We start from the raw sequence: 71,595 nt of genomic DNA, 5'->3' as shown, positions 1-71,595 counted from the left end.
TTCTGAGAGTCAAGTTCTTCCTTAATTTCTTCACACTTAGAGGGTAAGTCTTCATTGATTGAAGAAATATGTTAATTTGTGTGTTGTGCATCAAAGTCATCAAGAATGCGTAAGCATTAGGATTTGTGTCCATTTCATAGAACATTCGAGGATTCTAGGATGTTTAGCTCACACGCAACATGCAAAACCTTCTCTCACCCAAGGGCTTAGTGAAGATATCTGCAAGCTGGTCTTCAGTCTTCACGTGGTCGATGACGATGTCTCCCTTCAGCACATGATCACGAAGAAAATGGTGACGAATCTGAATATGCTTCGTCCTTGAGTGTTGCACTGGGTTGTGGGCGATCTTGATAACTCTCATTGTCACAATAGAGAGGGACTTTCTTCATGTTGACGCCATAGTATTTTTAGGGTCTGCTTCATCCATAGTAGCTGAGAGCAGGAGGCACTAGCGGCAATATACTTAGCCTCTGCTATAGAAAGTGCGACGTTGTTCTGCTTCTCAGAGGACATACAGACAAGAAATCGTCCGAGGAAATGGCATGTGCCTGGTGACATTGTGCTTGCGTGGATCGGGATGCTTGACAAGCTCCCAAACATTCTTGAGCTCGAATTGATGCAATTTATCTTGCATGGCTTGAATCCATTTATGCTCCAGAAATGCTTTGTCAACTTTGGTGGGTTCTATGATAGAGACAAATGCAAAGTACCCACAAAAGTTAGCTAACTATGAAGGTCTTGAGCGAGTGGGGGGGCCAGGTGCATTGATGTTGTCGAGGATCTTCTCAATCTGCACTTCATTCGCCACTCAACGATGAGCTGGACGAGGGCCTTGTTGTTGTTGAGCATTTTCCCCAGTGTCAATATCTTCAGGATCAGTAGTTTCTTCATGACGGGGAATGATCACTTCTTCATCAGCTATTTCTTCACTGCGTACAATTTCACCAGTGCCCATCAGCTTGATAGATTCCTCAGGAGGCATTTCATCTAGCACAGGAGGCAGGTGCTCTCTTTGCGAGCCTTTAGTTTCATCGAACCGCACATCTACAGTTTCAACAACCTTGTTGTGGTAGGTGTTGAAGACTCTGTAGGTGTGTGCAAGTCCTTTCCATAACCAAGCATAAAACCCTCATGTGCTTTCGGTGCAAATTTAGAATAGTGATGTGGATCCCTAATCCAACACTTAGCACCGAGGACTTTGAAATAACTCACACTGGGTTTCTTGTCTGTGAGGAGCTCATATGAGGTCTTCTTGAGGAATTTGTGAAGATATACCTGATTGATGATGTGACATGCAGTATCAATTGCTTTAGGCCACCATCGACGAGAAGTCTTGTATTCATCAAGCATAGTACGAGCCATCTCGATGACTATCATGTTCTTGCGTTCTACAACCCCATTCTACTGAGGGGTATATGGAGCTAACAGCTAATGAGTGATACCAAGTTCGTCAAGATAGTCATCAAGGCCAATGTTCTTAAACTTGGTGTCGTTATCGCTTCTGATGTGCTTGATCTTGAGACCATAATTCGTCATGGCTCGATTTGCGAATCATCTGAAGACACCCTGCACTTCAGACTTGAAGGTAATGATATGCACCCAGGTGTAATGAGAATAATCATCAACTATGAAGAATCCATAGAGTGATGCTGCATTGGTTAGTGTAGCATAATGAGTAGGACCAAACAGATCCATGTGAAGTAATTCAAAGGGATGATTAGTGGTCATGATTGTCTTCGCGGAGTGCTTGGATCTGATCATCTTTCTAAACTCACAAGCACCGCAAAGGTGATCTTCGACGAATTTTACGCCCTCGACACCAATGATATGCTTCTTCTTGACGAGAGTGCTCAAATTCATCATGCCAGCATGTCCAAGTCGTCGATGCCAGAGCCAGCACTCTGAAACCTTTGCCAGTAGACAGGTGATACGTCTCCAACGTATCTATAATTTTTTATTGTTCCATGCTGTTATATTATCATTCATGGATGTTTTACAATCATTTTATATCATTTTTTGGTACTAACCTATTGACATAGTGCCCAGTGCCAATTGCTATTTTCTGCTGGTTTTTTACTCGCAGGAAATCAATACTAAACGAAGTCCAAACGCAGCGGAACTTTTTGTGGAACTTTTATGCTCCTACTAGTAAAAATGTTAATTCGGTTGAAGAAATTTCTTCTTTGAGTGAAAAAGTTGATGCTCTTATGAAATTGGTTGCTAATAAAAGTGCTCCTATTGATTTTAATGATGTGCCTTTGTCTACTTTGATTGATCAAAATAGTGATTCCATATATGAGAATTTTATCTCGCGAAACAATTTCAATAACAATGCCTATAGAGGTAATTTTAATCCTAGGCCTTTTCCTAGTAATTCCTCTAATAATTATGGTAATTCCTATGGTAATCCTTCTTATAATAATAGGAACACCTCTGATCTTGAGAATAATATTAAAGAATTTATCAATACTCAAAAAGTTTTCAATGCTACAATAGAAGAAAAGATGAATAAGATTGATGATTTGTCTAGAAATATTGATAGAATTTCTCACGATGTAGAAAATCTCAAGATGAATTTTTTGTGCCTAAGGTTTAGGAATCAATTAAAGCTCTTTTTGTTTCTATGGATGAAAGTAAGAAAAGAACCGCTATGCTTAGAGCTAGAAGAGAATTTTTAGAAAAAGCGTTTTCTAGTGATTGCTTTCATAAATGTGATGAAGATCTTAAAATTATTGATGTTTCTTCTATTGATTATTTGTTTACTAAATTAAGATTGATAATAAAGGGACTGAAGAAGAGTCAACTTTAGCTAGAAGGCATCTAGATAATTAAGAGGGTGAAAATCTTGTTGAGAAAATTGATAAAAGTGGGTTTGAAGAGGTCAAAACTTTAACTAGTGATGTGCCCACTCTTTTGGGTTACAAAGACTTTAATTATGATAGTTGCTCTTTGATTGATTGTATTTCTTTGTTGCAGTCCATGATAAATTCACCCCATGCTTATGAACAAAATAATGCTTTTACTAAACATATTGTTGATGCTATGATGAAAGCTTTGGAAGAAAAGTTGGAATTAGAAGTTTCAATTCCTAGAGAATTACATGATGAGTGGGAACCAACTATCAAAGTGAAGATTAAAAATTATGAGTGTTTTGCTTTATGTGACTTGGGTGCTAGTGTTTCTACAATTCCGAAATCTTTATGTGATGTGCTTGGTCTTACCGATATTGAAGAATGTTCTTTGAATTTGCACTTGACGGATTCTACTATTAAAAAGCCTATGGGAAGAATTAATGATGTTCTTATTCTTGCAAATAGTAATTATGTGCCCATAGATTTTATTTTTCTTGATATTGATTGCAATCCGTCTTGTCCAATTATTCTTGGTAGACCGTTTTTACGTACTATTGGTGTCGTGATTGATATGAAAGAAGGCAATATTAAATTTAAATTTCCACTAAGGAAGGGTATGGAACACTTCCCTAGAACAAGAATTAGGCCACCATATGAATCAATCATGAGGGCATCTTATGGATCTAGAAACAAAGATGACAATACTTAGATCCTTCGCGTTATGCCTAGCTAGGGGCATAAAATGATAGCGCTTGTTGGGAGGCAACCCAACCTGTATCTTTTTGCTTTTTGGTTTTCTTGTTGTTTTCAATAAAATACCCAATTATGCCTCTGGTTAGAAGTGTTTTTGTGGTTTAAATTAGTGTTTGTGCCAAGCAAAGCCTTTGGGATCATGTTGGATGATAGTTGATTTGATCTTGTTGAAAAACAGAAACTTTTGCGCTCAGAAAAATAATTTTCATAAATCACAGAAACGTGCTTTTGCTCTGAATTTTTTACAAAATATTGATATACAAATTTCCCATGTTGTCCTAATTTTTCAGAATTTTTGGAGTTACAGAAGTATTCAAAGTTCCCTGATTGCTACAGACTGTTCTATTTTTGACAAATTCTGTTTTCTTTGCGTTGTGTGCTTGTTTTGATGATTCTATGGTTTTCTTTGAAGAGTTTCTGCCATAGAAAAGTTGGAATACAGTAGATATAATGCAAGAATAAAATATGAATAGGTTTTCAACAGTACTTATAGTAGTGATTTGCTTTCTTATACTAACGGATCTCACGAAGGTTTTGTTGAGTTTTGTGTGATTGAAGTTTTCAAGTTTTGGGTGATATTACGATGGATGAAGGAATAAGGAGTAAGAAGAGCCTAAGCTTGGGGATGCCCATGGCATCCCAAGCTATTATCCAAAGATAAGCAAGCAACTAAGCTTGGGTATGCCCGAGTGGCATCCCCTCTTTCTTCTAATGACCATTGGTATTTTACTCAAAGCTATATTTTTATTCATCACATATTATGAGTTTTGCTTCGAGCGTCTTGTATGAGTGCTTGTTTTGCTTTTTGTTTTAAGTCATGAATCCTTGTTGGACAAACATATTTGAGAGAGCCAAAATTATGCTATGACTTGTTATAATTGCTCTCTATGCTTCACTTAAATCTTCATGAGCTATGGAATTGCTCTAGTGCTTCACTTATATCTTTTTGAGCATGGTGTGCTTTGTTATTTTTGAAGAAATGCTCTCATGCTTCACTTAGATTTATTTGGGAGTTAGTAAAAAATTTAAGAAATTCTCTCTTGCTTCACTTAAATTATTTTGAGAAGAAAGAAACATTATGCTCATGATCTTCACTTATATTTGTTTGAGCTTATTTAAAAAAGCAACATATAAAACTAGTCCCAAAGTGATAGTTATCCAAGGAGGATATAATAAAAACTTTCATGAAGATCATTGGACAAAATAAACTTGATTCTTTGTAATAGTTTTGAGATATGATGATATGATATGTGAGTCATGTTGATGAGTAATTGTGCTTTAGTAAGAATATTGGTGTTAAGGTTTGTGATTCCCTATGCAAGCACGTAAGTCAATAGTTATGCAATGAAGTTACATCCTACTTGTGGTGCATTATTCGGTGTTAATTATGCTTAATGCTCGCTTATGAGATTTTTCGTTTCTTTGTTGGGCGCTTCTCAATCTTTTTGCCAGCCTTCATTTGCACTAAGTATGATCACTACTTGTGCATCCAAAATCCTTTAAACCAGTTTTGCCTTATGAGTCCACTATACCTACCTATATGCGGTATTTCCGTGCTGTTCTAAGCAAATTTGTATGTGCCATCTCTAATTTTCAAAATAAACTTCTCTTTTGTGTGCTCGTACAGCTCATGAAACGGTAGGGGTGGCTAATATATTTCCATGCTAGATGTGTTATTCTCACGATGAGTGCTTATTCACTTGTCATTGCACGAGAGTACTGCAAAGGTATTAGGGATGCCCAGTCCCGAAATTAAAAATGAATTTACTTTATGTTGTCAAATAATAAATTCCTTGGAAAGTGTTGGTATGGAAGGCACCCGTGGATACGGTTAGCCATGGAAAGTGAAAGTATGGTGGAAAAAGGAATAAACTTTATTTTCTGTTTGGGAACCGCCTATGATATATCTAGCATGGAAAGTATTGGGAACTACTCGATCATTTTCATTGATAGGAAAAGCATGCCTCCCAAAATGTTTTAACTCTATCTTTTTCGCTTTGAGCTCTGGCACCTCTACAAATCCTTACTTCCCTCTGCGAAGGGCTTTTCTTTTACTTTATGCATTTTTTTTTATTTGAGTCTCCATCTTCTCTTATAAAGCACCAACTAAGGGGCACTATTATAAAGCACCAACTAAGGGGCACTATGATCGTACTTGAGCATTGGGTGTAGCTAATATGCGAGTGTGTTTCATGAATGGATCAATGATTGAGCATAATGGGCTAGGGATAACTTGCTTTAGCGTTGATATTTTGAAAGACATGGTTGCTTGTTGATATGCTTGAGTATTAAAATCCTCATGTCAAAACTAGACTATTGCTTTGAACCATATAAAAGTCCAAATGTCCATGCTACAAAGAAAAGAATATGCGATGAACATGTTAGGCAGCATTCCACATCAAAAATTCTGTTTTTATCATTTACCTACTCGAGGACGAGCAAGAATTAAGCTTGGGGATGGTGATAAGTCTCCAACGTATCTATAATTTTTTATTGTTCCATGCTGTTATATTTTCATTCTTGGATGTTTTACAATCATTTTATATCATTTTTTGGTACTAACGTATTGACATAGTGCCCAGTGTCAGTTGCTGTTTTCTGCTTGTTTTTTACATCGCAGGAAATCGATACCAAACGAAGTCCAAACGCAACGAAACTTTTTGTGGAATTTTTATGGACCAGAAGACACCCAATGGGCCGGAGAAGCACCTGGGGGGTGCTCCGAGGGGGGGCACAACCCACCAGGGCGTGCCTGGGCCCCCAGGCGCGCCCAGGTGGGTTGTGCCCACCTCGGTGGCCTCCCGCACCACCTCTTTGCTCTATAAATACCCCAATATTCCCAAAACCCTAGGGGAGTCGACGAAAATCAATTCCAGCTGCCGCAAGTTCCAGAAACCACAGATCCAATCTAGACACCATCACGGAGGGGTTCATCATCCTCATTGGTGCCTCTCCGATGATGCGTGAGTAGTTCATTGTAGACCTACGGGTCCGTAGTTAGTAGCTAGATGGCTTCCTCTCTCTCTCTTTTGATTCTCAATACAACGGTATCTTGGAGATCCATATGATGTAACTCTTTTTGCGGTGTGTTTGTTGGGATCCGATGAACTTTGACTTTATGATCAGATCTATGTTTTTATCCATGAAAGTTATTTGAGTCTTCTTTGATCTCTTATATGCATGATTGCTTATAGCCTCGTATTTCTTCTCCGATATTTGGTTTTTGTTTGGCCAACTTGATCTATTTATCTTGCAATGGGAAGAGGTGCTTTGTGATGGGTTCGATCTTACGGTGCTTGATCCCAGTGACAGAAGGGGAACCGACACGTATGTATCGTTGCTACTAAGGATAACAAGATGGGGTCTATTTCTACATAAATAGATCTTGTCTACATCATGTCATCGTTCTTATTGCATTATTTCGTTTTCCCATGAACTTAATACACTAGATGCATGCTGGATAGCGGTCGATGTGTGGAGTAATAGTAGTAGATGCAGGCAGGAGTCGGTCTACTAATCTTGGACGTGGTTCCTATATAATGATCATTGCCTGGATATCGTCATGATTATTTGAAGTTCTATCAATTTCCCAACAGTAAATTTTTTACCCGCTGTTTATTTTTCTCGAGAGAAGCCACTAGTGAAATCTATGGCCCCTGAGTCTCTTCTTTATTATATTTGCCTTTGCGATCTATTTTTATTTGCTTTTATTTTCAGATCTATTAAACCAAAAAATACAAAAATACCTTGCTGCAATTTATTGTTATTTATTTTATATCACGTTCCCGCGAGATCTATTTATCGAATCTACTACAATTTTATCTATCTTTTTACCCGTGAGGAATTGACAACCCCGGCCTCTCTTACGTCGGGTTGCAAGTATTTGTTCTTTGTGTGCAGGAGCTGTTTACGTGGTGTTGCGTGGTTCTCCTACTAGTTCGATAACCTTTGTCTCATCACTGAGGGAAATACCTACCATTGTTGTGCTGCATCATCCCTTCCTCTTTGGGGAAATACCAACGTAGTTCAAGCAAACATCAACAGGCGGCCGGTTGAGGACCTAGTGAGAAATCTGCAATGTACAAATCACCTCTCCTAAAGCCTTCGAAGACTTTGGACTTGTTAGATTCCATTAGCACAATGCATCTATACTTGCCAAAGATGACAATCAAATCAAGATCACAAAGCATTGAGAAAGACATGAGGTTGTATCCTAGGGACTCGACAAGCATCACCTTTTCCATGTGTTGATCCTTTGAGATAGCAACCTTACCTAGACCCAATACCTTGATTTTTCCTTTGTCAGCGTAGGTGATATGCTTCATATGAGATGGAGCAAGGGGAGCATCGGTGAGGAGATTCCTATCACCAGTCATGTGATTTGTGCAGCCACTGTCCAAGACCTATTCAGTGGCTTTTGGTGTGTCGTCCTGTAGAAGCATTAGTCTTACTTACAAATTCATATACTTCAGAGTGAAGAATATGATTATAAATTTTGTCAGTGAAGTTCATCAACAGTGTACAACTAGCAACATAAGGGATGTGTGAAATGAAAGATTCATTTCATCATGATTAGCTTGCATCGCAACAAGCATATGTCAGGTCTTCAGCAAACTCATCAGACATTTATAGTTGTTTGAAAACCTAACCCTGTAGAAGAGATTAGTTCTTCTTAACCACCCACATTTGAATGGGTGGCTGAGAAACAATGTGACGCTTAGCATTGGCAGAGAATTTTGGCATTGACGAATATGTGTTTCTCTTCACAGGGGGGTTATAGTACTCAAAAGAATAAGCAGAAATTCTTTGAAGTTTTGTGCACATAGTGATTTGTAGAATAATGAACATATTCATCAGATTGATGTTTGGTTCCCTGTGAAACAGAAGCATTAGTGCGACCATAAGTAGGTCTACGTCCATTTGACGACTTTGGTCCATGTGAAGAATTTGCCCTGGGGTTCCTCTTCTTTGGTGGTGTCATGATGACATTCACCTGAAGATTTTGAAGAAGACTTTTTGGCACCCAAATTTTCTTCATTGGGGGACCATTCCTGCAGTTAGTACCAACAAATCTGGCAAATACTTTACCGCTCTGGTTTTTGAACAGTTTATAGTTGGAGTCAAATATCTCATCTGAAGAATATGAAGTACCATAGTTGTAACCGGATAAAGTGGATGGATCAACTGGAGGTCCTTTTGCAGCAACCCATGTGGTTTTGGGATACTACTCAGGTTTCCAATATGATCCATCAGCGTTGAGCTTTCTCTCAAAGGCAATACCCTCTTTCCTAGGGTTCTTGTCTAGAATCTGCTTCTTGAGCACATCACAATGGGTTTGATGCCCTTTGAGGCTTTTGTACATGCCTGTGACATACAATCCCTACACACTTGCATTTTCGTCAGTAACACTTGTGGTCTCCTCAGATGAGGGGATTGAAACCACAAAGACATTTGAAGATATAGTAGTAGTTGAAGCTTTTGAACATTCAGCTGAAGAATTCACATTTTCACGTTCAATGCATTTTAAGCATGGAGCAAAAAGTTCTTCCTGAGCGGTGCTGATCTGTCGGGCGAGTAATGAATCATTTTCTTTTTGAAGATCATCATGAGATGCCCTCAGTTTCTTAAGATCTTGCTTCCTTTGAAGAAATTCATAGAATAGCTTCTCATGTTCGGCTGAGAGGGCCACATGATGACTTTCAAGTTCATCATGGTCTAACTTAAGACGCATGAGGTCTTCAGACAGAGCTTGACTAAGATCCATTTCTTCATATAACAGATCATCACTTTTGTCTAGCAATCTTTGCGTCTTTTCCATAGCAGTTTCTCAGTTGCAATTTTAGCCAGTTTCTTGTAGCTAGGTTTTGCTTCACGCTTAGAGACGTCATTGATACGTCTCCAACGTATCTATAATTTTTTATTGTTCCATGCTATTATAATATCAATCTTGAATGTTTTATATGCAATTACATATCATTTTTTGGGACTAACCTATTAACTTAGTGCCAAGTGCCAGCTTCTGTGTTTTGCCTGATTTTGGTTTTCCAGAATATCAGTACCAAATGAAGTTCAAATGCCATGAAACTTTTTGGGGATTATTATTATTGGACAAAGAGACCCTGGAAGCTTCTGGAGAGGGCTAGAAGATGAAGGAGTAGCCCACAAGGCACCAGGCACGCCCAGGGGGGTAGGCACGCCCTGGTGGCTTGTGGGGCCCACGTTCAGCTATTTGACCTAATTCCGCCTCTATAAATTCTCTAAAATCGGGAAGCCAATGGGGAGCCACCAGAAATAGTTTTCCGTCGCCGCAAGCTTCTATTCTCGAGAGATCCCATCTAGGGCCTTTTCTGGCACTCTTCCAAAAGGGGAATCAACCACAGAGGGGCTCTACATCAACCTTGTTGGCCTTCCGATGATGTGTGAGTAGTTTACCACAGACCTATGAGTCCATAGTTAGTAGCTAGATGGCTTCTTCTCTCTCTTTGATCTTCAATACAATGTTCTCCTTGATGTTCTTGGAGATCTATCCGATGTAATCACTTTTTGCGGTGTGTTTGTTGGGATCTGATGAGTTATGAGTTTATGATTAGATTATCCATGAATATTATTTGAGTCTTCCCTGAACTCTTTTATGCATGATTATTATAGCTTTGTATTTCTCTCTGATCTATTGATTTGGTTTGGCCAACTAGATTGATTTTTCTTGTAATAGGAGAGGTGCTTTGTGATGGGTTCGATCTTGCGATGCTCAATCCCATTGACAGAAAGGGACATGACAAGTATTTGTATCATTGCCATTAAGGATAAAAAGATGGGGTTTATTCATATTAATTGAGTTTACTTTGTCTACATTATGTCATCTTGCTTAAGGCGTTACTCCGTTCTTTATGAACTTAATACTCTAGATGCATGCTGGATAGCGGTCGATGTATGGAGTAATAGTAGTAGATGCGGGCAGGAGTCGGTCTACTTGTCTCGGACGTGATGCCTATATACATGATCATTGCCTTAGATATCGTCATGATTATTCGCTTTTCTATCAATTGTCCAACAGTAATTTGTTTACCCACCGTATGCTATTTTCAAGAGAGAAGCCTCTAGTGAAAACTATGGCCCTCGGGTCTATCTAAATCAAATATTAAAATCCAAAAATATATTGATGCACTTTTTATCACGTTATTTTATTTGTGTTTTATTTATCTATCTATCACTACGGGATTTGATCCTTGAAATTAATCGACATGGGATTGACAACCCCTTGTTTGTGTTGGGTGCAAGTATTTGTTATTTTGTGTGTAGGTACTCCTAACAAGTTGTTGTGTGATTCTCCTACTGGATTGATGACCTTGGTTCTAATCGAGGGAAATACTTATCTACTGTACTGCGTCAGCCTCTCCTCTACGGGGAAATCCCAACGCAGCTCACAAGTAGCAGTCGTCACTTGAAGTGTTAAAGTAAGCTTCTCGTGAGGTTACGTTTGCACCTCTTTCCATGAAGCAATAGGTGGGAGTGTAGTCATCAGCACAGCCCTCATTGTTGGTGGAGTTACCATTGTCTTCAGTGTTGAAAATGTACTTGCTGACGAACTCTGTAACGAGAGCTAGGCTTGCCACACCAGAGTCTGACTCTTCCTCAGATTCCTTTTGATCATATTCTTCCTCAGAATCCATTTCCTTACCAATGAATGCACGAGCTCTGCCAGAACTGCTTTTCTTGCGTGATGAAGATTTTGATGAAGACTTTGAGGATTTCTTCTTCTTCTCATCAGATTCATCATCTTTGCTAGACTTCTTCTTCTTTGAGCCCTTTGCTAGAGCGAGCAGTCGGCGATGTAGTGGCCTGGCTTCTTGCATTTGTGGCAGGTTCTCTTGTTGTAGTCTCGAGAAGAAGCTTCTCCAGTGTTCTTTGAGTCATACTTTGAAGACTTTCCAAAGCGATTCCTCTTGGAAAACTTGTGGAACTTCCTCACAAGCATAGCCAGTTCACGGCCAATTTCTTCAGCAACGTCAATACTGCATTTAGATTCTTCTTCTTCAGCAGATGAAGAAATTGCCTTGGCTTTTGCTTTTGCCTTTAGAGCGCGGGGTCGTCCATAGCTGGGGTCATACATATCTCTCTTCTCAGCTTGCTGAAATTCATGAGTATTGAGCCTTTAAAGAATATCAGCCGGATCAAGTGACTTGTAATCAGAACACTCTTGAATCATCAGGAAAAAGGTGTCAAAGGAACTGTCAAGGGACCTTAGCAATTTCTTCACCACCTCGTGGTCAGTGATGTGCTACTTGTGAGCTACGTTGGGATCTCCTCGAAGAAGAGAGGATGATGCAGTACAGTAGAGATAAGTATTTCCCTCAGTTAAGAACAAAGTTTATCAATCTAGTAGGAGAACCACACAAGACCTCGTGAACAACACCTACACACAAAAGAACAAATACTTGCACCCAACGCAAACAAGGGGTTGTCAATCCCTTGGCGGTTAATTGAAAGGATCAAATCTAATAATGGTAGATAGATAAAAACACAAAATAAAAATAAAGGTAAATAAATTGCAACAAGGTATTTGTGGAATTTAATATATGATGAAGATAGACCCGGGGCCATAGTTTTCACTAGAGGCTTCTCTCTTGAACATAGTATACGGTGGGTAAACAAATTACTGTTGGGCAATTGATAGAAAAGCGCATAGTTATGACGATATTCAAGGCAATGATCATGTATATAGGCATCACGTCCGAGACAAGTAGACCGACTCCTGCCTGCATCTACTACTGTTACTCCACACATCGACAGCTATCCAGCATGCATCTAGAGTATTAAGTTCATAAAGAACTGAGTAACGCCTTAAACAAGATGAAATGATGTAGACAAAGTAAGCTCAATCAATATGAATAAACCCCATCGTTTTATCCTTAATGGCAATCATACAAATATTTGTCATGTCCCCTTCTGTCACAGGGATTGAGCACCGCAATATCGAACCCGTCACAAAGCACCTCTCCCATTGCAAGATAAATCAATCTAGTTGGCCAAACCAAATCAATAGATCAAAGACAAATACAAAGCTATAACAATCATGCATATAATAATTCATAAATGGCTCAAATAATATTCATGAATAATCTGATCATAAGCTCACAATTCATCATATCCCAACAAACACACCATAAAAGAAGATTACATCGAATAGAACTCCAAGAACATCGAGGAGAACATTGTATTGATGATCAAAGAGAGAGAAGAAGTCATCTAGCTACTAGCTATGGACCCATAGGTTTGTGGTAAACTACTCACGCATCATCGAAAGGGCAGTAAGGATGATGTAGAAGCCCTCCATGGTCGATTCCCCCTACTGCAGAGTACCGAAGAAGGCCTCCAGATGGGATCTCGAAGGAACAGAAACTTGCAGCGGCAGAAAAAGTGTTCCGGGTGGCTCTCTAATGTATTGGAAATATTTGGGAATTTATAGTGCTAGAATTAGGTCAAGAAGTGCCGCGAGGGTCCCACAAGCCTGCCCCACCCGAGGCGCGCCTGGCAGGCTTGTCGCTGCCTTGTGGCACTTCAGGTCTTCTCCCGAAGCTTCTAGGTTTCCTTCTGGTCCAGAAAAAATCATCAAAAAGTTTCGTAGCGTTTGGACTCCGTTTGGTACTGATTTTCTGAAAAGCCAAAAAAGCAAAAAAAACAACTACTGGCACTGGACACTAGGTTAATAGGTTAGTCCCAAAAAATGATATGTAATTGCATATAAAACATCCAAGATTGATACTATAATAGCATGGAACAATCAAAAATTATAGATACATTTGAGATGTATCATCATGTTAGCAGCACCGAGAGCCTGAAGCTCATTGGATATATCGGTGAGGCAGTCGAAGGTTTGCTGAACATTTTCATTCTCGAGCCTCTTGAGGCGATTGAAGAGATTGTGAAGAACGTCAACTCGTGAGTCATGTTGCATGGACACGCCTTCATTGACCTTGGAAAGCCTATCCCAGATAAGCTTTGATGTTTACAGTGCACTCACTCTGCCATACTGTCCTTTGTTCAGATGCCCACATATGATATTCTTCGCTTGAGAGTCGAGTTGCTTGAATCTCTTCACATCAGCAACATTGATGCTAGGAGCAACAGTGGGGATTTTGTTCTCAAACGACGAACCAGAGGTCGTTGTCAATTGCCTCAAGATGCATGTGCATCTTGTTCTTCCAGTAGGGATAATCCGTGCCATCAAAGATGGGGGACGCAATGGAGACCTTGATCATACCTGCGGTCGACATAACTAAAACTCCACGTGGTTAAACCAAAATCACACAGAATAAGGGAGTACCTTGCTCTGATACCAACTAAAGCGCATGTTTGCTCCTAGAGGGGGGTGAATGGGAGATTTTAGAAATTTGTCAAACTCTAAAGAATTTGATGAAGATCAGAGTGAAGAAATGGAAACGCGAGGGAACTGAATCATCACATAAACATAAAAGCATGCATAAAAGATACATACAGGTGAAGAACATGCAATCATACATGCATACAAGCATGAGGAAGATGAACTGGAGAAATGAAAAACAGCATGATGAAAGTCTTCAGTTCAAGTTCTTCAGAAAGTAGATCACAAACTCTTCGGTAGTGGATATATTTAAGGTGAGGGTGAGGAATTTGAAACCGGGTTGGCTCAGTGAAGACACAACGATTTGGTAGACAAATTCCAGTTGTTGTATCAATCATACGTCTGGTTGAGGCGGCTAAGATCAGAGGACACTTAGTCCTCACCGTATTCCTCTTGAGCCAAGGTCACTTATACCTCGCCCAATCACTCGTGGTAAGTCTTCAAGGTAGACTTCCAAAACCTTCACAGACTTGTTCACCGGCACACCATAATGACTCTTGGGTGCTTAGAACTTGACGCCTAACTGTCTGGAAGAATGACAGTCTTCAAAGGTAATAGGCGTAGGATCACACAAATCAATCTCTTCAGTGATGCTCAATCACTTTGGCTCTGGTTGGGTTTTTCCTCACTTGGATTCTCTCAAAGTCGTCAGAGGATGGGTTGCTCTCAAATGACTCAAGTTCTCTCTAGAGCAGTCAACCAACAAGTGGCTGGGGGGCTATTTATAGCCAGGGGAAACCCGACATGAAATGTCATAAATGCCTTTCTCATATATGACCGTTGTCAGGATAAGATCCACTCGACAGCTGGCACGCGGCGCAGCAACGGTCGGAAATTTTAGATCTCAATTTCGTCGGGGCATTTAATTTCCTCACGATAGGCAGATCACACTGGCAAAATCCTAACTCCTCAACGTGACCAAATTCATCAGCGACCAGATGAACTTCCTCACTGCCGCTAGCAAATTCGTCAGATGTTCTAGAGATTTCCAAATGCTTCACTCTAAGCGGCTTGTGTATGTATATGTTTGAGCATCACTTTGGAAATGTAAAGTATGATCACGAAAACAAAAGTCTTCAAGATTCAAAGTCTTCATATCAATTTCTTCAAAAGGGTCGTACCAATTTCATCACCAAATTCTTCACTTGAAGAAATATATTTTTAGGGGCCGTCTTCCATGGGTTAAACCAAATCTTTAGGGACTATAACTCATGTGTACACTCACAAACACATTAGTCCCTCAACCTATTTGTCTTGAATTCTCCAAAACCACTAAGGGAGCACTTGATACACTTACACTTATAGAGAAGGAAATTTTAGTGATTATTTTGGCCACTAATTATTCCATCCAGACTATGTGTTTTGCTAATTAGTGATTTCCAGTCAGGCTATGTGTAGGCAATGTAGTATAGCTAGTAGAAATTTATGTAATCAATTGTACATCTTCTGTAGTTTTATGAATTGTTGCCACTAATAATTCAGATTGGGCAATGTAGGCAAAGTTTTTTTAGGTTGTAGCAATTTATGTAATCAATTGTGTTAATTAGATGTTGTTTTATTAATTTGTAGGGCGGGGGAAGTTCTGATTTTCTAGTGGTTGATTTAGAGTGGCCACCGACACTAAAGAAAGCAATGATCAAACTACAGGACATGTATCAAACTAAGAAAGGAGGTGATAGTATTGATCATCTCGAAGAAAAGTTTGAGTTTTCTGATGAGAGCAAAAGGCTTCAGGTTGAGCTTAGGAATGTGCAAGTTGAACTTCATAAGGCTATGGAGGAGAAGCTGGTGACACTAGCCCTAAAGGCAAAAGCAGAACATGTTATGATTGAGGTAAGGGCATAATTGGAGCAGAAGAAAATTTTGGATGGGGCAGCTTCTGATTTCCAAAAAGTGATGAGGATCAAGGTACAGAGGGAAGGGATAGACTTAAGCATGAGAAGAAAAAGCTTGAGTACATGATTGTAAACTGATACGTCTCAAGCGTAGTTATAATTTTTGCTTGTTTCGTTCTATATTTATATCATTATTACATAGTGTTGCCATCATTTTTATCAATTTATTGGACTAACGTATTAATCTTGTGCCAGGTCTAATTGCTATTTTTTTAGTGTTCTTGTATATATTGCAGAAACAACAAAAATTCAGTGATGAAAAAAATACAAAATTATGTTCAAGAAATTTCATCATTATATTCTCCCAATGGGTCTAGGCCCACCTGGAGGATCCCCACAAGGCCGCCACGCGGCCCCTCCTTGCACCCCCTCTAGCGGTGAGCTCCTACCACATGGGAGCTTTGGGTCTCCTATGGTGGTGTCCTTTTGCCGCAATCTTGCTCCAATAGTTTTGGAACCGCTATATTTTTTAGATTTTTTGAAGTTACAAAACTTTGTGGGGAGAGAAAACGGTGACGAGACTCGAATTTCAACATCCAGAAAACTGCTCCCAAAAGTTAAATCCACCTCAGGGGAGGCGCTAGTGTCCAAACCACAAAAGCCACAAAAACCTGAGGGGACCCCCCCCCCTCTAACAAGGTGAATAAGGCCAATGAAGAAGAAGGATGGTCCCTTCCACCTCTCCTCCGATGGCGCCGGAACCCCGCAGGGGACATCTCCACCATCTCCATGACCATCACCAATAACTCTTTCGATCTTCTCATGATGATGTGTGAGTAGACCCATGGGATTGAGGGTATGTAGTAGTAATAATGTGTTATATCTCGCTCTCTCTCTCCCTTGATCATGTAAGTTTCCGGTGATGATTGTGATCATGGCCTTTGTTAAGGAGTTGAATTATGTGAAGTATCCTCTCATATTATCTTTGAGGTGAATTGCACTTTTCTCTTGCTACGAGTTTCTTTATGTTAGATTGAATATTTTGGGAATCACTGAAATCATGATACATGACTAGTATAATTTCCGGAGATGGCCATAGTGACATTGGGGTGACTCTATGAATTAAGCTTAGAACGATAAATGTCATGAGGTAATTATTCTATTTCATTTATGGGGCTGCCCTACGAATCAAGATTAGAAAAGCAAACTTAGAGGTGTGCCTGGTCATAGCTCTGCTATCTCGTCCCACTTTGATCTAATAAAAATATGAAAAATGGAGTGATTCTTTACCGTACTTTTTGACGATATATCATGTTGTTTAACTATGTTAATAATCCCACTTTAATGTCATCGGCGTGATGGTGACGGCGTGACGAAGTCCCAATTCACATGGCAGGCCGGATAGCAATGCGATGTCTATTGAACCGTGGATGAGAAATCGGCCAGACCATCTTGTAGATAGTCGTGGTAGCGGTAGCAACTTGGATTGCCCTGGGACGGTGGCAATAGTATGAACAGGATTGCACACCGACATCACTGAACATCTGCGTACACAAGATAGTGCAAAAGATATGTTGGCACTAATAATCCGACAGGTTTATTCAACACACATATAATATCTGACCGAACCAAAAATAGATAAATTTTGAAAAAATAATTAAGCATAAAAGCGACTTAGGTGGTTTATGCTCCCGGTGTGGATGACGTTGTCCGGGCTCGCGGCGGGACGAGGTCCCAACCCCCAAACCGGTCCCGATGTGGCAGAGCAAGGAGCTCGGAAGCATTGACATATATAGTACGGTCGATGTGGCGAGGCGCAACCCCGATCCAGCCGGCGTGACGAAGCATGTCGATGGGGTGACGTTGGAGCACCCGGAGCAGGTCGTGAAGCGGTGGCGAAGTCTCTGAACCATCCGAGGAGGCGAGGCAAGTCAGTGAGGTGACATCGGAGCCCCCACGTCAGCCGACGTGACGAAGCAGATCGTGAAGCGATGGCGAAGTCTTTGAGCCAGCCGAGAAGGCGGGGCAAGTCGGTGAGGTGACGTCGGAGCCCTCACGTCAGCCGACATGATGAAGCAGGTCGGAGTGGTGGACGTGTACCGGTCAAGACATAATTTGGACACATCCCCTACTTCGATACGTAACAAGCACATCTTGATGGATGACTTCCAAAGCACAAATCAATATCATTTCTGATCCCGATACAAATATATGGTTGTAAGCATAAAACCTCATACCCATACTTATTTTTATTATAAGTGTTTTCAGTGTCAGCTTGATTTACGATCTGGTCAAAAGCTGGAATTAATTCTCTAGCAAAAGCTTGTTTGAGACTTTAGCTCTCGTGGGTTCAATAACTCAAGGTCACCTCTGTGGAAAAAAGGCGAGAATTCTTTCTGCTTCATTTTTGGATCACCAAAGGAAGTAATCATTGATTCCGGGTGGGAATTCCCAGTTCCGATGGCTCAGGTCATTTAGTGTGGGAGGTGCGGTCGGGTTTTCTATCAACCCTACCAGAGTATGAAAAAACTTAGGCTCAATTTGCCTTCTCAATCAAACGACGTATGTATCGCTAAAGAAAGACAGGGCAACAATCGCCATTGTTCGTCGTTAGTAAATACAATAATTACTTGCAGACAATTTACGAAAAACACCCTTCGCTCTTCTAAGTTCTCGCTTTATTTTTTGCCCTTTTACGGACTGTTCATAAAATATATTGTTCATGAGTTATTTCGCTTTTTTGCATTAGAAAACGGTTTAAACGCTCTATTAGGGCAATTTATTACACACAAGCCTCAAAAGTGATGTTTTTTTTTTGCAATTTCCCTCAATAGTAATCCGCAATCCTGGCCCAAATGTGATGGTCGTTGGTAATGTACTCGACGTACATGAATTTCGCAAGGGAAAGCAGGGACGTGTCACGTGCCGGCTGCGCGCGTGTGGAGAGATGCATGCACCCCGCACCCGATCGATTAACTGGAGACTTTCGGAGTCCTCTCTCTGCAAGTCTCACCGCGCTATCTGCTTGCGTGTGCAATGAATGCGCGCATCGGGGTGGGTCGTGGGACGGAATTTTGGGACGCGCGTGACGTGTTTGCATGTACAGGTAAGCTGTGACGTGTTTGCATGCACCCCGTACGTGCTGCCCGATTTGATGCTCATAAGTAGGATCATTACTGGAATTAGAGTAGGAGCAGTACCTACTCCCTCCGTCCGAAAATACTTATCGCATAAATAGATAAAAATGGATGTATCTAAAACTAAAATATATTTAGATATATTCATTTCGCTGACAAGTATTTCCGGACGAAGGAAGTACTATACTTGATGAAATCCGCCAGATTCACGCGGGCGGCGCATCATGATAAAATTCTTTACGGCTATAGCGCAACTTAGCATATCTAGATAGATATAGTATAGCTCCAGCCCCAACTGCACTTAACACCTTTAGCTAACTTTTGGTAAATTGTATGACCACCTCTGAGTGGGAAAAGGGTCAACAAGATATAACTTGTGTGTAACATCCATTTATACTTTCCCCGCAAAAAATTCCATTTATACTTTTAAAAAAGGAAACATATTCTCGTAACTAATACTGGACTTGTTTTTTAGTTTGCGACAAGTGATCACCACATACTCCTACGTTGCATCTAGAGGCATGCACTCGGGGGTAGCTGCGACAGCTGCCGAACCCTGTGGCTCTGCTGCTCTGCATAGCTCGATCTAGCTAAGCTAGTACGGTACAGTATGTACGTATGCGCACCACGACTGCTAAATCCCATCCGTTTAATGCAGGATCACTGCTAGGATTAATAGCCGGTCGATGGAGAGTCAGGTCGAATCAAATATCACATCGATTATACCAGGTACGTGTACGACTCCATCTAACCTATCTGATCATACTCCGGTTTATATTACCGTAAGAATGGCAAAAGTGGTTTGAGGTTAAGTTTCGCATACGTAGTCCTGCTCCATTATTTAGTCAACTAGCCAGCCGGCCACCATCACGAGCAGCCATGTGGGGTCTCTGCGTTTACGCATGTGTGCATATTGTATCCTCTGCTCTTGCTGACCTGTTAGACATTTGATTTGTTTTTTCTCGGCACAAGCCGCCCTTTGCTGCAATATAAAACCTCTGCCCGTTCACTAAACAACCGATGAACCGAATGTCATGGATTCGCTTGATTTTCGACGTTTGACGGTGCGCTAGGGCCGGTGGCTCGATGTTGCTAGGGCTTTCCAGGACATGCAGGATCCGAATTAAAAACCAGACACATAATATGCTCGATCCCGGTAGAATTTCCAAACATCGTTTTCGAAATCTACACTGTTAGTTAGGCTTCTTCCGTACTAATAGGAAAATCAGGTACGCGCCTGTAAAGCCACGATGATGGCTGCCCCTCTACTCCATCGCTCCATCGTACTACTCCATCGAGCACGTCGACGCATGCACTGCATGCATGTCTCCCGCCCCCGCGCCCGCCGCGACGAGGGAAAAGATCGACCGCATGCAAGCGCGTGCCACGTGGGGGGCGGCCGTTGGCCCGTCCTGCTGGCCGGCGCAGCGGACCAGGCGCGCGCCGCGTTCCGTGGGGCGCCGAGCCGGACGGCGGAGACCTTCTGGAAGGCGGTCGGGCGGGCCACGCATCCGGCGCGCGCTCCCGGGCCGTCGCGCGGAGCGGTTCGTGCTGCTGGTCTCGGACGGTGCATGCGGCGGCGCAGGCGGGAGGAGGACAAGTGGAGCAGGAGCGAGGCCCACGCGTCATCCGTAGAGCAACGCGCCCGTCCACCCGCTCCCACATGGCTCGGGCATCAAATACTGCCTGCACGCACCCATGCAAGCCGTGCCACCGATACGAGTCTTTATGCTAGGTCAGAGATTTTTTTTTCTTTTCGGAAAAAGACCTAGGTCTATCGATCAAACCACCAGTACAAAACCTAACCCTAAAAAAAACACCAGTACAAAACCCGCTGAAAAATAATGAAACACAAACATGAAATACCTGCTAGCTGCTACATAAAATGATAGAAATCTTTTCCATTTCCAAACGCATGCAATCTCAGTGGAATCACATGTGACGGGGGTGCACCCTTTCCGTGCACGGAGCACTACGTTGGACGTGTCGCAAACACAGTACTGTATGGTGGCATCAGGGCCGACCACGTGTCAGGATAGCTATACTGGGCGCAATCTGCGCCTCGGAATACCTTGTGAAACACGTCTGAGCCCATCCCCCACCCTGTCCCCTACCCCTACCGTTTACCTCACGCACCCAGCCATTCACTGGACGTTTCACTGACCCGGGGGTCCGAGTGCTTCACAGGTCCAACTCGTCAGTGGCTGTAAGGAGAGGTATTGTACTTTTTTTTTAAACTGAAGAGGTACTGGTACATATAGGTCTGTACTATCGTGTGCGGTTGGAAGAGATAGGCTCTACAGTTTGGAACTGTCGTCCGCGTCGGTTCCGAAAGTAAAAATCCATCCCTACTAATTTAGGGCATGTCGTGTGCGTGCAAGTAAGCATCGGATGTCCATCTTTTTCCTTTTTGCCGCAAGTTTTCCGGTGGGAAAAATAATGTGTGTCTGCACGCACTACCGGACGTGCATGTATAATCGGGGTAATTTCCTGCTTATTTACGAGAAGATAGAATCATGGAAAGCTACTTGGATGGACGGCGACGAAAGATGCTCCGCAAGTTGCATGGTAAACAGATAAAGTGAGAGAAAAGGTGCCAAGGTGACTCTCTAGCGAGTAATTCGTTGACACGTCGATCCCCGTAGAATCTCGTTCTCCGTTCATTCAATGACATGCACCGCGCGATTAGACCTTTCTACTCGTGGTGATTTTGTTTTGCGTTGTATGGATCGTATATACGCACATCGATTGATGGATCGGGAAAGCTTGAGCCGGCGAGGGAAAAAAGCGGCTCCGCTGTTTTCTCCGAGTACGTACTACATGCAATATAAGAGCATCTCCAGCCGTTAGCCTTTCAGGAGGCGCTAAAAATCGGTGCCTGGGGCGCACCGACGCAAAACGCGCGCTGGGGGCGTGATGCCACCCAGTTGCGGCGCCCACGGATTTTTGTGAAAATTAAAGTGCGGCACAAACATGACGCAAATTCAACCATTTTCAGCGAGTTCATACATATCTCGGCAAGTTCAAACCAAATTCAACCAAACACGGCGAGAGTTCATACATATTTAAAATATTTTACAAAAAAGAAAAAAACACACTACTAGGCCCGCCGTCTCCCTCGCCTCGCCGCTCGTCGCCGTTCTACATGCCGAGGAGGCTGTAGAACCGCGTGTAGTCGCCGTCGTCGTCGTCGTCGTCGCCTCCGCCGCGGCCGCTGTCCCTGCTGCAACCCTTCCCCAGTTGGCGCGGCGGGTTGGACGGTCCGGCGGCGTCCTCGTCGTCGTCGCTGTCGAGGATCACGACGCCGTGCTTATCCTTGCGTCCACGCTTGCGGGCGGCGATCTCCTCCAGGGCCCGGCGCTGCCGGACCATCTCGTCGCGGAGGTAGTCGTCGCGCGCCCACCGTAGGGCGTCCTCGTCGGAGAAGCCGCGCCGGACTAGCTCCTCATACTCCGGGGGGAGGCTGGGCTCCGGTTTGGGCGCGACGAGGACGAGGCGGCCAGAGGCGGGGGTGGAGTCGGCGATGCGGATACCGGAGCTGCGGGTGCGCCGGCTGACATGCATGTCCTGGGGCTCCGGCTTGATGGGGCGGAGGCAGGGAGAGCCGGTCGACCGACCGGACGAGGAGGAGGACGCCCTGGGGTCCATGCGCCTCGGCGTCCACGAGCTCCCACGGCGGCGAGAGAAGGACGGGGGCTCGGGGTACTCCAGCCTCGGCGTGTTGCCGCCCTCGATGTACTCGAGGACGGCCTCCAGCGTGCGGCCGGGCACGCCCCACCATCGGCGCTGCCTCTCGGAGTTGAGCCTACCGGAGGGCACGACGCCGTTGGTGGCCTCGAGCTGCTCGGCGTGACGGCGGCGGAAGTACGGCTCCCAGGGCGGGCTTTCAGGGACGTAGCGCGGCCCCTTCCTCGCCGCCCGCGGCAGGGAGGCGCGGATAAGCGCGATCTTCGCACGCCGCGCCGCCCCGGTGGGTGGTGGTGGCACCGGGACCCCGCCGGCGTTGATTCTCCACGCCCCGGGCACCCGCATGTCCGACGCGGCAGCTTTGGCATTGATTCGCCGCGGGAAACGAGGCGATGAGGACAACGAAGCGGCGAGAAGCGAGACGAGTCGCTGGCAAGGAGGCCCGCGGCTCTTTCGCGCCAAAAACGATTCGCCCGGCGCCCCCAGCACGCCGGGTTCGGGTTGGGTCCGCCGGTGCCAATTTCAGCCCGAGTCGGCGAAAATTGGGCCCTTAAGGACGCGACTGGGCCGATTTTTTGACGCCAGTGGCCGAGAAGTCGCCTGGGAGGCCTTGTTGAGGGCGCGGGTGGAGATGCTCTAACTTGCACGTACGTAGCACACGCTATGTCCATAGTAGGCGAGCAGCGATAGCTACCATGTGTAACTTGTGTTTCTTTTTACATCGCAATGGGAAAAAAAGTGCGTAGTCCTTTTTTCAGAGTAAGATGCGTAGTTCCGGCTCCACATCCATTGGATGCGGACAGGTCAGTAAACACCGAGCCTGAGAAACGTGTTCACGAGAAACGTCTACGCAAATCCAATACTATGTTAATCGATCGACATGCTACAGCGACGCGACGTCTACCAGACCACTCACGTCAGGTAAAGGCACAGAGTAAAATTATATTCTTGATTTTTGTATATGGTAGCTAGGTATATATTTTGCTTGAAACGCATGCTCGTAAGTCCATGCATGCATGGACAGACAATACATACAATATGCATCTTCGTTTGTATTCCGTATATACTATCATGTGGAGCATGCATCCATACGCTAATTGGTTTGTGGGTCGGACTGGTCGCAGCATGACACGGGCACGCGCGCTGAATTCTGACTTTTGCTGCAGGCGGTAACGATGTCAACTCATGAACAGTGAATACCATAGAAACCTACCAACAAGCGCGATTTTGTACTGAAAGGAGCAGCAGGATGCATAGTACCAACAAGCGCGACATACCACGCTCGCATTACGCGTACGTGCCTTTCTTTTTTTACGGGTGGCTACACATACGTACCTAAGATGATTTACACCCCCATCGACGTGAATCTCGTTTACTATATATCGCCAAATTTATTATAAGCATGTAAAAGAAGCAAACCACAACTAGATTAACCCTATTTAGAATCGGTGAGAAGCATGTCTACGTGAGGTTCCATTGCAATGCTTGCGACTTGCAAGCGTATCTAACCCTCCCTCCGTTCATAAATAGAAGATGTTCTAACTTTTTCAATAATCAAATGTATATAGGCACATTTTAGTGTGTTTATTCACTTATTTCAGTCCGTTTGTAGTGCATATTGAAATATACAAAACATCATATATTCGGAGGGAGTACTCACGTACGCGCGCAAATTATGGCCTCACTGTTGTTTATAGTGAAGTACAACCTTTTTAAGAAGGAAAATAAATGATTGATAAATTTTTGCTTTGTTTCATCCCCTAGAGAAAGTGTACAGATTTTGATGTAGATTGAATATGAAGATTACAAGTTATCCATTTCAATCGAAAAGGATAATATAGTATTTTGTAAAATATCAATCTATTCAATGCATTTGATCTGCATGCTAATATGGCTAGTCCTTTTAAGCAACTTTAAGATTCGTGTAAATTTTCAGGGGGTGTACAAAGCAAAACTCATGATTTGTTTATTGTAAATGTGGCCATAATATAACCAGTCGGGTGCTTGTGAACACAAGGTGTGAAGAAATAACCAAAATTTGGTTGCGGCGAGATACAAGTAGAATATAACACACATAGGATCTAAATATCTATATCCCGAAATTGTTTGGGGAGATCTCGTAGAGGTTGAAAGATCGCGGAGTAGGATTATCCATGCTCTTGAGGACACAATGTATGACAAAAGAACCATTGTCTGATCGCAAGTAGATAAACATGGAAAATAAACATTTAATTTCTAGGATTATTTGGTAAATCTCATAAAGGTGGGTAGGTCGTAGAATGAGTAAAGCGCTTGCGAACACGAGGTGTGACGAAAGAAGAATTGTCTGGTCATAGTCAGATCTGAGTCAAAGTAAAAGATATGGGAAATAAATGTTTTAACTCTTGACATTGTTTTGTAATTTTTGTAAAAGCGGGTAGGTCGTAAATTTGGATTAGTAACGCGCTCGCGAACACGAAGGGTGACGAAAGAACAACTGTCTGGTCTCAATCAAAGTAAATGACATAGAAAATAAATGTTTTACCTCTTTTATCAAATTTATTTTACAAAAAATGTAAAAGTGGTTAGGTCGCAAAGTAGGGATAGTCAGGCGTTTACGGACACGAAGAGTGACGAAAGAACCGATGTCGGGTTGTAGTCGGGTCTGAGTCAAGTAATATAGATAAGTATCCAGTCTGTAATGGCCTGTTTTGGCATACTAAAAAAATATATTCCCACCCTAGAAAAGTTACATAATTCCCTTTTACTGCACATAAAAATTACAGCCTTCAGCTGGTAGGTAAATAAATACTTGCTTTTTTTTGAGAAACAAATAAATACTTGCTACAAAACCATTTTAAAGCTGTGGCTATGGGCTATGACGTGTCACTGACAGATGGGGCCCGCCAACCCATCCTCGTTCCCGTCCCGTTTCATTTCCCCGTCCCCGTCCTCTCCTCTCGCTCCCCCGTCGCGTCACCGCCCCGAGGGACTCCAAAACTGAAGCACTCTCTCTCATCCCCTCCTCTCCCCTCCCCTCTTCTCTCTCTCTCCCTCCCTCATCGGCTGCGCTCCGCTGCTTCCTCCCCACGCTAGAGCGAAACCCCAACCCATCTCCGTCTCTCTCCGGAGGACTGGTTGCGGATGGACGGCGCCGCGCCGCTCGCCGCCGGGCGGTAGGGCTCGCCCCGATCGGCGAGGGGGCGGTGGGGTGGGCCCAGGCATATGAGGGCGCCGCAAGACCGCGAACGCACGATGAGGGATCTCTACGATCGTACGCGCCACAAGGATCTCGCGCTCCTCGAGGTACATCCGACCGCCGCTTCCGTTCTCTCGCCCTGTCTACCCCTGACGATTGCGTTCGGTTGTTGTTGGTGACGGCGGCGGCGGCCTCGGGTTTTTGGGGATTGGATGGGATGGGATTGGGCGACATAGGTGGCGTCGGGGGTTCGAGATTCGAGGTTTCGTTACGCGTGAGCGTTCGTGACACTGTGCGCGCGTGCGCGCTTGTGAATTGCTTGTTTCGTTAGGTTATTTTTTGGGGGTTGGGGAGCGTCTGCGGGCGACGCGGTTTTGCGAGGGTTGAATCGGATTTGATCGAATCCATTGATTTGAATCGCCCGTATGGTTCGTCATATTATTTTTCGCACCGATTTAGGCGTCAATCTAACAGATTTCGTGAGTTGCGCTCGTTATTTATTGTTGTGTTTATTCCTTTCAGGAATCGAACAAGGAACAACGCGGTGGCGGTGCAGGACGGGCAGAGGACTCTGAACAGCGGGGAGTGGCCCCCAAGATAGAGGTGAGCATTGCAGGGTGTGGTTGTCCCTGAATATGCAGCAAAATATTCTTCTTCTCTGGGAATTTTGTGCAAATGCGCATGTTGGTTCGGTCATCTGATGCCCACAGGTTTCATATGATGAGTTTAGTCTATATTATTCCTGTGCGTTGTGATGCCTCTGGCATGTAGATTAGCTGGTGTGGCATCAGATGCCATAGGTGATTCTGATCCCATAATGCTGTATAGTGCATCCTCTGCTTTGGGGATGACTTAATCTCCCGTGGAAAAGGGCTTCACAGTACTTATCCGCTTTGAAATCTTTCATTACTACACTCCAATGGCCTTTTTTTACTCGGTTAGTATAGGCTAATCATGATTTTATTGCCGCGAATAATACGGTGTACATTGATGTTTATAAAGTGAGCTGACAATGTATGCCAAACAGTCCATTTCCTAATCTTGAAAATGCTTCTGGATTACCAGCCGTTGATTGAAGGTAATAAATCTTAGATCAGTCCAGCAGATTGCGGATGAAACAGAGATAGTATGTTAATCCTAGCAATGCTTAATCTTATGTTTTAATCAGTTGCAGGGATGATCTACTTAGTCATCCCATGTTATGTTCCTGTTGTATCTGTAGAGTGCATTTTTGTGGCTTACCAAGACTTAATGTTGGTCCACCTTTTGTCAGGACAAGCCTACAATAAGAAAAAGACCAGTGCCAAGTGATGGTCCTCATGTGAAAGCAGAATCTGGCACTTGTAATGTCTGTTCGGCTCCTTGCTCCTCTTGCCTACACAGAGATCTTGCACCTGTTGATTCCAATATGGACTGCGGATCATCTCAAACGTGCTGTGCAAGGTCAGAATCAAGAACTAATTTGTTAGTTCGTAGTGGGAAAGGGCTCCGTACAAAGGGAGGGGAAAATGATGATGAACTTAGTGCCACTTCAAGCCATGCTTCCTATTCCGAAAATGGTGGACATAAGGCTATGGCGAGATCCATTGCAGCAGATTCAGAGGTTAACATGCCGGCAAAACGTAGAAGGCTATTGAGCGATACGAGGTCACCTAGAGAAGAGTGCCATGATGATAGTAACTCGTGTGTTACTGGTACATCAGCAGCAAGCAAACTTCTGCTGGATAAGAAAAAGGATAAACTATCTACTTCTGCGTCAAGTCGTGATCTCACTGTCAAGGACTACAAGGACAAGAACATTGCTGGTCCTAACAGACTAAGAAATTCCCTTGTGGAAGAATCTACAGAGAAGAAGAGATCTGATGTTCATATTGCTCCACCTAGCTCATCTGACCGATCAGCTCCTGCAGATTCTCCTACATTTATGACCAAAAAGTTACTCCGAACTCAGTCCTCTGTTAGTGCATCTCAAGGATTATCTCCTAAAAAGTCAAGCCAGGGTTTAGGGAATTCACAAGATAATTTAGTGCAACAACCTTCTGAGAAAGTTCCAAATAATGACATGGATCATTCACCAGGAGGAAAATTAAGCAGGCCTGTGATTGGTGGTGACAAGCATGATATGGTGGCTAGTTGCAGTACGAGTAGCAAAAATAAAATCAAGGCTGGATCTTCATCAACGGAACTGGAAACTGGCACCTGTTGCACGAGGAATGGCAGTCAAGAACACACTGACATTCTATCTGATGATTTTGCTAAGAGGAATGACAATGTTCAACAAGACCAGAACCAAGGTTTACCAACGGATAAAGCTAGTGATAAAGAGTTGAATACACAGAATGATGCTATGATAGAGTGCGGGAACTCAGAAAGCTTAATAGATGTAAGTATCTCCGCAATCCTTCTTTGTGCCACTGTACTCTCTCTCAAAATGCAGCTCCTATAATCATGTTAATTTGTCATGTGAACCTTAGTTAACATGGTGTGTAGTCAAAAATTCAAATGTAAGATAACCCAAATTTTTAAGTTTGGGGTGGGCTTGGATTGAGAGATCAGTAAGTATCGACGAAGGTTTAACATATAGGCCACTGTTCAGTTGGTGTGGAACATGCTTAAGATCACACATTCTGTAGAATACTTGTGAACTGTTAGAACATGAAATGGACCTTTATCTCACTCCAGTCATTTGCTTCTTTATTTCATCTGGAAAATTGATTGAAGTCGTGAAGTTTTACTTTGAAGCTTGAAGTCAAAATAGTCTTCTGTGCAATGTGTGAAATGATGAAATAATATCATCTGGTAAAGCTCGTTAATCATTTTTAGTTATGCATGGCGACTATGTAAAGATTTAATTTAGTACAGAGGATTTATTTTTTTGGTTAGCGACCTCCATGGAAGCATAAAACGTAAAAACTTACAAACTAGTGCTTGGGTTCCTCAGAAGGGAAAAAACTTGTGCTTATAATAACACACTCAATGGGAAGTTTGTACTATGGAGATAATTGTTATATGAGAAAGTATCTGGTGGAAACTGGTGAATATAATTTGTTTTGTTATATATATCCTTGCACTCATCCAAGATTTGGTGGTAGGGACCATATTCTGGTTTTCTATCGCATATCCATTTGCATGTAGGTTCAACTCCTAATTAAGACTTAAGGCTTCATAAATATTGCCATGATATTTGATTGCACTTGGAGAATACAGTATAATTTATTGTATGCTTTGGTTGCATTTCCTTTTCTGCTGTCTGTATTTTTTTCATTATCATTGTGTTGTAACACTTCTCTGGTTTACATTGTACCCCAGGTTAATGTTTGTGATATATGTGGAGATGTCGGTAGGGAATATCTTCTGGCTACATGCACTAGATGCCTTGAGGGAGCGGAGCATACGTAAGATAAACACCGCCATGCCTTATTTTAAGTTATCAGTAATATTGCATTTGCAAGTGAAGTCTTTCTCAGATTTGAAAGTTATTTTTCTGTTCACACTGGGAGTAATATTTTTGGAAAGCATGAATTATGTGCATAAATTAACTAGCTTCCAGAGGATGATTATTCTTGCATCACTCTTTTAAGACATGTACCATGATGGGGCTATAGATGATTGAATCTAGGTGTCTACTTATATACCAAACAATCTGTTGGGGTAGTTTCTCAATAGTAATAATAATGTATCAGGGTTCTATTATCAAAAATATACTATGCTGATGGCTTTACACATGTATTGCAATTTTCTTTCTACAATATTTACATACATATCAATTCCGTCAGAGTAGATGATGAAAGGGAAGATATAAGGAGAAACATTTTACTTATTTTGGAAAACATTTTGCATACAAGGGAAAACATTTTACTTATTTGGACTATTCTACTGGTTGTATGGTAGCCTCTTATGAAGGGAAAACATTTTACTTATTTGGACTATTCTACTTATTTTGGAGTAATATGCTAGCTATTGACATTACATTTATTGTTGAATAGTTATTGCATGCGAGTGAAATTGGATAAGGTTCCAGATGGTGAATGGTTATGTGAAGAATGCCAGCTTAATGAAGATCGAATTAAAACAAGAGGCAACCGCGCTGCATCAACAGTTGACATTTCAAATGGGAAGAACCAAGATTCAGAAAGCATGAGCAACCCTAAGACCTTGCAGACCGCTTTGACTAATTTGGGCGCTCAACAAATTGCTTCTGGTACACCGGTAACTGATCACTTGTCTGGTAATGTAAAGCTGCATTCAGGCTCAACTGATACTACAGAGGCACGACAAGTGAAGTGTGCCAGCCCAAATGCCGGGAGGCTGGATGCAAAGAGTAAAAACTTTGGGAGTATGGCAAATCGTAAGAGGCTTGAAATTGTCATCTCTGACACGGAAACACGGCCACCCACTTGCGGCACACCATCAGCCGGAAGATTAGGCAAGAAGTACGAAAGTTCAGAAGATTTATCGAATCATAAGAAATTGCGAATTGCCACTGATATGGAATTGCCAATGTCGAGTGAAGGCCTGCTGAGTCCACCTAAATCGTCCAAGAGGCATGCAGAGAATGCGTCATCCTCTAATCCAAGGCCGTTCAAGACAGAAAGCCCTAGGAAACATGACATTTTCTCTCATCAAAACTCGTTTAAGAAATCCAATAAGGGAAATCTTAAGCCACCTAATAATGCTCCAGTGAAGGGTGTTCAGGCAGTCAAAAGTTCCATGACCTTATCACGGTCATATTCATTAGGAAGCCTGGCTAATGCCAAAGCGTCAGTTCCTTCACCACGAGGTTTGACCAAACACTTTATTCGCAATAATATGTCTATTCCCTTCTTTTTGTTAGTATAGTGCATTGTTAACTTCTTAACTTGGTCCACTAGGTCCTTTATCGAAACAATTGTCTTTCAACAATTCGAAGAGCGAACCAAAGGTCAAGCAGTTAGCAGAAGGTGTGGCAAGCAAGCTGAAGCCTATAAAACATTCCCCAATAGATGTTAGAGAAAAGGGGCCAATGAGAAAGCTTATGAAGTCAGAGTCATTCAAGCGCGAGGGTTCAGTTAGTAAAGACTCCAGTTCATTAAAACAGAATAAATCATCTCTCTTGTCTCGAGATGAAAAACCAAGAATGTTGAAGCTGATGAGCGATAAGAGTTTCTTAGAAAGAAGGCCTTCTTTTATTCTTCAGAAACCACCTTTATCACCAAGGCCTGATAGTTCTGTGAAGTCGGGAGATAGAAAAGTCGACCAAGATAATCCAAGGCCTGGACCAAGCATACTAAAAACTAGCAAAAAGCCAGGTAAGCACTGTTCCTTTCTAATTATTTTTTTCAAGGAAATATTAGGGTTCAGTTTATTGACAAGCTTTCATTCCATGGCTTGCTGCAATTAGGTAACATCGAAAAGAAGCAGACCTCTGCTTTGTTTAACAGTGAAAAGCGGGGCATTGCTATTCACCAAACATCAACAGGAGTGGTTTCTTCTAAAGATGCTGATACTGTAAAGACTTCTGATCCACTGCTTCCAGTGGAAAATGTTAACAAGGATAATGATTGTGTGGGTGAAGCGTCACTCATTCTTAGGAAAAATGATAATAAAATGTCAACTAATCCTGAGGTGCTTTCCACACCATTGGCCATGACCTGTGAAACAGATTTACAAAGTATGGTGCCAAGAGCAAGTGCTTCAGAAGATTTGACTCCTAATGTGGGACAATGCCAGCCTTTGGCCATGACTTCTGAATCACAAATTATGGTGTCAAGAGCAAGTTCTTCAGAAGAGTTGACTCCTAATGTGGGACAATGCCAGCCTTTGGCCATGACTTCTGAATCAGATTTACCAAGTATGGTTCCAAGAGAAAGTGCTTCAGAAGATTTGACTCCTAATGTGGGACAATGCCAGCAAGAGGTTTTGGGAAACACTGAACATAAGTCAATTAAAAGTGCAGAGGAAGTTCAGGCTGCAGAAGACATATTGCCCGAGAGTCCACATGATCCCCTAATGGCACAAAAACTCTGTGCCCCTGAAAACAAATTGAGCGAGCCAAATTTGAAGCATCAAGATTCTTTTGATCAGTTGCCTACTCTTGGGAATCTTTCCAGAACTTTAGTTATTCCAGAGCAGACTTCCATCTGGCAGTATGTTCTCTCCCCTTAGCCCAGTTACCTAGTTAGTTATCACATTTTTAACATGTATTTCTTTTCCAGAGGTATCTTTGAGGTTTCAAGAACTGGAATCTCTTCCGAACTATATGATGGGATTCAGGCCCACTTGTCCACCTGTACCTCGTCCAAAGCACTTGAAGTAGTCAAACAATTACCTCAGAGAATTCGGCTCATAGAAGTTCCACGTTCATCGTGGCCACATCGATTTAAGGAAGTACAGCCGAGTGAAGATAACATTGCTCTTTTTTTCTTTGCTCAAGATGTTGAAAGGTAATGCTCAATGTTTGATTACTTTATTTTCTGTCCTCAATAAGCTAGCTGATTTCCCTGTCTCCTTGTAGTTATGAAAGATACGGCAAACTCTTGGAAAAGTTGCTTGTTGAAGACTTGTGCCTCACAACAAATATTAATGGCGTTGAACTTCTCATTTTGTCATCTGATAATTTGCCGGAAAAGATTCAACGTAAGGCCTACGTTAGATCTTTTTATTGTCTAAAAAAAAAATCTCTGTGTGACTCATTTAACTGATTCAATAATTTCCAGGGTGGAATGGCTTTCTTTACTTTTGGGGCGTCTTCTACGCGAGGAAAGCAAATAGCTCAACAGAGCTTGTAGTGAAAAATCCTTGTCCACTAGTGTCAACCACTGAACCTTTTGATAAGCCTGTGTGTTCCCCTAAGGTTCCTCAATCTTTGGGTATAGATTTGAACCAGTGCCCTGATGATGAATTATATGATTCACCCGTATCACTTGGATCAGAGACAGAGAAGTCAGGTGCATCTGAAGATCACAAGACTTTGATGGGGTCGACAAATGGGAATGAAAATCTGGATGCATGTGAAATACATCATCAAGAAACTGCAGTCACCAGAGAGATTGTATTGGGAAGTGGTACTGCAGTTGTCTGTGAAACTTATATTCCCATGGGCTCAGGAGTTCACAACATGAAATTGGAATATCCAAGTGATACAACAGGTGCTGCTATTTTATAATAATAACATGAGCTACTGATTGCAGCTAGATGTTTTGCTGATCATCATCTTACTTATTCCAGGTGGCTCAGGAACTGAAGGCAGAGACAGCATGAAGGATGAGGAGAGCTTTAGTCTGAATGAAGCTCCATGCTATGTCGAACGACATGTGGATGCAAGCAGATCAATGCCTGACAATATATTGGCCAAGAAGAAGGCACTCACATCGTTGACAGAAGTATCGTTACAACATCGAAGTGAATCAATCCTGAAGGCGGACTTCGTTTTGCATGATTCTGAGTCAAGCTACAAAAGGCAAAAGATTGTTAATGGAGATGAGCAACTACCCAGCGAGCGCTTGTCGAAGATACATTCCCTGCCAGCTGGTTGGCGTACTCCATTCGATGACTCACGTTATGCATACAAGGGTCTCTCAGATCTAGGTTCGACGACAAAAGCCATCTCAGATCAAGTTGTTCATGTTCTTTCGTCTGATGATGAAGGCTCTCCAGAACATACTACTATGAATAAGTCACCGTTGAAGGCAGAACAGGGATCCTCCTCCCCTCTGTTGTCACTATCCCTGTCTACAGCGGCAAAGACGCGCAAACTTGCCAGTTCGGACGCAGGAGATGATCGATCGCTGTCTCTTTCTCTTGGCCTCCCTCTCCCTGGTGTTGCAAAAGGAAACCAGGCTCTGGAGATAAAGCAGTTTCTGCCGGAGAAGCCTGGCATAAATACTTCTTTTCATCTTTAGATATGCGGGTGTACAGTTTTGAGCTGTGTTTAACTTTATGGAGTTTAGACAGGGTAGAAGTATGGTATAGTTGTTAAATTATGAACATCTTGGTCTTATTGCACCGCTCTATGCATCTCCTGCAACTGTTGGTTCATGCTGGTCTAGTGATGGTATTGACTGCTTTTGTTTGATCTATGGAGTTTTAGTTGCGGAATGTGAATACTTTCATACACCTTCGTTAACTTGATACTTACCCTGGTGGACGAAATTTTGAAGTACCAGAACTTGCATGTATATCTGTCATGACAGCAAATAGGTACTGCAGGTGCCACTTGTTGTTGTCCATTGATTCGCCGGGGATTATTGCTTGTCTTTGTTGAACTTGAATTTCATTTGACATGCAGTGAGGTAGGAGTTATCGAGTTTCACACGCGGGAGGCAGCTTCTCTACGTTCTACTACACGGTACCCTTTCTTTCTATGACATCTTATAGAATGTTAGCTTAGCTGGCAGTTCATTAGTTGTATTTTTCTCATCTGCGTTTGCAAACTTTTGATACATGGGACAAGCACTCGTCAATAAAATAAGGGACTCAAGGCTCATCTGCACAACTTCATGTCCAAAACTCCAAATATGTTAGTTTTTAGAGGGGTTTAATTCATGGTTGGCCAAGATGGTAAACACTGAAACCAATCTATATTTTCAAATTCGGTTGAGACAGTGTCTTGCGTTTTGATGCTTAGGGAATATTTATCACATGCCGTGCTCAAAATGTAGTAAACTAATTTTAGGGAGTTGCGTAAGTACAAACCTGCAGGATTGCTCCTGCAGCTGGATAATTGGAACCAAAAAAGGTCTTTACAATGGATGGCTTGGTGTTTTGATGGTCCTTACCTTATTGACCGCAACTTCTGTATTTACAATCATATTCGTATCTGCCCCTCTAGTGGATACGTTTCTATTCGTGAGCCTGTTTTTGGTTTTATGGAAACAATCAAACAATATAATATATATATATATCCCTGGTGCTATTATTCCTACTTCTGTAGTTTAGCGGACAAATTGATAACTTCGGCATTCCTTGCTCACTGAGCAAAGCCGTTGGTTTCTTGGTCAGAGCGGCACTTTTCCGTATCGGGCTATTTCTACATAGCCGAAGTCGTCTGAAATGAAAATTGCAAGCACAATTTTCGGAGGGATTTTTTCGTATGGTAATCTGCGTTGGTTACAAAAAACTAGCCATTTATGGATACTGCTCGTAAGTATATGCAGATCCTTTATAGCGTATTTTTTCACTCTGCAAGGACCAAGATAAAATCAAATAGATACTTATGGTAAAAATATGGCGAAATTCTTGATTGTTGGTGCATGCCTGACCCTCGATGTATGTTCCTAATTCATCTTGGCACCCGTCGCTTTCATTCTCCCCATGGCACCTTTACCCACCCCAACGCATTCAACATCGAATTCTTTCCTCCTACGCAGAGCGGGGCCCATCCTCACGTAAATGCAGAAGCACCATTTCTTTCTTTTGCTAAATTTCCACCTATATGAATGGCGTGGCCCATCCCTGGCAAGCTTGGATTCCACTGGATATGCTTTTATAAAGATTATTGACCATGGAGGTAATTTATAGCACTGTATTATTATGAATAGAAATCAGCAAATATGTACCATGACAGTCCAAATTCCATTGATTGCGCTTTCAAGGATAATAGTACCCCATTGCAAAATATTCTAGCTTACTGTTTTTTTTGAACCGGGCATAACCCCTTTCCATTAACCAAATAACGGAAATACATCAGTCCAAATCAGACAGAAAGGATGCGGGGACAGGGAAAGCGAGTCCAAGGCATTGTCGGGAAACCTACTGTAGGTGCTCGTCATCGAGACACCCACTGCAGGGCGAAAACCCAACGACACCACCAACTGTCCTATAACCAGTTTTAAAAGCTCACGCAGGAGCAAAATAGTCATTACTCTCGCAGGAGTAGGTCACGCAGATCACGGAATAGAGCAGTCATAAGGAAGAAACATAGGAACTCAAAAGAGGTGCTCGTCATCGAGACACCCACTGCAGGGCGAAAACCCAACGACACCACCAACTGTCCTATAACCAGTTTTAAAAGCTCACGCAGGAGCAAAATAGTCATTACTCTCGCAGGAGTAGGTCACGCAGATCACGGAATAGAGCAGTCATAAGGAAGAAACATAGGAACTCAAAAGAGGTGCTCGTCATCGAGACACCCACTGCAGGGCGAAAACCCAACGACACCACCAACTGTCCTATAACCAGTTTTAAAAGCTCACGCAGGAGCAAAATAGTCATTACTCTCGCAGGAGTAGGTCACGCAGATCACGGAATAGAGCAGTCATAAGGAAGAAACATAGGAACTCAAAAGAGACGGTAACCAGTGCTTCTCAAATCGCACCCGAACTCCTCAAGCGCTTAAGCAGAGGATGACGTTTTCCCTATGCAGCTGCGCAAATTCTCATCATGTTCCTCGCGTTGTCTTTCAGCACTGCAACACAATATTGTAGATTTGTCGTTTCCTTTGTATAGTGCTACATTTTATTTGGAATGTTGTAGAGCACACTAACCCTTGTTACGAATAGTGATGAGGAGCTGTCTGCTGTTCTCTTAAGCTCTTTGCTGGGTGAAAAGAGAATGGTGTTGGGACGTTTGGTGGAGCTGAGTGGCAAAGAAGAATCGGGGCCAAACAATCCATATCCAGCGAAAGGGTTGAAGAAAGAGGAACAAACAGAGGGTCACGTTGCTTGAACACTAGGCTCCTGTGGACCGATACCTCCGTTGTTATCTCTCCAGTGAGATATGGTGTTCCTCCTCTGCCTTCTCTTTCTATTCATCTCTATGCCCTCCTCTGCTCTGTCAGCTCTTCTTCTATCACTCTTCGCCTGTTGATCGTTTCCACTGTAGTTTAAAGAATTAATGCTTCATGACTTGCTGCTGCTGTTTTCTCAACACTAGTGCTAAGTGTATACCATTTATGTTGCTCATTGTTCATGTACTCCTGTATTTAATTGTCCTTTTTATCACTTCGTTCTTATCCCATTTTCGTATGTCAAAAACAGCGAGCAAAGTATTGACGCGCTTCGGTTTTGGCTGGTACAAGAGAAGAGGGATGATATTACCAACGAGGTATGCCATTCCATTCATATTTATTCAATTAATTGGAACTTGAGTGATGTATTGTGCTATTACATTTATAACAAGCTGCATACTAGAACTTGCAAGATGAATGGATGCTGCATGGGAGAGAAGGAAAGAGTATGAATGCCACATGGGCAACGGAACCGGCAAAATCAGGGTACGGATGCGCCACTGAATTGCTGATACTTTGCTGCTACACTATGTTAGCATGCATGTATGGTGTCTTTACGCCGCACCTTTTAGCCCCTTCAGGAGTAAGGCTGCAGTGAGTACCTCTCATTGTCTTACCTACATAACTATGGTCCGGTACGTGTATTAAGCATATCAGATAACTGCAGGACCACATTAAATGCACATTTTGGTGTAACAGAGTTTATTTGGTATCGTGTTAGTACTCTTACGTTAGTTCATGCATGGCACTTTGAAAACCCTATTCAAAGTGGCTGTGGAATTGAAAATTACTGCTGTGCTGTGCTATTGTCAAAATGTTTATTTTGGAAACACACTTGGAAATATCACCCATGGGCAATTGCTTAGTGTTTCTATTCCAAAACACAATTCAAGTATGGTAATTAGTAGTTTCACTTCTGAAGCACCTACTTTCTCAATTCTTCTTGAGCTACTTACGTAGCATACAAGTGTGCCTTCAGTGGTTTGGCTTTATTTCCTTTTGGATCCCTCTGTCAAATCAGATCATCGAACATGTGATGCTGTTTCCTTCAAGAATGAATTTGTCTTGAATGAATCGTATAATTGCAACTAGATTGCGGATATATTTATGAGACCATGCTCTCTCTTCATTTTCCATATAGCAATAGCATCCTCTAACTGCAAGTTGTAGTAGGGGGTCGCCTAGAAATGGCATGACATTATTTTGGCTCATCTCATAGTATTGGTACAAATTAGTGTTACGTCCCTAAAGGGCTTTTTTTTTCCATGCTGGGCATTGTATTTGTTCATAGTAGGATATTGTGTAGGGACTACAGACATACTTTGTTTCTTAAGAGTGCTATCCAGTTTCAACTGCCTTAAAAGTGCCATAGCTTTTACTGCACCGCTAGTTTTGACATCTGCTTGTTATGACGCATCGCACCAGTTTCATTTAACTAGTCCTAGTGCTCTGTTTTTTTTTTTTGGTATTTTCTCTAATGTTTGAATCTAGGATGAACCTGGTTGTTGTAAATCAATTCATAAAATATGGCTGTCCTGCTAGGAGGATCTTAAATGAGAGCCTCAATATGTTCAGTTGCTTTATCTTTGTTTCTGGTTTTCAGACTTGACTCAGCCTTTTAATCCTGGTCAGTTTTAAATTATAGATTTAGATACCACAAAGGGTGGTGGCAAGCATACAGGTTCTATTTGATGCCTGAAATCTATGCCCCGTGGAAGGGCTGAGATATGATAGTTGTTACACAAGCGTTGCGGAGTTGCATCAGGTGGTACTCCCTCTGATCCAAAATAAGTGTCGCAGTTTTCAACTAAGTTTGAACTAAACTTAGTTCAAAACTGCGTCACTTATTTTGGATTGAAGGGAGTAATATTTTTAATCCTCACTAACCTGATCAAATCATAAATTGGATTGTGGTTTGTTAAATTCTGCTGATAGTTTCCCCTAAAAAAACAGACCTGCTTATAGTTTTGGTCATTGCAGGTGTAACAACTATCAGAATTACTACCAGTGTGCGAGCAAAGCCTTTGGCTTACTTTTGTGAGTGAATGGTGCCAGGTTCGATTTTTCGGGAGTTGTAGCTACTGGAAACGGTGCCCCTTGCGTGTTAATGTTTTTGAGAATTAGTTCGGTTTTGATTGCTATCAAAAGCTGCTTGTCGGTAGGATGATGCAACTGGAGCTGCCTTCCATGCAGATACTCATGTCAAGTAAGTGCATCACTCTCCTAACGTGCCTGCCAATGTCAGGTACAGAACTTCTGATTGTTGCGCCTGCCATTGTCTTGGGAAATCTTCCGGCTGTTGCCCCTGCCCTCCATGTGTAGTAACGTTCGGAATTGCGCCCATGGTGTCAAACAATGATTGTACCTACAACCCATCTAGTAACCTATTGGCCCACAACATTAGGCAAGAACAAGTGACTAGGGACAGTTCCCAACAGATTTTCCCTGATTCTAAAAAAAAGATTTTACCTTAATTACCCTAAAGAAACAGATTACCTAAATATGGTCCCATCTTTATATAGTTAACTTTTTCTAGAAAGATCCCTTTTCTATTTTGATGTGCTGCTCATAAGAAACTGTCATGCTTTCTCCTACATGTCGCAACTAGTCTTCTTGGCCTTAATGCTCATCTTCAGTTATTGCATTATGCACAATGTAAAAAGCTGTCATGATGTTGCCCAGTGTGGCTTGATCTGAAAATCGAGATTTGTCTATGAACAATGGCGGAACAAGTTTGTTGAAGTCCAATGGTTTTCTGATGATACGGTTTCACAAATGTGGCCCATTTAGGAAAAGAAAACCATTTGCGAGGTGACACCCCATGTTATTGTTCACTTTGGAGCATGCTCTCGGCTATTTTCGCAAAGAACATTTATATCATTGCGGGGCATTGGTAAACCACAAATATGCATTGCCAAATCCAAATATCTTGTGAAGTAACAACTTCTAGAATGATTGTGCGCTCACATCATAACTAATGTATATCTTGGCGTGCTGTACTTTCTCCGCTTACAATGCATTTCGCTCATGCTCTTCTCTCCAACTGCTAGTAATCTTACTGTATTATCGTCGTATGAAAATTCAGTCCAAAGACTTAACCTTAACAAACCATTTGAGATTCAGCTGTGGCATCCGCTGTTACTCCATAAGCTGACATAAGCATGTATAGGAGAAAATTGGATACATCCATACTTTCTCTCTTCACAACTTACGCATAATAGGAGAAAATTGCACATAATAGTAGTCATGATCTTTCACAACTTTCGCTATACGAAGAGATAGCGAACGAGCCGCTCCAAGCTTTTGTGCGGTGACAAAACATACTTTTGGGGTTGTTTAAGAAGCCTATATCTAAATATTTATCATGCAATGAAAAATGACACCAAGGACACGAATGTATTTAGTGTTACAATCCAATTGCTGTGCAGTAGGTGAGGGGTTGAGTGATTACTTGATCTGTTTGGTTTTGCTAAGGGTTGGTTTCTTAGTTCCCGTGAAGATGGCCAGCCCTAGGGAATGTAACACAAGAGATATGGCGTTGCTGCTCGGGGTCTTGGTGGGGAGGTGCAACGAAGGTAGGTCGCCATGCGTTGCTTGCTTTGGGCTTGTGGTGGGAGAGAGGATCTGCGGAGGGGGATCGTCGGTGCTGCTCAGTTCTCGTGGCGATGAGAGGATCAAGACGAGGGGAGAAAAATAACAGGATGAGCGTTTGTTAATCAAAATCAGAAGGGATCAAGGGGTTTGGATTTTGTGAAAGACTACTGCAGGTTACGAGTGGCGGGCGCCACTACTCACCCTCCAACGTCTTTTGCTGCCGTGGTAACATTTTGCACATTACATTATATCAATACATGCATATGCATTGCATTGCATTTCATAGACAAATTGATGCATCACGTTCTTACATGCATCCATATACCGAAATTCCAATACGTTACATTATATTGATATTCATTACATGCATGCGTTTGACCTTAAAACATCCTAGGGCTCCACCCGTTTCGGACCAGAGACCCGCCTTCCAGAAGAGCCTCAGGAACCACCCACCCGGCTATGGTCGAGTTCTACCCTTCGGCCCCATCTGCCTGCTCTCCTTCGGGGTCGCCTCCACCAAGATGTATATGCAAGCTCATGCAATTGCCTCTATGCCATCTTCTGAATACGGCGAACCGCACCTCCGAGAGCCCACCCTAAGTCGTTTGAACACTGTTGATCCATGCGAACATTGCCTTACTGAGACGATGTGCCCGCTCATTGTCCGTCGCAAACTGCAGTGCCTGCTCCTTGTCGGTTGCAGGGACCCCATCTGTCATTATTAGCACATAGCAAAGAATAATATATCACCTACATACGCATCCATATACATGCATACACCACATTTCAATGTTGACACAAGAAGTACATTAGTCAAGCAAACAAAATACACAAGTGCACATGCATGCATGCGATGACACAAGAGTTTGATAAATCTATAAGGAGGCTAGCTTGTGAGTTTCATTCATTGAAGAGTACAAGGGAGGTATGTCGTCGGTGTTATTGTAAGCGAGCATCCCATTCCTCCGTCATATCTTTCCCATCGTAGAAGATCCCGCTAGAAATGACGGTTTGCTTATTGATAATAAGCGCCAACACATTTCAGAAGCATCAACACTATCTTTTCACCTTCAAAAACACCATTACATTAAAATGTTCAAATATTCTTACAATATTTGTCGACCCATTCCATTAAGCAGGGCGGAACAATGCCAACCAACAAACCATCAGACACATTGGCACCGTTTATTCTTCCTATGTTCTCTGAAATATAACATCCCTGGTAAATCACAGGATTTTGATTACAAGGCCAATATGATAACGTGGGATGCCGTGAGCACTGAGGGTCTCGAGCGACCACTCTCCTTGTTAGAAGTGGCCTTATAATGTTGTCAGGCATTTTATTGGCGTAGCAGTGAACAATTGGTCAAAGAGTCAAAGGGTGCACGGGATACAACCAAGAGGGCAAAGGTGAAACCTATGTTTGTTATTTTATACGTTATATTGCACATATGAATGTTCTTTATCCCCAGATGTGCAAGGCGAAATAGTATTATAGGTAAACAAAGACATACTCATCCATTAATAAAAGGCATACTCATCCATTAATAAAAGACATACTCATCCATTAAAAAGAGACACTCATTAGTTTACAAGAAAACACACCACGTTTATTGAAATAACATTCACATAGTTGGATAGAGAACATGACACCAAGGCCCAGTTCTTTTGCCAGAATCTGGGGATTCTCCCAGAATCCGACCCCTACCCAGCTTCTCCCAGAATCTTTGAGCCCCATTTGTTTTACAATCCTATCTAATTAGACCCTAACTAGATAGGATTGTAAAATAAATGAGGTCCAAAGATTCTGGGAGAAGCTGGGTATGGGTCGGATTCTGGGAGAATCCCCAGATTCTGGCAAAAGAACTGGGCCCAAATCACGGACTGACTCCTGGAAATACATAAGTAGGATTTAGTACAACTACATTATTTTAGAAAATAGAAATTTAAATGTTGTGTAGAGTGCCCAAAGTATAAAGCCATGGCACTTCGTGAGCAATACACTTTTACATGGCAATCCATGCACAATTTCAAGCTCCAAGTGTCCAGGACTTTCCATCAGTTGCACCAGGAACCTACAGAAGAACATTACAAATTAAGTAGAATAAGTCCATTAACTTTGACTTTGGATAATAAAAAACACCTAGTTCGCCTTGATGATCCAGTGATTTGATGGGACCTAATTAAGCTGTCTACCACATGCACGTCAAGCTTATCATAGATAACTTAAATTTTCAATTTATATTGAATCATATAGAACAACATGAAAGGTGTATTTGGGTCGAGGCTTGGTGGTACTAATTCTTTTTTTTTTTGGCGGATTGGTAGTACTAATTCATTTGATATATATATATACAATGAAGTAGATGAACAGAAAGGTATGTACAAGATCCAAAACATTTGACTTACCACTGAAGTGTTCATTTTAGTGTAGAACGCATGCACATGAAGTTCTTTAACATTTTCATCTGCATTACCCTGGACTACTTTCTGCTTGATGATACCATGTGCCAAAGCAAATTCTCCAGTTCCACCAGAAATGGCCCACTGACCATCTGATGGAGTAACCCCCATCACTTGGAGAGTAGACCCGCTAAACCTGTTCCATGCACATGAATATGATTGACATGCTGCTAGGAGAGGCTTATTGCAGTGCATAACAATGGTATAATTCCATGTGCCCATCATTTTTCTATTTGCTATGATAAGGATTAGAGAGGGGTAGCTGTCGATCATTTTCCAAAATAAAGAAAGGAAGTTTAGAATCATGTGAACTGCACATGAGTATGATGCCCAATTTACCTCTCATCCTCAAACACCATGTTGAAGGAAGTGTACCAGCTGGTATTGGTAATGCCGGTCTGCATGTGGAAGCCCTTTGCACGGGCGACAATCTTTGCGCTGGGCTCAAGCCCGTCAGCTATGGTCCAATCGCTAGCCGCGGTCACACCAAACCCGCTAGGTTGCACTTTTGGGTTGAGTATTTCGGCTTGGTTACGGTTTGGTCCAGCAGCAGCTTGGCGCAAGAAGAGGTGCATGTAAAGCTCGGTTCGCTGGAGAGGACACTCGACAGGAGCGGTTTGGTAGTAGGCCTGAGCCATGGCTAATTAAGCTGCTGGGGGATGGACAGGGGAAATAAGATAGGATTAAGAGAATTGGCTTCCAATGCTGTGAGATAATGAGAGGGAGGAGCTGTATTTATAGAGTGCTACCAATGGAATATGCCATGATCCATGGCACTAATTACAACATACCTTTCTTCCAGCGACTTAATTAGGTTTTGCCTCTTCGATCGTTAGATTTAAACTAGTAGACTTGCACGTGCGACGCACGTCATAATCTATAATAGGAACATCCATTTTAAATCTTATTTCTCTTTAGTGAGTCATTGTTATTGAGCCATGTGAATATGTGTCATGCCTAATGATCCAGATTTCTTATATCATCATTATTCAATTCTCAATCTACTAAAATAACAGCTAATTTTGTTCTAAATATGCCCTATGAAACTAAAGTCAAGTAATACGACTTAGTTTTCAAATAGTGCTACTTCATAAAATAATAAGTATTATAATATGATGCAAAATATATCTGTTCAAGAGAGTCCAAATATCTCCCATAAGTACTTCATGAAATTTAACACCAAGAGGCCATAAAATGACCTACATGATTTATCCTCAACAAAAAGTTTTATAAACAATCAAAACAATCATGACAGAACGTTTATTTAAATTGTTGTAATCCTGTAAAAAGATCACCCACATAACTAAACGGGTCAACTTCTAATAAAAAATTAGATAACTACTTCCTCCGTCCCATAATGTAAGATCTTAACGGAGGGAGTAATATAAACAGAACGAAACTACTTTAGGCACGACAGTTTCCAGCCGTTTCTTGCACGACAACTGATCCAAGGGTACTGATCCATGCATCAAACATAAGAGAGCTGCTATGCAGACGACTTCTTGCATGATGCTACATATCCAACCATCCAGCCATAAACTAAAGCTGCAGCACACCACCAGATTGACCGTCGTGCAAGGATCGGCCACAAAAGTGTCGATCGGCTGTAAAGTAGTTTCGCAGACATAATGAAAAGCCGAGCTGACTCATCGTGCATAAATCGTGCATTCGGTATCGTGTGTGTAGCATCACTGTAAACAGAATGACGAAAAAGGCTAGTGGTAATCTCTACCTAATAATACAACATGTAGGGTTTCTGCCCGTCTGTCACGCCAATTTGCAAAAAGGCCCATACATTTTCATGAAATCAACCCGCAGTCCGGATTTAAGTCACACCGAACCGTTATTTTACAGTTTTTCAAACCACCCCCTGACTTTTTAGGTATTCCATCCGCGGATCATATTTAAGTCAAACAAATGCTTTTCTAAACTATCCATATCTTTTAAACCGTAACTCCGATTTAAACATGTTATATACGAAATTTGATTAGAAAAATATGTAGAATACGAATATAAGATTATTTTAACCTGTTAAGTACTTATAAATATTATTTTGGAAGATATTTAATTCAAACAAATGGTTTTTTAAATTATACGTATCTTTTAAACCGCAACTCCGATTTTAATATGTTATATATGACATTTGATTAGAAAAATGTGTGAAGTTAATTTTACCTGTTAAATATTTCTTAAATATTGTTTTGGAAGCAAATTTATAACTATAGCGCATGATCCATTTTTCTTTCATACAGGCGGCGATCCGGATTGCAAATAAACACCTATTATAATCATATATGAAAAAAAAACATCGAGAACTACACATGCATACCTATGAATACGTCGCGGGGAAAACAACAAATTTCTCATCACGAGTGTGAGAGAAAGCGAGAGAGAGGGAGAAGGAGGAGAGAGGGAGAGAGACGTCTTAGGATTAACCACATTTTAACACGTTTTGGTTTGTGTGAACACTAAGGCCACCGCCGGCGAGGATGAGAAGAAGGATAAGCGGCAACATAAATATGATGCGTCGCTAAAATAAAGAAGATGGACTTATTGTTGTCTTGAGTGATGGTTGCTCTATTAAGATTGTGTGTTGTGTATTTTCTCCCGTTGCAACGCACGGGCTCTTTTGTGTGGTAGTAAAAAGAAAAGGAATTGGACAACGCCCGCCCGACGCTATATATGTACTGTATGTCTGTATTATTATCGATGAAAAGAAAAATTGGACCTCTCTGCCTCCTCTTAGTTCTCCACACCCACACACTTCAGTACCTTATCCCTTCCATTGTCTCCGCACCGCTCTCAGAAAAAAAGCCACCGCATCCTCGGTGCTCCCGGCGGGTACGGCGAAGGAGTCCCTGGGCATGCTGCTGCTGCGCCGACGCCTTCGCCATCCGCACCGTCGTGGGCAATGCCAAATACAACGCCGATGCCGCATATACGCGCGCGCGCCGGTCGCCACCGCGTCCTCGGTGCGCCCGACCACGGAGGAGGGGGAGGAGCAGGCGCAGTGGCGAAGGAGCCGGCAGCGTAGACGGAGGGAGAGGAGTAGCGCGAGGGGCGCGGACGGAGGGGTCGCCGGGGACGTTTGGCGCGCCACCACACAACGGTCCCGGGCCGCCGCCGGGAGGCAGAGAGGCGACAAGGTTTGTGCTGGTTGCCCTGCTTCTCCTTGTTACTGGTGGATTTTCTGATGTGCAGATGGCTAGTTTGCGTCCATCAGTGCTAAAACTTTGAACGAATCTTGTTCTTCTTCGGAAATCCAACTGAATTTCCATCTCGTTCTGAATTGAGTTCTGATTGCCGGGTGACAGAGGTGAGAGGATAACCGAACAGCAGGCTCGCAGGGTCACTATGCGAGAGCACATATCCTCGCATGGCAGCTTACATGTAGCCCTATAAAATCAAATTCAGCCCCATGTTACCTGATTTCCTGTTAATGGATTTTACTGCTTTTCTGTTTTGGACCCTGTGTAACTTGTTGTATTTCTGGAGCAGTGCAGCGAGGAGGAGGCTATGAAGTACGTCCAAACTTTAACCTACAGCCATCTAATATGCAAATTTAATAATAGAAGAAGATGACCTCATTTATATACTGGAAAATGAAAAACATAAAAAGTATAAGATGACCCAATTACTCTTTTATGTGCACCTTGTGTGCGTAGACACTGGACTACAATTGTAGCAACAAAGAGTATATCAATTTATCAGGTAATAGAAATAGTGCTACTTTTTTGGATGCAGTCACAAAGACAAGACTTTTTTTTGTGATTAGAGAGGGTGCTTTCTTACTTGCTGATCACTGAATGCGTGAGTAATCATTATTATGTTGGATTGGTAGATGTTGTTTGATGCCATAAAAATGCTCTGTACCTGAATCAACTATAGAGTGCCCAAAGAAAGAAGAAATAAACACTTTCGATAATTTAGCACCATTAAAAAATCGATGAACTAACCTTTTTTTTAAAGACACTTCTGGGATATGTAGGTTGACCATTGTACTGAGTTGGGGGTTCTCAAACAGTTTGACATTTGTGTGTCATTTGTCTTGAAATTCTTTGCATCTGGTACGCATCATTTGTGTGCAACCAATTGGACTCATCATCTTCATAAATATTCTCTTTTTCATCGAGGATGTCTCTGTTGAAATGCATGGAATTTGGTACTGCACCACCTGCACATGTTATGTTCTGCAGTTGTGTGGCTACCAATTGTCCGGTAGCTGGCACTTGCGACACAATGTTACTGCCATCGAGGACGGCAGCAATATGCTTATTTTGCTTGCGGGTTTGGCGTTGTCGCTTTAACATTTCCTCTCTATTTTGTGCATACCGCTCCCTTTCCATCCGATTCTTAATCTCATTACGGTCTGAATATATGAACAATAGATCATTATATAGTAATACAACTGGGCCGTATATCATGAAGTTGATCATCGTTACCTTGTGATACAGCTAACTGTGTGTGTGCTCTGTTATTTAGGCCATTGATCTTGGTAGCGGCAATTTTTTACTGTTTGTAGGCCTCATGCCGTCTCTTATTAATCTCATCCCTATTTTGTGCATATTGCTCTCTATCCATCTGCCTTTTTATTTCTTTAGGGTCTGCAAATCATGACACAATTCAGCAGTTGAGCAACAATCGAGGGACTGGGTTATGATCATTACCTGTTGGGAGTGGTAGGGGCCATACGAAGTCCTTCAACCCTGTGAATGTCAAGAGTGTTATCATACAACTATCTTTGAAGGAATAGTATTACCGGAATACAGACATAGTAGAATTTTATGTTCAACTCCCACCAACTCTTTACCTTCAGAGCTTTCTTGTGGTGCCTCTGCTTACCCAAATGAATTCAATTTGCATTAATATACTTAGTATAATGCTACAAGATGTAGTTATTTGTAATACTATTCATCTAGGTTTGTTACCCAAATGGATTCAATTTGCATTAATATACTTGCATAATGCTACAAAATATAGTAGTTTGTAATACTATTCATCTAGGTCTGCTACCCAAATGAATTCAATTTGCATTAATATACTTGGCATAATGTAACAGGATGTAGTAGTTTGTAATACTATTCATCTAGGTCTCTTTTAGAGTGTGGCTTTTTTTTATGTTCATATTACTTTAACTGAGCAATGGGTGAACCATATGCAGCTCGGTGAGGCTTTTAGGTGAGGTCAGTACCATGTGCATTTGCCAATGCTTCATGGTATGATTTCAGGTTTAGGTCAGGTACGTACAATAGGGATCATGTTAGCATATGCTCATGCCATAAGAGTTATTCTTGTTTTTGATAAATTATAGAATGCCAACATGTTTTTGTCATTATAATACGCAGAAAAGCAACAGGATCAATCAAATGGATCACACTGGCAACATGTTGGCAAATAAGCATGCACCTGCGGAGCAGTTCATCGGCGCTGTGACTTCGTCGTATGCGCAGTGCGGCGATGGCGCGGGACAGTCTGGGTGGCGGCGGCGTGTAAAAGCCTCACAAAGTTCAGACAGTCTGGGCGGCACCTTTGTTGGCGAAGAGCTCAGACGTGAATGACGCGGGGCAGGTCAGCTCGTCGCACCCGTCGTCGGGTCCCTCGCCGGCTGGGCAGGGCAGCGATGGCGCAGGTCAACCTGGACGCCTGGATGGGAACAAAGTTTAGACAGTCTGGGCGGTACCTGTATTGACGAAGAGCTCGTCGTTGTGGCCGTCGTCTGGTGCCTTGCCGTCTACGCAGGGCAGCGATGGCGCAGGTAAACCTGGATGCCTGGACGGCAATAGAGTTCAGCTAGTCTCGGCGCGGCACCTGTGTCGGCAAAGAGCTCGTCGTCGCCGCCGTGGTCGGGTGCCTCGTCGGCTGTCCAGGGCAGCGATGTCGCGGGTTAACCTGGACGCCTGGATGGCAACGCGGAACGGCGGCGGCGGGGGAAAATAAATTGGTTGCCGCTAATTTAGCAACTTTCTTTCTGTATTGTTGAACAATTCATGCGGAACGAACGTTTGGTTTCCCTTTTGCGATTGTTTTTTCTCTCCATATAAATTGGACGTGGGTTGTTTGATTGTTTCCCTTGTACGCGGGCGTGGGTTTCTCTTGTGCGAGTGTGGGTCCGGCAGAGTTTTCGTTCGCCATATTCTCTTGTTTAATATAGTAGTGTAGATGTATTGTTGAACAATTCATGCGGAACGAACGTTTGGTTTCCCTTTTGCGATTGTTTTTTCTCTCCATATAAATTGGACGTGGGTTGTTTGATTGTTTCCCTTGTACGCGGGCGTGGGTTTCTCTTGTGCGAGTGTGGGTCCGGCAGAGTTTTCGTTCGCCATGTTCTCTTGTTTAATAGTAGTGTAGATATAGTGTAGAAGTAGTAGTATGGAGCTAGCTTCTCGTGTCCCCAAAAGCTAATTTGTGAGTTCACTGGCTCTCTACATTCACTTCTCTTCCAAAATAGTTTGTTTTGCGGCCTTGCGGGTACTCTTCCAAAATAGTTGTGGGGCTTTGATATCCTATTACTCTTTCTGCAGCTTAATTTTTTTTGAATCAATTGTAGATGCTGACATACACCCATCTCTATTGACAAAGTCACCACTGGCGTCTCGTAGTCGACGAAAACGTTTTCTCCAATTGAACGAACATCGTCGGAAAGCCTAAAATAAATCCAGAAAAATGCGAGCACCAGTGCCAATGAACCCTGATGGGCCGGTTCCACCACAAGGAACCTAACCATCTGAGCTACGCTTAGTTCGCATAATTGAAACTTAATTAAATAGATGCGTTTTTTACTACTTGAAGGAGACCTTTGCATTTCTATAAGCACAACATGTAACACAAATATTTACCGAGTGGCACCAGTTTTTTTAATTGTTTTTGAAGATGACGAGTGGCGCTAGTGGCGATATACGTAGGATTAGTGCTAAACTAAAAATTTATGAAAACATTGGATTTTACATATACCGAGCAAAGTTGAAGTCATGCTAAGCTCCCAAGATTCCTTGGAACGTCTAGACGAAACTATCTCCAAGTCTCTAATTTTACACAAACCGCCATAGTTCGAAACTAGTGGTTACTACAAGAGCCGGTGAGAATTTAACTAACTGTGCTCTAGAGCCATCAGGTGTAATATAAGACTTTTTTCAAGCTAACATAGCTTGCAAAAATATCTTATATTCTAGGATGGAGGGAGTATCAGATAACATCAGAGGGTGCTTTGTTTAAGTCTAGAACCTCCAAAAGGAGGTCTTGGGAACCACCAAGGGCCTCTAGGTTTTGTTTCTGCCAGAGAAGTATCAACAATGTCCAGAACCACTAAGTGGTGAAGATCTAGATGTGTCGAGCTTTCCATACGACCGTTCATAGGGATCTTTGCCAGTTTCTGGCAACATCGAGTGGTGTTTTTCTGAGAAATCACTGTGGGTGGGTGGGTGGGTGTGTGTGTGTGTGTGTGGGGGGGGGGGGTTCCTCACCTGAATAACTCAATTGTAAACCAATCTAGCTGATTACAAAGTGACAAAATTACAACTGCATGCATGCGCGTGAGGATAGGAAGGCCCGCCACGACAAAACGGCCTCCTTGTCTTGTACCTTACGAAGTCTATGTGACCACAAATCTAGATCATCGATCTTAAGTTGGTCACGGAGTGACTGTCTATTTGTCGAGAAATTTTTGTGTTCCTAGCATCCCAAATCTTCCATAGAATGAGTAGAAGGATGAAGGTACAAATTGTTTAGAACCACCGAGCAAGTCATTGTATTGGATAGAGAAAATTTTGTTTTGAGTCAAGAACCAACAAGTTTCCATTGTCCTATATGATTAGTATGGATATAGTGTGGTCCTAAAAGGGCTCGGCTCCTCCATGTGTTGTGAGCGCAGCCTCCAGACTAAGTGCTTCTGCTAACCATTTTGAAATTTCAAATCCATCTTAAGTCTTTGTGTGTAATGACTAGTTTTGGTGGGGTTGCCTATATAAACCGCTCCACCTAGGAGGGCAATCCTTTGATCCTCATATTTTTGCTTGACGACTTGAGAGCTCTCTCTCCACTTCACTGCACTCCATTGGAGGGATTCTTTGAGACATATCTAAGAGCTTGAGAGATTTTTTTATGAATATTGGCAAGGGTTCTTCTGCAAGTGAAGGAACAAAGAAGATTGTTATGCTTGGAGGGTGAGTGCCTCGTAGATGGCTATGTGTCACTTGGTAGTCTCCGGCTGGTGGGAAAGCCTACAAGTTTTTGAAGGTGGGAGATTGTCTACCACAAGGAAAGACCTACCATGAGTGATTGGCAGATGACTTAATGTTTGAAGGTCAAGGAGATAATTAAGACAAGATCTTTGTGACCTAAGATTTCGTTTAATTCTCTCAAACAAACACATAGGATCACGCAAAAAGGAACCAAGCTTTAAGGAACAAATCCATTTTGTTTGCACACTCTACCCCTTTATTTATTTTTGTAGAATTTACTTCTTTGAGATTTTCCTTGGCACGGTTTCATGTTGGGTGCTTCTTAGTTTCTAGAGCTGAAAAGTTCCAATTCTTGCTTTAGTTTGTGAAAATCTCATACTCAAACACTCTTCCTCTAGTCACTTGTACTTGATCCTTCAATCGTGAGGACTAGGCCCATGCCCGATTAATATATGTTATCCTTCCAAGCATGTTGACAAGCCGGAAACTCAAAATGAATACCGGGGTCAAGTGAATATGGTTTTTCAAAAAATAATAACATTTACTCATGTAGATGCGTACCAAATATCTGTACAATCTTATAATTTTTTGTTTAATATGTGGGGTACACATGAAAAGATAAATAAGTTAATCCATAGTGATATACTTTTTGCTATTAAAGACCGACATATTTGTGTTTTATGTGGCCACCAAATTTGAATAATTTTAATTAAAATGTTAGATATTCCCTCCATTCTAGTGAATAGGGCGCGCACATTTTGTGATTTAACTTTGACCATCAATTTGATCAACAAAATGTGGATTATGTGCAACAAAACCATTGAATTTGTATTAGGAATAAGGTTTTCAATGGCATGTCAAAGTTACATCTCAAAATCTGTGTCCCCCTTATTCATTTAAATGGAGATAATATATGTAAAAGACGTATGTATTTACGTGTAAAATATTTTTGTAGAATTTTTAAAACTTTGATATGCAAGTTTAAATTATTTGAAAATTTTGTGCTAGAAGCTGAAATCCAACTTCCACGCTTGGTGATAACATCCTATTACAACCTATCATAGAAGCTAAGCTACTATTGTACGTCCATTGTCTTTTAGAATAGGAAGGGCTTCCGTCCTTGCGGTTTGTCATTCATTAATAGGTCAAGTAATTATATACCTATCGCTTACATCGAGTCACTGATAGTATTTTGTTAGCATATATGTTAGTATTGTACTCCATAACTCAAATATGGAGTTTGCCATCCATAGTGATATACTATTTGCTATTAAAGACCGACAACGGGGACCTTTACAAACAATGCCGGGGCTCTCTCCATAACTCAATTAGAGGCTCCCAACACCACAATGCTTCACCACAATGGAATGTGGCTCCGAGGTGACCTAATCCGTTTAAGGTGCCTTAACACCCGACAGTAACAAGATTCACAAGAAATGTATAGGGGAATCAATTTCTTTTGGTGGAAGTTTAGATCTAGCTAGGTCTCCTCCCTCAATTTCTAGAAAATCAACAAGTTTGTTGCAGTGGTGGAGCTACACAAAAACCATTGAGGGGCGAAATGTAAATGATAAAGATCTTGGGGGGGGGGGGGAAAGGCTAATTTCCCTCTCATCTAGGTCATTCAAAAAATCTTCAAACTTTTCTCCAAAGCCGGGGGGGGGGGGGGGGCTCAACATAGCTCCGGCGCTGTTTAGTTGGCTAGAGAAGGAGATCAGGCAAGAATAAGGTCGACAACAATGGAGGGGGAGAGAGAGGTAAGAGGTGGGTGGGAGGTGGAAGAACCACCTCGTTTTATAGTCTCACCCCAAATCCAACCGTTAGATCAAGAATTGCACTGGAGCGGTACAACCACTGGTGAGAGCGGTACAACCACCCCAGGCAAAAATACTTGGCCGCAGTACCGGAGCGGTACAACCGCCCGGCATACCGGTTGCACCAACTATTAAATAAATAGCCAAAACAATCGCGCCGCAACCGCCTCTGTACCACTCATCAATCGAGATGAATCACCCTAAGAGCGGTGGTCGTGCGATACATGGGCCGGTACAATCGCTCAGAAAGCATCCTAGAGTAGCCGCTAAGTTCGGAGGTGGAACAACCACTCTAGACACGGTGGTACCGCTTATTAATTAAAATAGCAGAACAACCGAGCAGCCACTGTCGGGATACCATTGCCTACCCGAGGGAAATCACCCCTCCGGCGGTGGTTAAGCCAGTGCTTCGGCCGGTAGTACCACTCGCACATGGAGCGGTACAACCGTCGTCTGAGTGCCTAGGTTGGCCCCTCCACAAGGGAGCGGTACAACTGCAGTCACCTGCGGTACAACCACTCTGGAGCAGTTTTTTTGCAAAGGTTAGAAGAGAGGTTCTCTCCTCAAAATAGAAGGCTTTATAGTGGGTGCAATATGTCGCTGTGTACGTGTTTGATTCCACCGTACCTTTCGATGCACACCCCCTCTTAATAGTAAGGATTTCCTACAACCAAAGAAATAAAAGCATCGGAAAAAGCAGTCTTCGCTCTTTTCCATCCGGAGGGGTGCCTAACCGTCTTGTGCCATATAGTTATGTCTGTGTAGCTCATGCACACGGTTAGTCCACGACTTGCGTTGTCATCAACACGAAAACACATAAGGCGGGAAATGCTCTTTCACACACGAACACAAACGAACGAAGATCGGATCCAAGTAGATCCACCGAATCCCACAAGATCCGCTAGAGACACACCTTCACATGCGCTCCGACGAGCTAGGGGCACCACCAGGATGGGGCTTAGGCGAGGAGAACCTTATTAGGTGGCGTAGTTGTGGTAGGATTAGTGCTAAAAAAATCCTAAAATCTGTGCATTTTGCATATACCTCGGTACTGAACGAGCAAAGTTGAAGTCAAGCTAAGCGCATCTCTAAGAGAGTCCAAAGAAACATGTTATAACTTAGGAAAGGTTTGCAGGTGGTACAGATTTCTCTTGGAGATCACTCATCGATTGGTTTCTCTTGGAGATCACTCATCTAAGGTGTTCAACTTTCTGTTTGACCGTTCAGAGTGATCTCTACCAGGTTTCGGTACCATTGGTTGGTGTATTGTCCAGAATCACTACTTGATATCTCTCTCCATTTTACTCCACTCCATTGGAGGGAATATGTGAGACATATCTAAAGGGTTTGAAAGATTTTTTGAGGAACCTTTGGCAAGGGTTCTTCTCCAAGTGAAGGAACAAATAACATGTTCTTCTTCGAGGGTGAACGTCTCGTAGATGGCTATGTGTCACTAGAGTGTCTCCGGCTTGTGGCAAAGCCAAGAAGTTTTTGAAGGCCGGAGGTCGCTGGAAATTCATAGGGGCACGCAGGTAAGGCTGCAAGAAAAGCTCGAGGCTCGTGAGCCGCTCGAGATCGAATAATGTTTCTGCTCAACTTAAGATCAAGTCAAAAATAAATGAGTTGTGTATGAGCACTTTATGTAGCTCGATCAAAAAGCAGCAGGACTAGTCTAGCTAGCTGAATCGATGCGAGCCAGCTACGGTCGTGCTAGCTAGCTAGCTGAGTCCGGCAGCGCGCGCTCGGCCGCCGCCCGCGCGTCGTGGCCGTCCGTGTCTCCCTCGTCCGCCCGTCCGCTGGCCTCTGCTCTGGCCGTGTCTTCTTCGTCCGCACGTCGGTCGGCGGTCGATTTTAAATTGGCGTGAGGAAGAGGAAGACGTATATTCAGATAATATTCTTTTTTACGGGTTGATTATACGGGGTCTGTTCGGCCGCCGCCCGCGCCAGCCCGTAAAACCAGTTTTCCGTGAACTGTAAAAGCGATATAAGGGTCCGCGGTGTAAGAGGTCTGCTAGAGATGCTCTAAGATCACCATCAGCAACTGGCTAGTGACTTAGTATTTGAAGGTCAAGGAGGTAATTAAGTTGATATCTTTGTGACCTAAGACTTCATGTTGACAAGACGGAAACTCAAAATGAATACTAGAGCCAAGTGAACATGGTTCTCCAAAAAAGAAACACATTTACCCATGTAAATGCGTACTATATATCTGTATAATCACATAAAAATTATTTTATATGTGGGCAGTGGGCTACACAATAAAAGATAAGTAAGTTGATCCATTATAGGTATACTATTCGTTATTAAAAATCTATTTTTTTTGTTTTATGTGGCTGCCAAATTTGAGTATCTTAATCCAAATGTTAGATATTCTCTCCATTCTAGTGACTAAGGCGTGCACGCGTTTCAAGTTTTAGTTTTGATCATCAATTTAATCAACAAAATATGGGTTTATGTGTGATAAGAGTCACATAACATATATATTATTGGTTTGATTGATGGTCAAAGTTAAATCTCCGAATGCACATGCCCCGTGTTGATTGAAATTGAGGTAGTATATGTAAAAGACACTACATGTACATGTAAATGCTTTTCTACAATTCTGAAACTTTGATATGCAAGTTTAAAGTCTTTGAATTTTTTGCCTAACTAGAAGCAGGAATCCGAACTTGCACACTCAATGACAACATGCTGTTACATATTTGCATTACAACCTATTATAGAAGGGACATGGAGTTTCTGCACTCGGGTGCTATTGTACCTACCGTATATCCATAGTGGGTTGGCTTTAGGACGAAAAGGGTGTCCGTTCTGCAGTTTGTCATTCATTAATCAGGTCAAGTCATCATATACCTACCGCTTACATTTAGTCATTGGTAGTATTTTTTTAGTATATCTGTTAGTCTTGTAGTACTTTGTCATTCATTAATACGCTTAGTCAGTACATACCTGCCATTAAGTATTGACAACTTGTAAAGGAGAATAGTACTTTACTGTGGTTTTCTTGTAGTTTGTCATTCAGTAATCTGCTCAATCACTACTTACCTACCATTTAAATACTGACAGCTTGTATATGACAACAATACTTTCATATACAACTTGATTTTTTAAGAGGCGAAATCAGCAGCGTCCGCATTGATTGATGCACAAAACCATTTTATTGAAGAAATGTTAAAATATCCAAGATGTCATACAAGGAGCGTACATGGATCAACACAACCGATAGAAATAAGATTGTATGACTCATTCACCAATCTTATATCTGAACTGTCATTCAAACAGGCTGAGCATAACCCGGATGACTGTCTCCCATTGGTTGTATAACACTGGATGTACCCAGAAGCTCATGCCTCCCCATGTTGTATGGAACACCACATAAGGATCTGACTTGTCACTTTGAGATAACTTGCACAAAATATGAAAGTTTCATCCTATGAAAAATACAGTAATTCTGACGGTTTCAAATCGTCCAAACTGCTTAATGAGGAAGGCAAGAGTTGCTACAAAACAAATACCTTTGGTCTAAATTTTGTCCCAAGTAACAACAAAGCCGATGTATTCGTCGTTCTGTAAAGGTTTGTTGAGTTAACGTTAACATTTTTAGCAGGAGATCCTTCGTGATAGGAAACGGGCTAAACATGAGATTCTGTAATGTGTCACTTGGTCTCAAATACCCAAGATTATCCCTACATAGTTTATGCGGGGCTAGCTGCAAGCACCGTGAGGCCATTTGCCATTTCCAACTCACTACCATGTAGGGCTGAGCTGCAGCCCTACCACATTGGACAGTGATACGTCCATTTTGCATCATGTTTACTTATTGTTATTTATATTGTTTTTATGCATAATAATGCTTTTTAGAGTAATTATAATGCCTTTTTCTCATAATATGCAAGGTTCACACAAGGAGGGAGAATACCGGCAACTTGAATTCTGGACCTGAAAAAGCTACGTCAGACTACCTATTCTGCACAACTCCAAATGAGCTGAAACTTTACCGGGATTTTTATGGAATATATAAGAAATATTGGAGCAAATAAGTATCAGAGGGGGCCCACCAGGTGGGCACAACCCACCTGGGTGCGCCAGGGAGCCCAGGCACGCCCTGGTGGGTTGTGCCCTCCTCGGCCCACCTCTGGTGCCCCTCTTCCGGTATATAAGTCATTTTGACCTAGAAAAAAATAAGGAGGGGACTTTCGGGACGAAGTGCCGCCGTCTCGAGGCGGAACTTGGGCAGGAGCACTTTTGCCCTCCGGTGGAGCGATTCCGCCGGGGGAACTTCCCTCCCGGAGGGGGAAATCATCGTCATCATCATCACCAACAACTCTCCCATCTTGGAGAGGGAAATCTCCATCAACATCTTCAACAACACCATCTCCTCTCAAACTTCATCTCTTGTGTTCAATCTTTGTACCGGAACCTTAGATTGGTGCTTGTGGGTGACTAGTAGTGTTGATTACATCTTGTAGTTGATTACTATATGGTTTATTCGGTGGAAGATTATATGTTCAGATCCATTATGCTATGTAATACCCCTCTGATCTTGAGCATGATTATTATTAGTGAGTAGTTATTTTGTTCTTGAGTTCATGGGAGAAATCTTGTTACAAGTAATCATGTGAGTTTGATATGTGTCCGATATTTTGATGGTATGTATGTTGTGATTCCCTTAGGGTGTCATGTGAACGTCGACTACATGACACTTCACCATACTTGGGCCTAAGGGAATGCATTATGGATTAGTTATTAGATGACGGGTTGCGAGAGTGACGGAAGCTTAAACCTTAGTTTATGCGCTATTCCGTAAGGGACTGATTTGGATCCAAAAGTTTAATGCTATGGTTAGATTTTATATTAATACTTTTCTCGTAGTTGCGGATGCTTGCGAGGGGGTTAATCATAAGTAGGAGGCTTGTTCAAGTAAGAACAACACCTAAGCACCGGTCCACCAACATATCAAATTATCAAAGTAGCGAACACGAATCAAACCAACATGATGAAAGTGACTAGATGAAATTCCCGTGTACCCTCAAGAACGCTTTGCTTATCACAAGAGACCGTTTCGGCCTGTCCTTTGCCTCAAAAGGTTGGGCTACCTTGTTGCACTTTTGTTACCATTATCGTTACTTGCTCGTTACAAATTATCTTGCTATCAAAGTACTCACTACTTATAATTTTAGTGCTTGCAGAGAATACCTTGCTGAAAACCGCTTGTCATTTCCTTCTGCTCCTCATTGGATTCGACACTCTTACTTATCGAAAGGACTACGATTGATCCCCTATACTTGTGGGTCATCAGACAGCTGCGTTGGCCCACTGCTGCTGCATCCAAATATATCCTCCATGTGACATGTGTGCTGGTTCTTGTTTTTTGGGAAACGTTTCCCTCCGGCTAGCCGACCCAATGTTGGGTTGCTCGCTGGCGCATCGTAGGATGACTATAGATCCAACACCCTCAGTTGTTAACCACTTCTAGTCCACACACATGTAGTTATTTTCCCTATCTTATCTCCTTCTTCCTCTCGCCCTCCCTACCATGGCCTTCGTCTTCCTCACGCACCCACGAAGCAGCCCGTGTTCCTCCGCCATGGCCCTCGTCGGCCCCAGCTCCGCCCACCTCTAGGTCCCCTCACCAGCGATGCCTCTCTTCCAGGCCACTTGGACCCCTACGCCCATCCTATGCTCCAGCCGTTACCGGTGCTACTCAGGGAAACGGCTGGGCACAACCGTCGTCATTGTAAATGGTCAGCTCGAGCAACACTGATGCACAACTGGCGTGAGGACTGCTACAACAGGCGTCGCGGGGGTTATCGCGACTGTTGGTGTGAGATGCTGGAACCAGGGAAAGGAGGTATTGTGACCCATAATGGAATTTGCTACAACCAATTACAGCGAGGGCACGACCCGCGATGGTGGCGGTAAAGTTTGTGTTGTAACCGTCATTAGTTTTTGCTACTATCGATATCTGCACTTGCTACGACTGGTGATGGCATTTGCTACATCATTCATGATGATGCTACAACCCCGACGACGGTGACGGTGTTCTTATGCTGCAACCGGCTATGACAATTGCCACCTGAGATATTATTTGCTACAAGCATGCACGGATTAGCTGCGACACGTGATGAAGGCGGCGATGTTTGCCACAACCGCTGATTGGTTTGCCACAACCAGCCTTGTTGTTTGCTACATCCTTCATTACTTAGCTACGAGTGCGAGGACGGCGACGATGTTTTCTGCTGCAACTGTCGTCGACTTTTGCTAGATCCATTCATGGTGGTGCTTCCACACGGATCGACGGTGATGACATTTTTAGTGCAAATTGTTGGGGAACGTAGCAGAAATTTAAAATTTTCTACGCATCACCAAGATCAATCTATGGAGTAATCTAGCAATGAGTGAGAGGGGAGTGCATCTACATACCCTTGTAGATCGCTAAACGGAAGCGTTACAAGAACGCGGATGAAGGAGTCGTACTCGTAGCGATTCAGATCGCGGTTGATTCCGATCTAAGCGCTGAACAACGGCGCCTCCGCGTTCAACACACGTGCAGCCCGGTGACGTCTCCCACGCCTTGATCCAGCAAGGGGAGAAGGAGAGGTTGGGGAAGACTCCGTCCAGCAGTAGCACGACGGCGTGGTGGTGGTGGAGGAGCACGGGACTCCAGCAGGGCTTCGCCAAGCACTACGAGAGACAAGGAGGGAGAGAGGTAGGGCTGCGCCAAGAGGGAGATCAAATCATGTGTTGGGCAGCCCCCATACCTCAAGTATATATAGGGGGAGGGGAGGGACTGCGCCCCCACCTAGGGTTCCCTCCCTAGGGGTGGCGGCAGCACCCAGATCCCATCTGGGTGGCGGCCAAGGGGGAGAGAGAGGGGGGTGCACCTAGGATGGGCCTTAGGGCCCATCTGCCCCTAGGGTTTGCCCCCTCTCCTCTTGAGGGCGCCTTGGGCCTTGGTGGGACGCGCCCCAGCCCACCTAGGGGCTGGTCCCTTCCCACTTTTGGCCCACGCAAGCCTCCGGGGCTGGTGGCCCCTTCCCGGTGGACCCCCGGACCCTTCCGGTGGTCCCGGTACATTACCAGTGATGCCCGGAACACTTCCGGTGGCCAAATCCTCACTTCCTATATATGAATCTTTATCTCCGGACCATTCCGGAACTCCTCGTGACGTTTGGGATCTCATCCAGGACTCCGAACAACATTCGGTAACCATGTACATACTTACCCTATAACCCTAGCGTCATCGAACCTTAAGTGTGTAGACCCTACGGGCTCGGGAATCATGCAGACATGACCGAGACATCTCTCTGGTCAATAACCAACAGCGGGATCTGGATACCCATGTTGGCTCCCACATGTTCCACGATGATCTCATCGGATGAACCACGATGTCAAGGATTCAGTCAATCCCGTATACAATTCCCTTTGTCTACCGGTATAGTACTTGCCCGAGATTCGATCGTCGGTATCCCGATACCTTGTTCAATCTCGTTACCGGCAAGTCTCTTTACTCGTTCCGTAACACATCATCCCGTGATCAACTCCTTGGTCACATTGTGCACATTATGATGATGTCCTACCGAGTGGGCCCAGAGATACCTCTCCGTCACACGGAGTGACAAATCCCAGTCTCGATTCGTGCCAACCCAACAGACACTTTCGGAGATACCTGTAGTGCACCTTTATAGCCACCCAGTTACGTTGTGACGTTTGGTACACCTAAAGCATTCCTACGGTATCCGGGAGTTGCATAATCTCATGGTCTAAGGAAATGATACTTGACATTAGAAAAGCTTTAGCAGACGAACTATACGATCTTGTGCTAGGCTTAGGATTGGGTCTTGTCCATCACATCATTCTCCTAATGACGTGATCCCGTATGACATCCAATGTCCATGGTCAGGAAACTGTAACCGTCTATTGATCAACGAGCTAGTCAACTAGAGGCTCACTAGGGACATGGTGTTGTCTATGTATCCACACATGTATCTGCGTTTCCTATCAATACAATTATAGCATGGATAATAAACGATTATCACGAACAAGGAAATATAATAATAACCAATTTATTATTGCCTCTAGGGCATATTTCCAACAGTCTCCCACTTGCACTAGAGTCAATAATCTAGTTCACATCACTATGTGATTAACACTCATAGGTCACATCGCCATGTGACTAACACCCAAGAGTTTACTAGAGTCAATAATCTAGTTCACATCATTATGTGATTAACACTCAATGAGCTCTGGGTTTGATCATGTTATGCTTGTGAGAGAGGTTATAGTCAACGGGTCTGCAACAATCAGATCCGTATGTACTTCGCAAAACTTTATGTCATATCGTAGATGCTGCTACCACGTTCCACTTGGAGCTATTCCAAATGGTTGCTCCATTATACATATCCGGTTTTTCTACTCATAGTCATCCGGATAGGTGTTAAAGCTTGCATCGACGTAACTCTTAACGTCGAACTCTTTATCACCTCCAGAACCGAGAAAACATTTCCTTATTCCTCTAAGGATAATTTTGACCGCTGTCCAGTGATCCACTCCTGGATCACTCTTGTACCCCGTGCCATACACGTGGCAAGTCACACATCAGGTGTGGTACACAGCATGGCATACCGTATAGAGCCTATGACAAAAGCATAGGGGACGACCTTCGTCCTTCCTCTTTCTTCTGCCGTGGTCAAGCTTTGAGTCTTACTCAACTTCACACCTTACAACTCAGGTAAGAATCCCTTCTTTGACTGATCTATTTTGAACTCCTTCAAAATCATGTCAAGGTGTGCGTTCTTTGAAAGTATCATCAGGCGTCTATCTCTATAGATCTTGGTGCCCAATATGTAAGCAGCTTTATCCAGGTCTTCCTTTGAAAATCACTCTTCAAACAACCGTTTATGCTTTCCAAATTTTTTACATCATTTCGGATCAACAATATGTCATCCATATATACTTATCAGAAATGTTGTAGTGCTCCCACTCACTTTCTTGTAAATACAAGTTTCTAGCAAACATTGTATAAACCTAAAAGCTTTGATCAGTCCATCAAAGCATATATTCCGACTCCAAGATGCTTGCTCTAATCCATAGAAGGATCGCTGGAGCCAGCATACCTTTTAGCATCCTTAGGATCGACAAAACCTTTGATTGTATCACTACAACTTTTTCTTACGAAAACTGGTAAGAAAACTTGTTTTGACATCCATCTGTCAGTTTTCATAATCGAAAAATACAGCTAATGCTAAAATGATTCCGATGGACTTAAACATCGCTACGGGTGAGAAAATCTCATCATAGTCAACTCCTTGAACTTGTGAAAAAACTCTTTGCCACAAGTCGAGCTTGATAGATGATAACATTACCGTCCACGTCCGTCTTCTTCTTAAAGATCCATTTATTCTCAATGGCTTGCCGATCATCGGGCAAGTCCACCAAAGTCCATACTTTGTTCTGATACATGGATCCTATCTCGGATTTCATGGCTTCTAACCATTTGTCGGAATACGGGCCCACCATCGCTTCTCCATAGCTCGTAGGTTCATTGTTGTCTAACAACATGATATCTAAGACAGGATTACCGTACCACTCAGGAGTAGTACATGTCCTTGTCGACCTACGAGGTTCAATAGCAACTTGATCCGAAGCTTCATGATCACCATCATTAACTTCCTCTTCAACAGACGTAGGCGCCACAGAAACATCTTCCTGCGTTGCACCACTTTTCGGTTGAAGTAGAGGTTCGACAACCTCATCAAGTTTTATCTTCCTCCCACTCAATTCTTTCGAGAGAAACTCTTTCTCGAGAAAGGACCCGTTCTTGCGACAAACAATTTGCCCTCGGATCTGAGATAGAAGGTATACCCAACTGTCACCAATGGGTATCCTATGAAGATGTGTTTGTCCGCTTTGGGTTTGAGCTTCTCCGGCTGAAGCCTTAAGCATCATAGCCCCAAACATTAAGAAACGACAACTTTGGTTTCTTGCCAAACCAATGTTCATACGACGTCGTCTCAACGGACTTAGATGGTGCCCTATCTAAAGTGAATGCAGCTGTCTCTAACACATAACCTCAAAATGATAGCGGTAGATCGGTAAGAGACATCATAGATCGCACCGTATCTCATAAGGTTCGATTACGACGTCCAGACACACCATTACGCTGTGGTGTTCCAGGTGGCTTCAACTGTGAAACAATTCCACAATGTCTTAAGTGATTGCCAAACTCATAACTCAGAAATTCTCCATCGATCAGATCGTAGGAATTTGATCTTCTTGTTATGATGGTTCTTAACTTCACTCTGAAATTGCTTGAACTTTTCAAACGTTTTAGACTTGTGCTTCATTAAGTAAATATACCAATCTCTACTCAAATCGTCAGTGAAGATGAGAAAATAGCGATATCCACCGCACGCCTCAATTCTCATTGGATCACACACATCAACATGTACGACTTCCAACAAGTCACTTGCCCGTTTCATTGTACCTGAAAACGGGGTCTTAGTCATCCTGCCCATGAGGCATGGCTCGCATGTGTCAAGCGATTCAAAATCAAGTGACTCCAAACATCCATGGGCATGGAGTTTCTTCATGCATCTTACGCCAATATGACCTAAGCGGCAGTGCCACAAGAAAGTGGTATTATCATTATTAACTCTACATCTTTTGGCGTGAACATGTGTATTACCACGGCCGAGATTCAATGAACCATTCACATAGGGTGCATGACCATGAAAGGTATTATTCATGTAAACAGAATAACCATTATTCTCTAACTTAAATGAATAACCGTATTGCAATGAACATGATCTAATCATATTCATGCTCAACGTAGACACCTGATAACATTTATCTAGGTTCAATACTAATCCCGAAGGCAGATGGAGCGTGCGATGGTGATCTCATCAACTTTGAAAACACTTCCAACACACATCGTCACCTCTCCCTTAGCCAGTCTCCGTTTTAGTCCGTAGTTTTTGCTTCAAGTCACCAATAATAGCAACTGAACCGGTATCCAATACCCAGGTGCTACCAGGAGTACTAGTAAGGTACACATTAATAACACGTATATACTTTGTTGAAGTTGCCAGCCTTCTTATCTACCATGCATTTGGGGTAGTTCCACTACCAGTGACCGTTCCCCTTACAATAGAAGCACCCAGTCTCGGGTTTGGGTTCAACCTTGGGTTCCTTCACTGGAGCGGCAACTGGTTTACCATTCATGAAGTTTCCCTTCTAGCCCTTGCCCTTCTTGAAACCAGTGGTCTTGTTAAACCATCAACACTTGATGCTCCTTCTTGATTTCTACTTTTGCGGTCTTAAGCACCGCGAACAGCTTCGGGATCATCTCCATCCCTTGCATGTCATAGTTCATCACGAAGATCTAGTAGCTTAGTGATAGTGACTAGAGAACTCTATCAATCACTATCTTATCTGGAAGTTTAACTCCCACTTGATTCAAGTGATTGTAGCACCCAGACATTCTGAGCACATGCTTACTAGCTGAGCTATTCTCCTCCATCTTGTAGGCAAAGAACTTGTCAGAGGTCTCATACCTCTCAACACGGGCATGAGCCTGAAATCCCAATTTCAGCTCTTGGAACATCTCATATGTTCTATGGCGTTCAAAACGTCATTGGAATCCCGATTCTAAGTCGTAAAGTATGGTGCACTTAACTATCAAGTAGTCATCAGGACATATCTGTCAGATGTTCATAACATCCACAGACGACGCTGGAGGGGTTGGCACACCGAGCGGTGCATCAAAGACATAAGCCTTCTGTGTAGCAGTGAGGACACTCCTCAGACAACGGACCTAGTCCGCGTCAATGCTTACAATATCTTTCAACTTAATCTTTCTCTAGGAACGTATTGAAACAGGGAGCTACAACGCGAGCTATTGATCTACAACCCTTTTTGCAAAGACAACTTAGACTATTGTTCATGATAAATAAGTTCATCTAATCAAATTATATAATGAACTCCCACTCAGATAAACATCCCTCTAGTCATCTAAGTGATACATGATCCGAATCGACTAGGCCGTGTCCGATCATCACGTGAGACGGACTAGTCATCAATGGTGAACATCTTCATGTTGATCGTATCTTCTATACGACTCATGTTCGACCTTTCGGTCTTCCGTGTTCCGAGGCCATGTCTGTACATGCTAGGCTCGTCAAGTCAACCTAAGTGTTTCGCATGTGTTCCGAGGCCATGTCTGTACATGCTAGGCTCGTCAACACCTGTTGTATTTGAACGTTAGAATGTATCACACCCGATCATCACGTGGTGCTTCGAAACAACGAACCTTCGCAATGGTGCACAGTTAGGGGGGACACTTTTCTTGAAATTTTAGTGAGGGATTCTAAGCAAATAAGATGTATAACATGATAAACATCACATGCAATCAAATAGTGACATGATATGGCCAATATCATTTTGCTCCTTTTGATCTCCATCTTCGGGGCGCCATGATCATCATCGTCACCGGCATGACACCATGATCTCCATCATCGTGTCTTCATGAAGTTGTATCGTCAACTATTACTTCTACTACTATGGCTAACAGTTTAGCAATAAAGTAAAGTAATTACATGATGTTTATGTTGACACGCAGGTCATAAATAAATTAAGACAACTCCTATGGCTCCTGCCGGTTGTCATACTCATCGACATGCAAGTCGTGATTCCTATTACAAGAACATGATCAATCTCATACATCACATATATCATTCATCACATCCTTTTGGCCATATCACATCACACGGCATATGCTGCAAAAACAAGTTAGACGTCCTCTAATTGTTGTTGCAAATTTTTTACGTGGCTGCTATAGGTTTCTTAGCAAGAACGTTTCTTACCTACGCCAAAACCACAACGTGATATGCCAATTTCTACTTACCCTTCATAAGGACCCTTTTCATCGAATCCGATCCGACTAAAGTGGGAGAGACAGACACCCGCTAGCCACCTTATGCAACTAGTGCATGTCAGTCAGTGGAACCTGTCTCACGTAAGTGTACGCGTAAGGTCGGTCCGGGCCGCTTCATCCCACGATGCCGCCGAATCAAGATAAGACTAGTAATGGCAAGTAAATTGACAAAATCGACGCCCACAACAACTTGTGTTCTACTCGTGCATAAAAACTACGCATAGACCTGGCTCTGATACCACTGTTGGGGAATGTAGCAGAAATTTAAAATTTTCTACGCATCACCAAGATCAATCTATGGAGTAATCTAGCAACGAGTGAGAGGGGAGTGCATCTACATACCCTTGTAGATCGCTAAACGGAAGCGTTACAAGAACGCGGATGAAGGAGTCGTACTCGTAGCGATTCAGATCGTGGTTGATTCCGATCTAAGCGCCGAACAACGGCGCCTCCGCATTCAACACACGTGCAGCCCGGTGATGTTTCCCACGCCTTGATCCAGCAAGGGGAGAAGGAGAGGTTGGGGAAGACTCCGTCCAGCAGCAGCACGACGGCGTGGTGGTGGTGGAGGAGCGCGGGACTCCAGCAGGGCTTCGCCAAGCACTACGAGAGACGAGGAGGGAGAGAGGTAGGGCTGCGCCAAGAGGGAGATCAAATCATGTGCTGGGCAGCCCCCATACCTCAAGTATATATAGGGGGAGGGGAGGGGCTGCGCCCCCACCTAGGGTTCCCTCCCTAGGGGCGGCGGCAGCCCCCAGATCCCATCTGGGTGGCGGCCAAGGGGGAGAGAGAGGAGGCGCACCTAGGATGGGCCTTAGGGCCCATCTGCCCCTAGGGTTTGCCCCCTCTCCTCTTGAGGGTGCCTTGGGCCTTGGTGGGACGCACCCCAGCCCACCTAGGGGCTGGTCCCTTCCCAGTTTTGGCCCACGCAAGCCTCCGGGGCTGGTGGCCCCTTCCCGGTGGACCCCCGGACCCTTCCGGTGGTCCCGGTACATTACCGGTGATGCCCGGAACACTTCCGGTGGCCAAATCCTCACTTCCTATATATGAATCTTTATCTCCGGACCATTCCGGAACTCCTCGTGACGTCCGGGATCTCATCCGGGACTCCGAACAACATTCGGTAACCGCGTACATACTTTCCCTATAACCCTAGCGTCATCGAACCTTAAGTGTGTAGACCCTACGGGCTCGGGAATCATGCAGACATGACCGAGACATCTCTCTGGTCAATAACCAACAGCGGGATCTGGATACCCATGTTGGCTCCCACATGTTCCACGATGATCTCATCAGATGAACCACGATATCAAGGATTCAGTCAATCCCGTATACAATTCCCTTTGTCTACCTGTATAGTACTTGCCCGAGATTCGATCGTCGGTATCCCGATACCTTGTTCAATCTCGTTACCGGCAAGTCTCTTTACTCGTTCCATAACACATCATCCCGTGATCAACTCCTTGGTCACATTGTGCATATTATGATGATGTCCTACCGAGTGGGCCCAGAGATACCTCTCCGTCACACGGAGTGACAAATCCCAGTCTCGATTCGTGCCAACCCAACAGACACTTTCGGAGATACCTGTAGTGCACCTTTATAGCCACCCAGTTACGTTGTGACGTTTGGTACACCCAAAGCATTCCTATGGTATCCGGGAGTTGTACAATCTCATGGTCTAAGGAAATGATACTTGACATTAGAAAAGCTTTAGCAGACGAACTATACGATCTTGTGCTAGGCTTAGGATTGGGTCTTGTCCATCACATCATTCTCCTAATGATGTGATCCCGTTATCAACGACATCCAATGTCCATGGTCAGGAAACCGTAACCATCTATTGATCAACGAGCTAGTCAACTAGAGGCTCACTAGGGACATGGTGTTGTCTATGTATCCACACATGTATCTGAGTTTCCTATCAATACAATTATAGCATGGATAATAAACGATTATCACGAACAAGGAAATATAATAATAACCAATTTATTATTGCCTCTAGGGCATATTTCCAACACAAATGTCTTCGGGTTTTGCTACGACCGGCAAAGTTTTTGCTACATCCATGCACGGTCGGGAGGGGGGGAGCCTGCCAACGGTTGGAGGAGATGCATGCGGGGAAAACCGGCGTCAGGGGAGGCACAACGACCCATGGTCATGTGATGCTACAATGACATGCGTGCTGCAACCGGGGGCGTGTGGTGATGCGGGGGAGCTACGACGAGTGGTGTCGCGAGAAGGGAAGCGGCGGTGATGCTGCCCTTGGCGGTGGGCTTGTTGGATGGGGGCACAGTTGGATGGAGCTTTTGTCCTACTTGCATTGACCTACGGAAGGAAGAAGATGATATCAGACGGGTGCTGCCTGTTGGATCGCACGACTGCATGGCGACCGACCCAAATTTGGGCCGGTCAACCGGCGCCTATCAGCCGCCAGCTCGTTCTTGGGTGGTATTGCCGTGTAGCAAGCTATGGTTAGGCATGTGGGTTGTGTTGCGTTGTGTCGTGCCGAGGACAGCTGGTGTTGGCCCACTGCTGCTGCTGCTGCTTTGTGGGCCTATCTGCGAGCTAGCAAAGTGTTTGTCCCACATGCCTTGCCGCTTCTTTCATCATCAAATATTTCGATTACCCCCAGTTTAATTTTTTTGGATTAACCTAAGAACAATAAAATGTCAAGGTGTACACGCCACCACTTTTTTGAAGAACAAAAAAGAAACAACGTCCAACAGTTACATAAAAAGGCAACAAAAGGACAAAAAAGACGTTCTACATGAAGCAACAAAATTACGATTCAGAGTTTCCGCTACAGGAAAATCTTATTGCGCCCCAAATGCGTGGCAAACACACTCAACCAACGTCATTGGACCGATTTGCAAGAGACAAATTCGCTTGGGCCGAGCCTATTCTGGTGTTCAATCTTTCTTTTCTCTTCACTATTATTTTATTTTATTTTTTCTTTTTAATCAAACATTTTGATTTTTTTTTAATTTCTCTTGATTTATTGTCTTCACTTTAACTTCTTTCTAAAATTGTATGTTTATCCCATGGATATAAAAAAGTATTCATACATGTATGAGCAGTTTTTTTAAATGCACATTTTTCTTTAAAAAGTATATTAACTTTTGGTACATAATTTTTTTTTACAAAAACCATTCTCACATATGCGACACAAATTTCTAAATATATATTCCTACTCGCATGGCTATTTTTTATTTTCTTTAATAATTTTGTTCATTTTAAACTGGATTTTGACAACTTTCTAAAACCTTTCAACAAAAGAGTTCAAAAAAAAAATCATAGTCTTAATGGATCATGCCCATGAGCAGCCCATGTAAGGCCGCTTTAGGTGTTGGCACGACTATTCCCCGCAACTAGCGCGGAATAGGAGGACTCTCCATAAGGCTCATGCCAGCAATTACAAAACAAAACTACACACACATCCAAATCATAAAGTTACACAATGCATAGTGTCCCCAAATTACCTGAGGCTACCCTAAGGGTGTCTCCAACAAGCTCCCCTGCTTCTCCCCTACTTGCACTGATTCTGGGCGCAGCGGAGTGCGCCAATCCATCTAGTATAGTATTGTCTAGCTGAAACATGTTTCCATTGCTCCAGTGTTAGGGGAGACTCCACAAATATCGAGTTTTGACGTATGCTCACTCAGGGTAAGTGGACGAATTGGCCTCATATGGTTCAAACAAGCTCTTGCATTAAAAAAATCCTGGATTTCAATGTTTATGAATTCAAAAATTAATTATCTGATTTCCAGAGATGTTCATTAATTTTAGAAGTGTTCCTGAATTTCATAAAATGCTTTGATTGTTTTTATAAAACATACTCATTTGAAAAAAAACGATCTTGGATTTTTAAAAAGTTCTAAATTTCAAAAAATATCACAAATTCAAAAAAAAAAAACGTTTTCATACTTCAAACATAGGTCATGAATTTTAAAATGTTCCTAGATTTTAACAATTGTTCATGAATTTAAAAAATATTCTCGGGTTTAAAAAATCATGAATTTTAAAAAATGTTCTCAAATTTCAGAAATTGTCACGAGTTTCAAAAAATCTTATATTTGAAAAATGTTCCTAGGTTTCAAAAAATGATCACGAATTTTAGATTTTATGCTAATTTTAAAATAGGTTTCCAGATTTTGAAAATTATCATAAATTTTAGAAAATATCCTAGTATTTCAAAAAATTATTGGATTTATGAAATGTTCCCAAATTTAATGTATGAAAAATAAAAATAGAAATGGAAAAGAAAAAATAAAAACTAGAAGAAAAACATAGAAAAAAGAGAGAAACACTTGCATATCAAAGTTTCAGAATTGTAGAAAAGCATATCAAAGTAATTGGGAAACGTAGCATGCAACTTCAAAAAAATTCCTACGCTCACGCAAGATCTATCTAGGAGATGCATAGCAACGACAGGGGGGAGTGTGTCCACATACCCTCGTAGACCGAAAGCGGAAGCGTTTGACAACGCGGTTGATGTAGTCGAACTTCTTCTCGTTCCGACCGATCAAATACCGAACGTACGACACCTCCGAGTTCTGCACACCTTCAGCTCGATGACGTCCCTCGAACTCTTGATCCAGCAAAGTGTCGAGCAAAAGTTCCGTCAGCACGACGGTGTGGTGACGGTTATGGTGAAGTGATCCGCTCAAGGCTTTCATGTCTACTACGCAACTTTATTCTTGTAGACACGTGTTGGGCCTCCAAGCGCAGAGTTCTGTAGGTAGCAATTTTCCCTCAAGTGGATGACCTAAGGTTTATCAATCCATGGGAGGCGTAGGATGAAGATGGTCTCTCTCAAACAACCCTGCAATCAAATTCAAGAAATCTCTTGTGTCCCCAACACGCCCAATACAATGGCAAATTGTATAGGTGCACTAGTTCAGCGAAGAGATGGTGATAAAAGTGTAATATGGATGGTAGAAATATATTTTTATAATTTGAATAAATAAAAACAACAAGGTAGCAAATAGTAAACGGGCATAAAAACGGTATGGCAATGCTTGAAAATGAGGCCCAGGGTCCGTACTTTCGCTAGTGCAATCTCTCAACAATGCTAATATAATTGGATCGTATAACCACCCCACAAAGTGCAACGAAGAATCACTCCAAAGTTCCTATCTAGCGGAGAACATACGAAGAAATCATTTGTAGGGTACGAAACCACCTCAAAGCTATTCTTTCCGATCAATCTATCATAGAGTTCGTACTAAAATAACACCAAAGCAAATTCAGATTCATATTATTCAATCCAACACAAAGGACTTCAAAAAGTGCCCCAAGATTTCTACCGAAGAAACAAAGACAAGAAAGTGAATCAACCCCTATGCATAGATTACCCCAATGTCACCTCGGGAATCCGTGAGTTGAGTGCCAAAACATATATCAAGTGAATCAATACGATACCCCATTGTCACCACGAGTATTCAATTGCAAGACATATATCAAGTGTTCTCAAATCCATAAAAGTATTCAATCCGAGAACTTCAAAGGGGGAGGCCGAATTGCCTCCCCTTCCTTCTCTCTTCCCCTTTTCCTTTCCCCTTCCTATTCGGCTAGCAAGGGGGGCGCAACAGCCCATGCTAGCTGTTGTGTTTCCCCTCTTGGCCCAATAGGCCCATATAGTTTGCCGGGGTTAGCCCGGAACCCCTTCCGGTGACCCGATACGTACCCGGTACCCCCGGAACACTTCCGGTGTCCAAATACTATCGTCCTACATATGAATCTTTACCTCTCGACCATTTCGAGACTCCTCTTCATGTCCGTGATCTCATCCGGGACTCCGAACAAAATTCGGTCACCAAATCACATAACTCATATAATACAAAATCGTCATCGAACGTTAAGCGTGCGGACCCTACGGTTCGAGAACTATGTAGACATGACCGAGACACCTCTTCGGTCAATAACCAACAACGGAACCTGGATGCTCATATTGGTTCCCACATATTCTATGAAGATCTTTATCGGTACCGTAATGACAACATACGTTATTCCCTTTGTCATCGGTATGTTACTTGCCCGAGATTCGATCGTCGGTATCTTCATACCTAGTTCAATCTCGTTA

General features: G+C 42.9%; 4 protein-coding genes across 10 annotated transcripts; 3 read left to right on the top strand and 1 right to left on the bottom strand.

The window, feature by feature from the left end:
• Positions 1-25,543: 25,543 nt before the first annotated feature.
• Positions 25,544-33,899, top strand: LOC109781067 (uncharacterized). The gene is made up of 11 exons (XM_020339649.4): positions 25,544-25,930; positions 26,346-26,426; positions 27,097-28,206; positions 29,133-29,218; positions 29,810-30,603; positions 30,695-31,111; positions 31,204-31,948; positions 32,018-32,245; positions 32,317-32,438; positions 32,519-32,950; positions 33,030-33,899. The coding sequence occupies exons 1-11, from the start codon at positions 25,850-25,852 to the stop codon at positions 33,701-33,703; spliced, it is 4,770 nt and encodes a 1,589-aa protein (XP_020195238.1). The 5' UTR covers positions 25,544-25,849; the 3' UTR covers positions 33,704-33,899.
• Positions 33,714-38,832, top strand: LOC109781068 (uncharacterized). 2 transcript variants are annotated; one of them, XM_045234699.2, is made up of 5 exons: positions 33,714-34,001; positions 34,090-34,149; positions 36,779-36,845; positions 36,932-37,014; positions 38,509-38,832. In XM_045234699.2, the coding sequence occupies exons 1-5, from the start codon at positions 33,988-33,990 to the stop codon at positions 38,567-38,569; spliced, it is 285 nt and encodes a 94-aa protein (XP_045090634.1). In that variant the 5' UTR covers positions 33,714-33,987; the 3' UTR covers positions 38,570-38,832. The 2 variants fall into 2 exon arrangements, with proteins under 2 accessions (XP_045090634.1, XP_020195239.3); XM_020339650.4 differs by having other exon boundaries at positions 36,932-37,122.
• Positions 38,833-42,152: 3,320 nt separating this feature from the next.
• Positions 42,153-43,223, bottom strand: LOC109781064 (dirigent protein 2-like). The gene is made up of 3 exons (XM_073506137.1): positions 42,925-43,223; positions 42,532-42,721; positions 42,153-42,197 (listed from the first exon to the last, which is right to left on the bottom strand). The coding sequence occupies exons 1-3, from the start codon at positions 43,221-43,223 to the stop codon at positions 42,153-42,155; spliced, it is 534 nt and encodes a 177-aa protein (XP_073362238.1).
• A 1,869-nt stretch (positions 43,224-45,092) lies between these two features.
• On the top strand, positions 45,093-48,600 carry LOC109781066 (uncharacterized). 6 transcript variants are annotated; one of them, XR_002237147.4, is made up of 5 exons: positions 45,093-45,731; positions 46,084-46,106; positions 47,187-47,264; positions 47,747-47,824; positions 47,931-48,600. XR_002237147.4 is itself a non-coding variant. In XM_020339648.4 (4 exons), the coding sequence occupies exons 1-3, from the start codon at positions 45,450-45,452 to the stop codon at positions 47,805-47,807; spliced, it is 366 nt and encodes a 121-aa protein (XP_020195237.1). In that variant the 5' UTR covers positions 45,299-45,449; the 3' UTR covers positions 47,808-47,824; positions 47,931-48,600. The 6 variants fall into 6 exon arrangements, 1 of the variants encoding a protein (XP_020195237.1); XR_005772372.3 differs by having other exon boundaries at positions 45,299-45,731; positions 46,089-46,106; XR_005772371.3 differs by having other exon boundaries at positions 45,299-45,731; positions 46,089-46,106; positions 47,187-47,824.
• Positions 48,601-71,595: the final 22,995 nt, after the last annotated feature.

Source organism: Aegilops tauschii, chromosome 1 (genome assembly GCF_002575655.3).
Source record: "Aegilops tauschii subsp. strangulata cultivar AL8/78 chromosome 1, Aet v6.0, whole genome shotgun sequence".
NCBI classification, from domain to species: Eukaryota; Viridiplantae; Streptophyta; class Magnoliopsida; order Poales; family Poaceae; genus Aegilops; species Aegilops tauschii.
Note: the sequence above shows the minus strand (reverse complement) of the source record. Positions and strands in the feature narration are given on the sequence as shown.

Bases quoted from the DNA above. Each gene is read 5' to 3' on its own strand.
- LOC109781068 (XM_020339650.4), top strand. The intron at 36,846-36,931 runs GTATGCCATTCC...GCTGCATACTAG, and splicing joins GGGATGATATTACCAACGAG to AACTTGCAAGATGAATGGAT. The intron at 37,123-38,508 runs GTGAGTACCTCT...TGGTCATTGCAG, and splicing joins CCTTCAGGAGTAAGGCTGCA to GTGTAACAACTATCAGAATT.
- LOC109781064 (XM_073506137.1), bottom strand. From the start codon at position 43,223: ATGGCTCAGGCCTACTACCAAACCGCTCCTGTCGAGTGTCCTCTCCAG. The intron at 42,722-42,924 runs GTAAATTGGGCA...TGCATGGAACAG, and splicing joins ATGGTGTTTGAGGATGAGAG to GTTTAGCGGGTCTACTCTCC. The intron at 42,198-42,531 runs GTAAGTCAAATG...GTTCTTCTGTAG, and splicing joins CTAAAATGAACACTTCAGTG to GTTCCTGGTGCAACTGATGG.
- LOC109781067 (XM_020339649.4), top strand. From the start codon at position 25,850: ATGAGGGCGCCGCAAGACCGCGAACGCACGATGAGGGATCTCTACGAT. The intron at 25,931-26,345 runs GTACATCCGACC...TATTCCTTTCAG, and splicing joins AGGATCTCGCGCTCCTCGAG to GAATCGAACAAGGAACAACG. The intron at 29,219-29,809 runs GTAAGATAAACA...ATTGTTGAATAG, and splicing joins CTTGAGGGAGCGGAGCATAC to TTATTGCATGCGAGTGAAAT.
- LOC109781066 (XM_020339648.4), top strand. From the start codon at position 45,450: ATGCTGCTGCTGCGCCGACGCCTTCGCCATCCGCACCGTCGTGGGCAA. The intron at 45,732-46,083 runs GTTTGTGCTGGT...TTTCTGGAGCAG, and splicing joins GGAGGCAGAGAGGCGACAAG to TGCAGCGAGGAGGAGGCTAT. The intron at 46,107-47,746 runs GTACGTCCAAAC...AACCATATGCAG, and splicing joins AGCGAGGAGGAGGCTATGAA to CTCGGTGAGGCTTTTAGGTG.